The sequence below is a fragment of the Populus alba genome, chromosome 14 (genome assembly GCF_005239225.2).
Source record: "Populus alba chromosome 14, ASM523922v2, whole genome shotgun sequence".
Lineage (NCBI taxonomy): Eukaryota > Viridiplantae > Streptophyta > Magnoliopsida > Malpighiales > Salicaceae > Populus > Populus alba.
In genome coordinates this window covers 14,945,210-15,015,986 of record NC_133297.1, presented here as the reverse complement: position 1 = coordinate 15,015,986, position 70,777 = coordinate 14,945,210, and the positions used below count along the sequence as shown (strand labels likewise).

Sequence of the window (70,777 nt, the reverse complement as noted above, 5' to 3'; positions counted from 1 at the left end):
ACCTATTTGATTTTTCGAACTTAATTTTTACATGAAAATGATCTTTTTTTATTGTATAGGATGGATCAAAAGAGAAAATTTGAAAATTTCAAGGTTGAGGTCAAATTGGTTTAACTAACTTAATGCAACCGATCGAACGGTTATAAATACTTTTGTTATTTTCCAGCAAAGACAAAAAACCCCTAAATTAAAGAACCTTAACCTTAAACAAAAACCCCACTCTCAAATCACTTTAATTCTACCAAACCAAGTTCAATTGGAGTAAATTTTTTGAAGATTCAAGCTAAATGACACCTAAAAAATATATTAGAGATGTTGAATCACGGAGAAAATAGGTAAATGAGCCTAATTTTCCTTAAAGTGATAATGTAGAGAAGTTTATGAATTCCTTTGCAAATCAGTCTATTGCAATTGAAAAAGGTGTAGGAGGTAAAATAATTTTAGGATAGATACAATATTTGATTACACGGGTTGTTATAATTTGTTTCATTTGAAGAAACTCATATATCATAAGTTTGTTAGAACACTATTTGCAAACATGCATATCAATTAGAGCCTAGGATAGTTAGTCATTTGTAAACTAAACATATTGAATTTGATTGTGAGACTCTAGGTAATATTTAGGTATATTCAGTGAATGACCTAGAGTAATCAATGTTAAAATTATACCCATAGTATGTAATTTTGTGTATGATAAAGTCATGGCACAACATATTGGTTAGTTGGACTTTACACCAAGTGTTAAGATTAAAAGCTAGGATTTACTTTTAAAGTTTAGGCTTATTCATCGAATCATTGCACATAATATATTGCCCAAGAAGGGCATTATAATGAAGTAAACTTTATGTATATATACTTAATTGACTACATATTTAAAGATTATCAAATTAACTTGCCCTATATCATGATAAAAAAAACCTTGATTATGACACATGATAAAAAACAAACAAACAAAAGTATTTGCCCTATAGTTAATGTCCCACCAAAAATTTTAGTACTTTGAGGTTTTGCTCAATGATACAAACAAGAACCCGTACTCAAAACACAATGGAAATAAACTCTAAAACCCTTAACAAGATGAAATATGTACTAACTTAAAACAATGATTGAGTTCCTAAAGACCAAGTTGGTGTTCATTTTAAAGAAAAGCATGATTAGCGAGAAGAACAAAATGTCGGTGCTAATAATGAGTTTGTTGATATGTTTGAGACGCCACCTTCAGCTTTCTCATATAAAAATATTGGTCCTAGTTCATGGAGATTTGGGTTGGAAGATTTTCATAACCCATATTAAAATGGATGTGAGCTATCTTTAAGATATTCACATCGCATCATAGCTAATCAAGAGCATATAGCTGACAAATTATAGGTTATCAGGACCATGATGACAAATCTAATCTCTCGATATCCACCACTTTAGGTGATTGTACCAAAAATATTTTTATATTTTCATGATTTTATCTTTTTATGTTTTTGTATTTTCTTTCCCTACTTGTAATGGATATTACATTTTGAACATTATGGCATATTTTTTTATATTTTATTTATCTATTGCTTATGATTTATCCTTCCTTCCCAATTATTTTTCATTGATGACAAAAAGGGAGAGAATTGTGAAAATAGATATAAAACACGATTATATGATTAAAGGGAGAAACATGTATATATAGATTATTGTTAATTATTAAAGTCTCAAAGGGACTATATTGCAAAATATAAGAGGGATTCATCTTTATTAGACACACAGGCATAATAATTATCATCATTAAAATATATAAATATTAATATATGACTCAAAGATCAACAATTATGTCATTAAATTTTGTTATTAGCTTTACTTTTGACATAAAGAACCTTATTATATATATAGAACACAACCTATTTCCAATGCTCTTTTTGATACTCTCATCCTATTATCTATATCATTGGCACAAAAGAAACATGACAATGCTACTTTGAATGCACAAGTTGTTTTTATCAGAGATGATGAAGTTCAGTGAATCTTAGTATATGAGCTAGACCACCAGATTTAAACTGTACTTGGATTACCAGAATGACATCACAACTTAATCTTTATCTTTGAGAGCATTATGAGAGTTGTCTTGAATTATACTTGATGAGGTTGAATTTTTCCAACCTTGAGAGAGTTGATGGAGATATTATACCTAGGATATACTATGAAAGATGATAGCTTAACCCTTGTATTATTGAATTTTATTTGGGATTATTTGTTGATTTTAATTTAGTTATTGTTAAATATTTTATTTGGTGGGATTTATTATATTTTATTTGTGTTTATTTATTATATTTGATGTCGCACGTGTGCGGCGGCGCGGCGATCGTCCACCCTCAAGGAAAAAAAATCAGAATATTTATTCCTGGCAAAAAGGGAGAGACAAGGAATTCTTGTCTCTACATGTGAAAATATGGACTGGGAGTCGCCACCTAGTATTCTGGTTACTAGGAACCTTAACTGGTCTTTAGAGATCGGGCACGGAGACTGGTTGCGTAAAGGGAAGGTATTAGCACCCCAACTACGCCCTACCTAAGATAGGCTGCATTGTTTTGTCTAATAAAATCTAAGTCATGTTGTGGTTTCCTATTGTCCAAAATATGCATTACATGTAATGTCATACCCCGGGTTCTATTGTCCAAAAAAAAAAAAAGAATTAAATATCCGGAATACGCATTACGTGTAATGTCATACTCCAGGTTTTATTATCCAAAAAAAGAATTAAATATCCGGAATATGCATTACGTGTAAAGTCATACCCCGGATACTAAGAGACAAACAAAATAAAATTTTTGTTGTTTTTGAAATATTGGCCAATATTCTCTTGACTTTAATAAACTGGTTATTAAAGCCAAAATGCATGCTAAAATATTTTTTTGGTGTATGAAAAATACAATATGAATTTTTAGCTTTGAGACACTTGGCCGTATGCACAAAAACATTTTTTTCTCCTTTTTTTTAATTTTTTTGTATTTTTGTGGAAGTTTTTGACGAAAACCGGGTATTTAAAAATCAGATTTTTGTATTTTTAACAACATAAAAAAATACCACCAAATATTAATCAAAATGACATAAAAATTACGCGGAAAAAAGTGTAAAATGCTGAAACAAATATTTTTTGATTTTTTTAAATGGGCCGGATCAGGCCCAAAAATATGGGCTGGGCCGAACTTGGCCCAAAGAATGAGCTGGTTACTGTGCACATAGTAACCGGGTTACTGTGTGTACAGTAACAAAAGAATTAATCTGCGGGTTACTGTGCACATGCACAGTAACCGTGAATTAATTAGCGAGTTACTGTGCACAGCACAGTAACTCGCTAATTAATCTTCATCTGCTGCAGAACGTAAACGTTCTGCATGCAGATGAAGCTGAACAAAAAAAACGACGGGAAAGGCTACCTGGAGCGGTGGTGATGTTGGCAGCAACTGATGTGGCAGGGGTGGCGGCGGCGGAACTGGCTGTTCGCGGTGGCCGGCGGTTTTCCTTCTCTCTCTCCTCTGTTTTTTCTGTTTTCTTCTCTGCTTCTTCCTCTCTTCTCTGCCTTCTCTCCTCTCTTCTCTCGGTCTTCTCCCTCCTGTTCCCCCTTCTGTTTCCTCTCTTCTCCCTCCTTTTTTTCTGTCTCTCCCTTCTCCCCTCTATTTATAGAGCCCGTGAGCATGTTTTTTTCATTGTGGAGCCAAGGAACAGGTCATGCGGCGGCTGGTCGGGCGCGGCTGTCCAGGCGTGCCTCCCTTAGTTTCGGCGGTGCGGTCGGTGGTCGGCCAATGTCTTCGGTCGGTAGGCTAGAGGGACCGGCGGTCGGTGGGCTTGAGGGACCGGTGTCATTAAATATGCATTCTTTTTCCTTCTTTTGCTGCTGTGTGTTCGGGCGGGAAGAAAGGGGAACAGTGCCGTTGAAACGGCACTGTTTAACTTTTTTTTTTTTTTTTGTATTTGTTATTTTTTTATGGGGACCCAAAAATGGGTTACAACAGTTGCCCCCCTCTTTACAATACTTACGGAGCAAAGATTTGTGCATAGTAAGTGTTGTAAAGAAAAAAATAACATTGGTCTTTCGAAACTGGTCGTCTCAAAATTTGATTGACCTAAAACTTCAACCGGACCTAAAGTCCTGTGTATGGTTGGGCTAAACTGAGATTCCTTTCGCCAATCCCCTTTAACCCGAAAAAAAAGAAGGAAAGAATGTGAAGTGTGGTCTCATTGTAATGGGTGACCTACCCAGATATAAAACATGGAGAATTGGTCGCATTGTAATGGGTGACCTACCCAGAAAAATGTTGGTGAGGGCTCAAAGGCGCACTTAAAATGGAGGTAGGGCTCAAAGGCGCACTCAAAAGGAGGTAGGGTTAGAAAACGCACTACCAAAGGGATGAGGGCTCAAAAGCACACTTGGAATGAGTTGAAGGCTCAAAGGCACACTTAAAAGGAGGTAGGGTTAGAAAACGCACTACCTAAGGGATGAGAGCTCAAAGGCGCACTCAAAAGGAGGTAGGGTTAGAAAACGCACTACCAAAGGGATGAGGGCTCAAAGGCACACTCAAAATGGAGGTGAGGGCTCAAAGGCGCACTCAAAAGGAGGTAGGGTTAGAAAACGCACTACCGAAGGGATGAGGGCTCAAAGGCGCACTCAAAATGGATGTGAGGGCTCAAAGGCGCACTCAAAAGGAGGTAGGTTAGAAAACGCACTACGAAGGGATGAGGGCTCAAAGGCGCACTCAAAATGGAGGTGAGGCTCAAAGGCGCACTCAAAAGGAGGTAGGGTTAGAAAACGCACTACCAAAGGGATGAGGGCTCAAAGGCACACTCAAAATGGAGGTGAGGGCTCAAAGGCGCACTCAAAAGGAGGTAGGGTTAGAAAACGCACTACCGAAGGGATGAGGGCTCAAAGGCGCACTCAAAATGGATGTGAGGGCTCAAAGGCGCACTCAAAAGGAGGTAGGGTTAGAAAACGCACTACCGAAGGGATGAGGGCTCAAAGGCGCACTCAAAATGGAGGTGAGGGCTCAAAGGCGCACTCAAAATGGAGGTGAGGGCTCAAAGGCGCACTCAAAATAGAGGTGAGGGCTCAAAGGCGCACTCAAAATGGAGGTGAGGGCTCAAAGGCGCACTCACAAGGAGGTAGGGTTAGAAAACGCACTACCAAAGGGATGAGGGCTCAAAGGCACACTCAAAATGGAGGTGAGGGCTCAAAGGCGCACTCAAAAGGAGGTAGGGTTAGAAAAACGCACTACCGAAGGGATGAGGGCTCAAAGGCGCACTCAAAATGGATGTGAGGGCTCAAAGCGCACTCAAAAGGAGGTAGGGTTAGAAAACGCACTACCGAAGGGATGAGGGCTCAAAGGCGCACTTCAAATGGAGGTGAGGGCTCAAAGCGCACTCAAAAGGAGGTAGGGTTAGAAAACGCACTACCGAAGGGATGAGGGCTCAAAGGCGCACTCAAAATGGAGGTAAGGGCTCAAAGGCGCACTCACAAGGAGGTAGGGTTAGAAAACGCACTACCAAAGGGATGAGGGCTCAAAGGCACACTCAAAATGGAGGTGAGGGCTCAAAGGCGCACTCAAAAGGAGCGTAGGGTTAGAAAACGCACTACCGAAGGGATGAGGGCTCAAAGGCGCACTCAAAATGGAGGTGAGGGCTCAAAGGCGCACTCAAAATGGAGGTGAGGGCTCAAAGGCGCACTCAAAAGGAGGTAGGGTTAGAAAACGCACTACCGAAGGGATGAGGGCTCAAAGGCGCACTCAAAATGGAGGTGAGGGCTCAAAGGCGCACTCAAACGGAGGTAGGGTTAGAAAACGCACTACCTAAGGGATGAGGGCTCAAAGGCGCACTCAAAATGGAGGTGAGGGCTCAAAGGCGCACTCAAATGGAGGTAGGGTTAGAAAACGCACTACCTAAGGAATGATGTTGAAACATTGATCTGTGAATGTTGCAAGAAAATGCATTATGATTGATATGCATGTATACTTACCTGAGAAATATAGGCCCCCATTTTTTCATGGTGTCTTTGTTTTTCTCAAAAGCTGTAGTGTTGGCAGTAACTTCGATGGCTTTTCCACTTCTGCTTACTCATGTTACATGTTGTGATCTTGACCTCTGAGAAAGTTTTGATGTCATCATACATCTTTGTCCTTCACCCTTTATCTTAAAAGTTACCAATTTTGCCCGACATTTTGCTTAGAAAAGGAATCATGGAGCCAGCCCTACCATGTGTTTTTGATTGCCCCCCAGCTTGATCATGCCCCCCAAGTGGTCAACTTGGGTTTAGTTTGGGGTGAGGATATGTGAAAGTAAGTTTGGGTTTTTTGTACAATGAAATGTTTTCATGCAAAATTTTTGGAACTTCCAAGCCATGCCAATCACAAAAATGATTTTGATATTGGTTCAAAATAAACTTGTTCTAAAAAATTCAAGTGATTCCTATGGACAGGTTTCTTGGACGTGATGAAAGCTTTTGCTTTTGGTTTAAAGATGAAGTGACATCTGGTTGGTCACAAAAGGTTTAAATGTCAATTTGAGGGTTATTGAGAACCGAATTGATTCAAAGCATTTATTTTATTTGCATGAATAATGATTTGACCCGCACGAGAAAAGCACTGCCTACCTATCCAGATTGCTTGCCTTTGATCAGAAAGGGCTTGATTAGGCACGTAATGTAGGCTTGGGCTTTTGGCTATGAAGAAAATGATATATGTAGGCTCAAAAGGTGTTTTAAGGGACTTTAAGACTAAGGATCACAAGTGCTTATATCCCAAACCTTTTGTTTCAAACATTCTGGACCTTGGAATTGATTTGTAAAATGATCCACGGTGCCCCCCCAGTGTTGGGCTTTGGGCTCTTCTCTTTGTTTTTGTTTTCTTCATTTGATTTTGAGCATCATTGCATTGGCCTTGTAATTTTGCTCAAACTTTTTGGATCCTTTGGATTTTTCTTCATGCCCCTTAGCTTTGTATGGGCACCTTTTGATGATTGAGAATTTTCTTTTATGCCCCCAGTATTGTTTGGGCGCACTTTCATTGTTGAGACTTTTCATGCCCCCAAGAGTATTTTGGGCACTTTCAATCATTATGGATTTTTTTGCACTTGCCCCCAGTGTAGGGGTGTGATCCTAGCCAGGGTTATTTTTTTCAAGAAAATGTATTAGGCTCAAAAGGGGACTGTAAATGATATATTTCAACTTTGTGAAAGGATTATCAAAGATAGCCTTTCTTCATCTCAAATGCATGCATTTAGGATCGGTAAGCCTTGCTTTCAGCGAGTATGCAAAGTGATTTATTCAGTCAAATAAAACTCAGCTTTTGAGTCACCTCATAGTGTTGTTTGTCTTTATTGTCTTTTTTTCTTTTCAAGTTTTCTAGGTATATGTGTACCTATTTAAGGAATCACTTGAATTTTCAAAATGCATTTATTTTGGACAAATATCAACACGATTTTTGTTTTTGTACTCACTTTGGAGGTCCCAAAAAAAATATCCTTGAAAACATATGAGATTAATGTATGGGTTTGGAAGAAAGGAACACCAAAGGATTCTTCATGTTGTAGTGTTGTGAGCAAAGTTGCGCTCAAAATGTTATTTACATGTAATAACAACAAAGAAGAGTGTGATGTGAACACAAGAAAACACATGATCTTATTTCACAAGAGAAGCTCATTAACAGAGAAAGTCTCTCAATCAAAAGCATTAACAAAAGGAAATAAACAAGGCAGGCTTCATTCCTCTATTTTTGGCGAATCTGTTCATAGGCTAAACTCCTCTCAAAAAGCTCTGCGGAGAGGACTCAAAGACAATGCGGAACAACACCACGGTCAAAAATTCAAGCTATCATGCTGGACCATTGATGCTTTCCAATTCCCCAAACATTTCATCCTAATATGCTTCAAGCATGATTAGGCAGCGGGTTCGTATCACATTGGGTGTCTTCCAACTCTATCCAAACCAGCCTTGATTAATTGCAGAAGCTTTCTCTTAAAGGCGTTGCAGGTATAGATGCTATGCCCAGTAATACCGGCATGGTATTCACAATTGAGTTCTGGCTTGTACCAATTAGGATAAGGTGGCTGCAGAGGTGTTAGAGGTTTCTGGAGCTATTTGCCCGATGCTCAAAAAGCTTTGATACATCTCATTCAGGGGTAACGGTAGTGGAGGTAGTTTGTTCTTGAACCCTTTGGAAATTTCCAATTTGGCTTTTGGCTTGAAAGTTTTGGGGTTCAGGTTTTTTGATGTTGGCAATTCGGGATGGAGTATGGTAATTTTGGGATGTATTTGTTTTACCCTTGTAGCCATGTTCAACATGGTGAACCTCTTTTCTTTCGACGCCTCTTTTCTCGGTTGGTGCAGCAATTCTACCACTCTTGACACCTTGCTCTATGCGTTCACACACAATCACAGCATCAGTGAATTGTTGGGGCTAACTACCATCATATGTTCGTAATATGGTGCTTTAAGTGTGTTGGCAAATAAAGAGACCATCTCTTTGTCCAGAAGTGGGGATGTACTTGAGCAGCTAATTCTCGCCATCTTTGAGCATATTCCCTTATGCTTTCTTTATCCTTTTCTCTATATTGGACAAACTGGTTCTGTCGGGCGCAATGTCCATGTTGTACTTGTATTGCTTGACGAAAGCATCCACAAGATCTTTCCAGTTGCGAATTTTTGTGTTATCCAATCTCATGTACCAACTCAAAGTTGCCCCACTTAAACTGTCTTGGAAAAAAGTGCATTAGTAGTTTTTCATCATGTACTACCTCAGCCATTTTATTGCAGTAGGACCTGAGATGGGTTATGGGGCATTGTGTTCCACTGTATTTGATGAATTCAGGAACACGAAATTTCTTTGGGATAACCACATTTGGGACCAAACACATCTCTGCTGCCCGGACCGGGTCATATAAGTCTATCCCTTCAATAGCTTTGAGTCTGGCTTCCAATGCCTCTATCTTAGCTTGATCAATGCTATCAGATGACTTAGCCTTGTAGGACTCATTAGCAGATGCCTTCACGACTGTTGGGGATGGTGTAGGTGTCGTTGACTGCACAAATGTTGGATTTGCTGAGGTTCTTGACCATGTTCGCTCATTCTTTCCTCAGGTTGAACTGTAGTAGGAGCCGGATTAAAGGTGATCGGTTGATTAGAAGGACCTTCATCAGAGTATTTCTTAGTGTTTGCTTGAGTAAGCTAGTGAGGTGAGCCACACTAATTTTCAGAGACTCCAACTCTTCGTGCAAATAGGCATCACGTTGAGCACGCTCTTCATCTTCCATGTTTCTTGCTCGAAGTCGGGTGTTGTAGACTTTTTGGGGACCTATATTTCAAACTGACATGTATGCATGTTAAATGTATGAACATGTAATCTATATGACGAACTCGCCCTTCGAGGGGTGACATATAGTCGCAACTCTTGTATGATGAAACAAGAATCTTGATTCTTGCACAAACTCTACAATGAAAATTTTCTGAGCGACGGTCATTGTGTCACCCAAAAGTCTGGAGTTCAAGATGCTTCAAGAAGGGCTTTCTCGGATGCAAAACAATGTATACGGAGCATACATCCTAAAGGCTGGTTCTAATCTTTTTAAGTGAGACAAAAGGTAGGTTTACTATTTAGTCTCTAAAAAAGGGACTCTCGTTGTCCCAGTGATCGCCCTCGTGGAGGCAATATGGGGGCTTGTAGGCAATGAGATGGTACGTGTACCAACCATTACCAGTCTAAGCACTCAACGAAGAGTTGGGGTTTACACAAACTTAAACCTTGACTAAAAGTCGTAAGGTAAGCTGCTAGTCCCCCTCCCTAACCTGAAGCTTGTGTGTGTTTTTAAAAAAAATAACTATGTTGATGCATGAGATAAATATGTACAGAAATTAAAACGCGCAAACTAAATATGAACAAATATATAGAAAATGCATATTTAAAAATAAACAAGCAAACCACAACAATAAAACACAATCATCAGACAAAAAAACAAAGCTTAGTCCACAAAGGTCCCCAGTGGAGTCGCCATTCTGTCGCACGTGTGCGGCGGCGCGGCGATCGTCCACCCTCAAGGAAAAAACATCGGAATATTTATTCCTGGCAAAAAAGGGAGAGACAAGGAATTCTTGTCTACATTGTGAAAAATATGGACTGGGAGTCGCCACCTAGTATTCTGGTTACTAGGAACCTTAACTGGTCTTTAGAGATCGGGCACGGAGACTGGTTGCGTAAAGGGAAGGTATTAGCACCCCAACTACGCCCTACCTAAGATAGGCTGCATTGTTTTTGTCTAATAAAATCTAAGTCATGTTTGTGGTTTCCTATTGTCCAAAATATGCATTACATGTAATGTCATACCCCGGGTTCTATTGTCCAAAAAAAAAAAAAAGAATTAAATATCCGGAATACGCATTACGTGTAATGTCATACTCCAGGTTTTATTATCCAAAAAAAGAATTAAATATCCGGAATATGCATTACGTGTAAAGTCATACCCCGGATACTAAGAGACAAACAAAATAAAATTTTTGTTGTTTTTGAAATATTGGCCAATATTCTCTTGACTTTAATAAACTGGTTATTAAAGCCAAAATGCATGCTAAAATATTTTTTTGGTGTATGAAAAAATACAATATGAATTTTTAGCTTTGAGACACTTGGCCGTATGCACAAAAAACATTTTTTTCTCCTTTTTTTTAATTTTTTTGTATTTTTGTTGGAAGTTTTTTGACGAAAACCGGGTATTTAAAAATCAGATTTTGTATTTTTAACAACATAAAAATACCACCAAATATTAATCAAAATGACATAAAAATTACGCGGAAAAAAGTGTAAAATGCTGAAACAAATATTTTTTGATTTTTTTAAATGGGCCGGATCAGGCCCAAAAAATATGGGCTGGGCCGAACTTGGCCCAAAGAATGAGCTGGTTACTGTGCACATAGTAACCGGGTTACTGTGTGTACAGTAACAAAAGAATTAATCTGCGGGTTACTGTGCACATGCACAGTAACCGTGAATTAATTAGCGAGTTACTGTGCACAGCACAGTAACTCGCTAATTAATCTTCATCTGCTGCAGAACGTAAACGTTCTGCATGCAGATGAAGCTGAACAAAAAAAAACGACGGGAAAGGCTACCCTGGAGCGGTGGTGAATGTTGGCAGCAAACTGATGTGGCAGGGGTGGCGGCGGCGGAACTGCTGTTCGCGGTGGCCGGCGGTTTTCTTCTCTCTCTCCTCTGTTTTTTTCTGTTTTCTTCTCTGCTTCTTCCTCTCTTCTCTGCCTTCTCTCCTCTCTTCTCTCGGTCTTCTCCCTCCTGTTCCCCCTTCTGTTTCCTCTCTTCTCCCTCCCTTTTTTTCTGTCTCTCCCTTCTCCCCTCTATTTATAGAGCCCGTGAGCATGTTTTTTCATTGTGGAGCCAAGGAACAGGTCATGCGGCGGCTGGTCGGGCGCTGGCTGTCCAGGCGTGCCTCCCTTAGTTTCGGCGGTGCGGTCGGTGGTCGCCAATGTCTCGGTCGGTAGGCTAGAGGGACCGGCGGTCGGTGGGCTTCGAGGGACCGGTGTCATTAAATATGCATTCTTTTTCCTTCTTTGCTGCTGTGTGTTCGGCGGGAAAGAAAGGGGAACAGTGCCGTTGAAAACGCACTGTTTAACTTTTTTTTTTTTTTTTTTGTATTTGTTATTTTTTTATGGGGACCCAAAAATGGTTACAACATTTGATTTAATTATTATTGGATATTTTATTTAGCGGCCTACAAGCCCAATTGTTTATTATAATTATAATTTTAGTATTTATAGGATATTTTTTATAAATGTTAGAGAGTTGGTGATGATTTGAGTAAAATCTGCAAAGTTTATAACTTTTATAACCAATGATTTTCCTTTTTGCATCTTCTTTTTTCTAATTCTTTTTTTCTTCTTCTTTATTATTAATCTTAGATGTTTCTTTTGTTCCACATCGAAACGGACCCTAAATCTCAAATACATAATGCTTATTAAATAAGTTTTCAGTCCCAATCTCTCGTTTAAAGGAGCTTTATGAAATTCAATCCAACCAATCTTGAGTTTTTAAAGTTTAAAAAAATTGAGGGCTCAGATTGGAGTCTCCCTAGTTTTAAATCATGAAAAAAAAAGCCAATTGTATAAGGAAAACAACAAATTTTAAGAAACAAACAAAACGTTGCTCTGTCTCCCTTCTTAACGAGAAACGATAAAAAGCAGAGCACTTTAACCAGTAGGATGGCCTGTAAGAGAGCATGCTTGTAGCAGCTACATTAATTAATACAAGTTTCGACTAACACTCCAACATTTTGTTTTCATTAAGAGAAAAAGATTAAACATGCTTGTGCTTGCTTTCATGCATCTTCTTTGTTCTTGATTTCGTTATGAGGGAAAAGAAAAGAGATTTGGAAGATTGGAAAGAAACAATCTACTAAATATATATTCTGAACCTGTACCAGGCAAGAAACATGTTTTTCGTACGTTATCCAGAATCATGTATCGAACTTAAAGCTTAGAACACTTCCTTAAACAAATGCAGTAAATGATGGAGCTCAAACCTGGGTTTGAACCCGAAGACAAGACATTGAAAGAATCTTCTCTGCCTCTGCTGATTACTAGAAGATATCAAGGATGTCGAGAATGGAACGGTTGCAGACAGGACAGCACCCTCGATTAACCCACATTTCTCTTGAACAAACCCTACAAAAGGTGTGTCCACATGGAATAAAAGCTGCTCCTTTATTTCTCTCCATACAAACGCAGCATACCCAATCCTTCTCTTCTTCCTGCTTCTGTTCCTGTTCCTTGTCCCTCCTACTTTTGTTATTACTGTTATTCTTCTTCCTCCAATCAACACCGTCCGTTTCTTCGATCAAACTCATCAATGTCTTGACATTTGAATCCCCTAAATCGCGCTCAGCAGCTAATGCCATTGCCAGATTCATCCCAGCACCTGGCGCTGCTGCTGCTGGTGGTGCTCCTCCTCTTTGAGCTTGGTTTTGCATGGTGGGCTCTTCCTCCTCCTCTTCCTCTATATCGATAAAGGGCATGGTTTGGGTGGTACCTCTGGAAATCCAGCTTGTGCTCCCGCAGCAACTACCCAGGCCCTTGAATGACAGCCGTTGCTTCAGACTCTTCCACCCCGTCATTGCGATCTCATCCAAGCCTGGTTGCATCCGTACCTTGTGTAATTTAATTCCTGCCAGCCAAGAACTGAAATACCCCTGCAGATGCAAGCTCAAATTCTATCATTTCCCAGAAATAAGCAAAGATGGAGTGAAGATAGTGTACATTGTTTGACTAAGATTGCACGAGTGGTCGAAAGCATTATAAGATATTCAAGAAAAACAAGGGACAAACCAAGCAAAATCATGGAGATTCTATGGATGGTTAAGTGCAGCTTCACTTACTTGGAAACCACTGATAGATTGGGGGCTCTCTTGATTACAGTACTCTTCGAGGTTTTCTCGTCTGGTCTGTGTCCTAAATAGACACTCCCAACCTGAATTAATGGAGTGTCAACAGATACTATAACTGTAATAGACTATAACTATATATATATATTATTTAACTTATAGTTGTAAATGCTATTTTACTATAATGTTAAGCACACATTCCCCGATTTCAAGCTAAAATCTCATTCTAGAAGTTTTAACATCATGGCAAGCAGATAGTGATGGCACGAACTCTCTCTCTCTCTCTCATAATTAATTAGGGATTTCTACAATACTAACGCTTTATCAATGTCAATGATCATTAAGATTATTAAATTTGACATTTTATTTAAATTTAGTGACTTGAATGGCTATCGATATTGTTGGAACACTTTTAAACTGTTTTAATACTGTTATTCATTCAATAATTTAGTTTCTATAAAGCATAAAACATGTATTTTTTAAAAAATTCAATTTTTTATATGTTAAAAATTAATTTTTTTTTTATATTTTGAATCATTTTGATGTGATGATCTTAAAATAATTTTTTTTAAATAAAAAAAATTATTATTTTGATGCATTTTAATAAAAAAAAATATTTTAAAAAACAATTTTAACCACACTTCAAAACAATCCTAAACAATTAATTGCATGCTTTTTTAGTGCTAACAATGTCATTACAATATATTTAAAAAAAAAAACTTGCTCAATCTCTCTTTAGTGCTAGCAATGGTTTATTAATGCTAACTTGCATCTAAAGTCAAAAGACACAACTCTATTATAAACATATATAAATAAAAGATAGTTTTTCATGCACTCCAACATATATTATAATACTATACTCAAATTTTTTTTTAAAAAAAAAAGAGATATTCTAAACTTTACGAATTCACATTGCAAGTCCCTCACTTTAGTAGCATTGTTATCAAACCTTAGCCTTCTAGGGAAGACAAAGCTGCAATGGCCAACTAAAGACTGCTCTCCCTTTGTTTTTGTTTCCCAAAACGTAGCCAGGGCCAATGGTAAGTGTTAGAAAACAAACACTCGTATGCTCCCTCCAATTCGATTTGAAATATCCTGAGAACTACAGCCATGCCTGTTGGGTTAATTGGCAATTTGTCATCAAAATCTTTTGTTAACTTTACAGTTCTGCTACATCTATAAAAGGAAAGAGAGAACATTTTATGTGTTAAAGGACCAAAATCACGAGTTAATACCTTTCTCTCCATGATGAAGAGGCCCACCAGCGATCATGGAATTGTGTCCGGTGGGTGATATTAATTGAGTCAAAAGCCATGACTTCCGGCAATCTCGAGTTATTAGGTATGCACCTCTCACTTTTGTAAAATCTACATATCTCGAGCTTTCTTCCCTCAATGTCAAATTTGAATTTGATAACTCATCTTCCTGATTTTACATCTTAACAATTGACCACAGAGAAGAAAAAAAAAAAAAAGAAGAGGAACTCCTTATGATTCGGTTCCTTCTTTTTTGTTGGATTCCCCGCATGTCAAATAAACATACAAAACCAGAACTATGTGGTACCAGTGGTTGCGGTCACCTGCCTGAAATTCGAATCCTGTTCATAAAGCAGAAGAGCATCATTTTCTTTTCCCAATTCAAATCTAAAGAATCCCCCATGGAATGTTAAAGCTGAGCTCGATGTTACAGAGCTTAATCCATAAAGAAGAACACTTGACTACATTGCTAAAATAAAGAAGGCTGAATGCGATCATGGTTACTAAGATCCTCCCCTCCGACACGGTGGATCTACCACCATGCTCACACTAGACATGTCCTCCGATCGAAACCCGGTGGGTGGAGTTGGGGGGCGACTAGCCGCTAGGCTTCTAGATAAAAATAATTCCCGGTACGCACTGTACTAAACAGCCTTGAATAACTCAAATCCGCTGACAAATCGTCTTTGCATAAGATCATAATAAAACCAGGATCTTGCTCGGATCTTATGGGATTTTGTTGGGATTTTACATAAACTTAAATTATGAGCTAGTTCTTGTAATTGGGCTTTCTTTTTTCCTTTTTCAAATCTTGTATATCAATACTTACTTCATGAATCTACTTTGAGGAGATATAAATGATAAAAGAACAGAAAAGAAAAACACATCCAAACCCATGATAGAATATTTCTACTTAGACTCAAAAATATTTTTTTGTTTTTTCTCTTTGTATTTATCTCCTTCTTGTAGAAAAAGTATTGATGGTTACCACTACCACTCTTTAAAATTTATCAGCTGAGATGGGTCTGACCAAGTAACATGAAGCTTAGATCATGATCTTTTATTTGATTCGAGTAAAAATCATTGAACCCACTTAACTGATAATATTGCTCATACAAAATTTAGCTTTTGGTTAGAAGCAGTAGCCGGCAAACATGATTAGCCACTCCATGTAATGATGATCATTAACATGGGTACGTGGACTTTGGATCTCCACGAGCCCACGCCAGGTCTATTATAAAAATAGTGTTTGAAATTGTGATTTTAATTATTTTATAAAGTATTTTTATTTTAAAAGTTACAGGTTTAAACTTTAATTAAATCAAAATTTACCTTGAGTCAAAAGTCAAGAAAACAACTTATAGTCAATTAAAAAAATCATACTAAATATAATATCAGTTTCATGAGATTAAATTCCAAATCAAACTGAAGAAGATAGTTAGTATTCGTACATGTATGTGAAAAAGCTACAATAACTATGCTATAATAGCATGGAAAGGACACATGAGATCTTGGTCCAGTGGTTGAAGGAACTTATTTCCTTCCTCTGTATCCTGTGTTCAAACCTCACCGTGCACGTCTGTCACCCCCACGGTGTCTTACATGCTCACTGGGTTTGTAGGATGTTCAGTGAGCCGTGGAATTAGTCGTGGTGCGCACAAGCTGGGCCGAACACCCACATAAATAAATAAAAAAAAAAACATGCATGGAAAGTAATATGATTTGTTGAAAAATAATATAAATTATATTTTAAATTTTTATTTAATAGTTTAAATTTTTTTGGTTGAATTAGTTTTTTAATATGGTATTTAAGTTTTAATTATAAAATAATCACGAATTTGAATTTTATTATTTATATTTATTTAATAAAAATTAAGTACAAAGTAGTGTCTATATATATATAAGTTTGGAAACTCAAAAAAATTTTATTTGAGGGAATGTATATTAATTAAATCTATCTAATAACTTAAATTTTAAAATTGAATTAATTTTTTGACAAATTAGATGTAGATTTAAAGAGTTTGTTGATAAGTTGATTGCTAGTTCATATAAACATGAGAGCATCGAACACAAGTAATTTATTTATCTTCCTGCGATGAGTAAATCTTTAAGAAACCATTCGAGGTGACAGAACCGTGCCATCTATTCTACCATTTGTCCACTTTGCTATCGAATACACTTACATACGATCATATGTTGAGAGAAATTGAGAGGTGCTAAATTGTTCAACCAAATAAATAGGGTACTCCATGAAAGACGAGATGATCACACTCGCCTCTTCATATAAAAAAGACAGACAATTCTTCATTCGCCAAATGTATCTGGATAATGGATTCTTCAACACCAGTCAAAGCCAAAAGGGTTATTCCAGAGCAACCTAGCAGTAAGAACCTCACTGATAAAAAATAAAATCATTTTATGAGGGGCGTGATGCTCAAAATTGAGCTGTGTTTATCTAGTGAACTTGTAACACAATTATATATCGTGTTATCCAAGAAACATAAACTCCCAAATCAAGGCATGAAATGAGTAAATACATGACTAGAACTGATAAATTGTCCAATGGAGGAGGATCTTACAGTTTTATTTGTTTATGCTATGTCTCTCTTGGAATCCAGAAGGCCATGATTGCAACCAGCATCCCCCATAACTGAGGCAAGAATCAAGATAAAAACAACAAAAACAAATGAAAATCATATATTGTTTTGCTCACATCTGAGCTTGAGATAGGTAGGTAGTGTAATTAAGGTAACAGCTAGCCTCTAGAAAACTAAAATTTGCAGCAACTGTCGCAAACAAGTATTTCCTAACCACCAAAAATTCAAAATCAGTCATTTGGTTCAAGATCCCATACAGTATTTGAAACTGTGCCAATCTCCTTGAGCACTCAGGTTTTTGAATATCTGTTGTTGCACAAAATTTAAACAAACATAGGAGAAATGTTGATTTTAAGGACAACACATTCTGATGACCTTTTCTGGTATTTGTAGCGCACTTGAAAACATCAAATGACGGTAACTACGGCCACGTATAATTCGCTGCCACAGAAACTGGAGCAGGTTCTGTAAATTAACTCATTTTGATCGTGTGTTCCTGGACATGCCTGTGAACCGACATCAACATATGCAAACAAACAACATTTTCATGCTTATTTTGGGTGGTAAGATATAAAGGGAGAAGATTAGTTACCATCTCACAAGACATGTCTGAATACCTTCAGATATGGGACGAATGAATGCTGGGTCGCGTTGAGCATATATAGAGCAAACCAATCCAGGGAATTATGTTAAGTGAGCTTATCTAAGAAAAAACATTAGTCCACTATGGGTACTAAAAGTAAACTAAAGGCTAACCAATCCATGTATTTTAGCTGTTATCCATGAAGAAAATTAGCAAAACTTGAGTGACAAAATTAGGGAAATTACCAAAATTCATTATTTTTTCTGGGCCATTACGCATTCCATAAAAGTTTTCATCGGAGTGATAGATCAAGTTAAGGTTTATGAATCGTATTTGGAAATATAATAATGGTTGTTTTTTTAAAATATTTTGCTCGGTAATATATGAAAATAATATTTTTTTTATTTTTAATATCAACACATCAAAACGATAAAAAAATATAAAAAAATAATTTTAAATATTTCTTTTTTCAAAAAAATCACTAAAGATTCAATACAAAAACAATCCACTCCAAAACATTCCAAAGAAGATTTTAAAATGTGGTCAGCATCCAGCAATTAAAAAAAACAAAAGAGCTAGGAAACTCATGGATGCATAATTAATAATAATAATAATAATAATAATAATAATAATAATAATAATAACAAAATTATTATTAGAGGTGGTATTATTGCTCGTACAATAATACCACCTCTAATAATGCAATAGTGCATGGATCATCAAATATCTCAAAGCTACAATCACCTAGGTAATTTACCCGTATCAAGTGGGAGAAAAAATTTAAATTCAAAATTAAACAATTAATAATGGATGCATAATTAATAATAATAATAATAATAACAACAATACCACCTCTAATAATGCAACAGTGCATGGATCATCAACTATCTAAAAGCTACAATCACCTAGGTAATTTACTTGCATCAAGTAAGAGAAAAAAAATTAAAATAAACAGAGAATGTGCTACCCCAAATTCAGTATTTACTAGAGACTGAACAAAATCCAACAGTTGAAGCTTTGCCCTTTGCTGGCACAGAGTAGGGTCGTCTCTTTTTGAAGGATGCCTCCAAGGAGAACCAAAACATATTCTGTTTTTTTGGGATTTTTCCATTTCTTGCATCACTGGCAAGCTTTTGCAGGAATTCCAGTGCTTTATCCATGGCAGGATTCACCACAGTAACCTACAATGAGTAACAAAGGAGATGGTGAGGCAGATCATAGCACAAAATAAAACTAACCGGTATTACTAGTGGATAAACACATGCTGTCGGCTGCTCAAATAATGTATTTCATCATCATTGATAAAAGAAAAGGGAAATTACAGTTCAAAATGACAGAATAATTTGGTGCCCTAAGATTTACAGGGAATTCAAAGTCATCTGGGTAACCTCTCACATTTCTTCTTGACGACTAAAGAATGTGAAAATAAGTCATTGGTTACTCAAAATAACATAGTTTCTTGCATATAAAAAGCAAATTAGCCAACAGTAACAAAATGAGAAATGTAGAACATAGAGGAGGTACAGGAGAAAAACAGTCCAGTGTTCAGAGATTTCAAGGAATTAAGAACATCGGGTAATAGTCATGAATAGGCAAGCTAGACCTATAGATTAGCCAAGTTAACTAATTATTAGCTTCAGTCCTTTACTAACCAAGATAACATGAGAAAACAAGATAAGCACTTGCAGAGATGTCATCACAAATCTTACCTGCAAAAAAGCTAAATATGCATCTACAATATCCTCGAATCTGCTATCCTTTTCTTCGAGGACCCTGCAGATGAAAATGCAGAAACAACAAAGTTCTTAACAGGCACTAAGGTTGAGTAAATCATGGGTTTTTTCATCCAATCAACGACACTTCCATTTTCAATTACATCAGTATATGTGAGAGTTAGAATCTTGCACAACATAATAATGTAAAAAAACAGTTTCTATAATTGATTGAAGCATCAACCACTATTTATAGAGGAAAGAAATTGTCAGAAAATAAGAAATAAATGAGTGTTCTTACTTCTGGTAATAGCTGCTTTGTTCGAGCGCGTAAAGTTGAAACAGAAGTCGAGGGTTTGGCCCGAGCACCTCTGAAGTAACCATCTGCTTTTTTGCTTCTTGTGGAGCCCATCCAAAGTGTTGCCAACAAAGAATATTGAAAGGAGTGACATTCGCCATACTGTAGATGTTTTCTACATCCACAGGCACGACAAAGGAAAGATTCCATCTCGCGAAACAGAAGTATACTTCTTTAACAATAATGCATTAAAGCCACAAAAGTGAAACAGAGACCCATCTAGGACGGCACCAAACACAAGTAACATGTTTGTGAGCATCTCTGTCTGTTATGGCAGTTCTTAAATTATCTCAGGCTGCAGACTTGCTATTTGGCTCTCAAAGACTGAAATTACAAAGATAAAAACAGTACAGAAAAGAAATGTCTTTGATCGATTTATCAAATACCTCCATCCCAAGGGAATGGACCTCTGAGCATTCACCGTTTCAACATAGCTGTAAGCAACAACTATTTCTTGTCAGAGAAATCAAAAGAAAACAACATGCAGTCAAGAATGCGGGCTGTTTTTTTTTTTTTTTTAGCATAGTTAAAAAAAAAAAATGTTAAAGTAACACAATGATAAAATAATATGATATCCAGCACAATTTTACGAATATTTTTGTAACTTAATTCAAAATTAACACCACAAGTCTACAACCTCCCCCTCTCCGTCAAAAACACCCACAGTAACACTACATTACCTATCTTTCTCTTTCTAACCCTAGATTCATAGCTATTTCTCTTTCTTCACTGCGACAGCTCATCATTTTTTTTCCCCCCAAATAGCCACCATCGATCATCGTCACCTTCTTCATTTAGAGGTATGGTGAACACCTTCCCCTCTATTAGTTTGATGAAATATATGCTTTGTTGTTACTCACTTTTGGACCCCCACGTGCTAGAGACGGTGTATACCTCTTTTGAATAGAGTGTAGGAGTTTAGCTCATGTTCGCCAGAAGATTGACAAAAGCACATAAGAAATATTTTTTTTCCAAAAGAAACTGGTGTGAGCTATTTTCTGCTCTTTTTTAGCCTTCCCCTTTACTACCAAAATCATTAGGTTTACTTAGGTTGATCAGGAGTCTTCAAAATGCTAAATTCATTCCTTCATTATCTTGTTTTTAAGGTTGAATAAATCCTTCAGAATTTGCATTAAAAAAAGGTTCTGCTGTTGTCGCAATTTTTTGTTCCAACTTAGGCTCTGATTTTGACTCGGTTTCGTACGATATATGACCATCTTAGGTATATTCTGTCACTTATTACATGTTGAAAAATTGACGTACACCTTTATTAAGTCCTAGGGATCATTGTTCTTAGAGCAGATTCTTAGTCAGATTTGGATGCTCAGCATTGTCAGATCAAGAACCTTTTTGACCAACTAGATTACTACCAGATTTTGTTCTATAAAATGATTTTATTTCACTTCGACTCCTTCATCAAAGTTGTAGTCCTAGATGTATAGATGAATTTGGGCTTTTGGATCACTTGATTTCGATACCAGAAGCTTAAGGTATTCCCGTTTGAATATCTAACGTGAAGGCAGAGAATTCTGCCGCGAGAAGGATATTAACCTGAGTCTGCACTAAAAAAACTCTATTTTTAGCCTAGTTTTTGTGATTTTTGTTCTTAGTTCATACTTTCAGTCATATTAGGATGCTCGACATTCGTCAGTTTTTGAGTTAGACCTGGAGATCCCTTTTGACCAACTAGATTACTGCCAGTTTCTGTTATATAAAATGATTTTATCTCACTTTGACTCCTTCATCAAAGTTGTAGTCCTAGACGCGTAGATGAATTTGGATTTTTGAATCACTTGATTTCGATATCAGAAGCTCAAGATATTCCCATTTGAATATCTAACGTGAAGGTAGAAAATTCTACCGCATGAAGGATATAGCCCAAGTTCGCGAGGCTGATTCGAAGGATTTTTTGGACCAAGGACTGAATCGAAAATTGTGAAAATAAGGGAGTTGATTGAAGATAAAATTAGGAGAAATTTTATCGGGTGATGAAATTGAAGAACAGGAATTAGATCAGAAAAGGAAAACAATGCCTCCCCGTCCGCGATTCTTTCTTTCCTTTTTCTCTTCACAGCTACCCCGGTTATCTTCTTTCCTTTTATCTGCAAACCACGTTTTTATTGCTTCATTTTAAAGGGAGCAGCTGACTCTATGGAAGGAAAGAAAAGAGTCGCACCATCCTCTAACTAGGAAAGAAATCATTGCTGATCACATAATCAGAATCAAATATTCTGGTTTCCTATTTCTGCTCACCCGATATTACACCATAGATTTAATGTAATATTTGTTTCCTCAATAAAGCCATGTATAGGCTATATAGAAGCCTCGGCTGCTGACCTAAAAGGGGGAGAAAAGGAGAGAGGACAGAAAGGAGAGGAGACGGCAGCCAAAAAGAGAGAAGGATAGCAGCAAAAAAGAGCACAAAAAGAAGAGAAAACGGACAGAAAAGAGCAGGAAAAACAGCCAAAGACAGAAGAGAAAAACGCAAGAGAGGCAGGGAGTAAAAACATAGAGAACAGAAGGAGTTTCTGTTCGTTACTGTGAAAAGAAAAGGAGATAAAAGAGGAGAAAACCGGAGAGAAAGGAGCAGAAAAAAAACAGCAAAGAGAGATAAGAAGAACGCAAGAGAGGCAGAGTAAAAAGAAAACTCAGTAAATAGAAGAAAAAACCAATGAGACTTGCAGTTCTGAATGCTTTGACGCAGAGGAAAGAAAAACCAGAGAAGCAGATGTAAATACAGAGCAGGAGGAAAATATTTGAAACAGACGAACACTGGATCGACCATCACGCTTTCAACGTCACTGGACCAAGTCTGTTTATTTTTTCTCTTCACCTCGCAGCATACATGTTGTTATGTTTTGTGTTTGCACTGTTCAAGTGAATTAACTCACTTGAACAGTGCTCGCCAGCTTTCTAAACTTTACTTGCGCCCCCCCTTTTTTTTTGGTGTCCAGCCGGGTCACTTGCTTAGACGGACTTCCTTACTTTTTTCTCTTTTTTTTTTTGAAAAAAAATAAAAGAAAGAGAGAGAGATTTATTTTCTGGAATATTTATTTTAAAGTTTGAATTTTTTTTTCTCGTATTTAGAATACCTGGTTTTCGACGCAACTGTGGCAAATATACATATATATCAAAATTTATTTTCTTGTGTGTTGCATACGGCCAATACCCTAACATGTTTAAAACGTTTTTTTTTATATATACAAAAAATATTGGAAGTTTTAAAAAGGTGTTTTCGCATGGATTTCTTAAACACAACAAAAATTATTTTCTTGCATTTCTGGATTTTTACAACATGTTTGTAAAACTCCAAAGGGTATTGGCCAATATTCCAAAAAATATAAAAATCTTATTTTGGGGGGAATTCATCTATTATTCACCTCTAATGTTTGGATAAAGAAATCCTTAAAGGACGAACATCCTTCAAAGAAGCCTTGATTATAATCGAGGACATTTCAATTTTTTTTACTCCATGGTTTACGAGCCGTGAGAGTATAAAATACTAAAAAAAACATAGGTTTTTTTAGCGCCCTACATTGCTAATTTTTTTGTCCCTCCTCCTTGCGATTTACGAGTCGCAAACTCTTGAAATACTAAAGGGAAAAATGAGCTTTCAAAGCACATGGAATCTCCTTGGATTTCTATCCAAATAAATTTTATTTGAATCAAACCTAGGAAAATTGATGGGATTAGAAAACACCAACACCATAGCAATTATAGAGCAAACCAAACACCAAACAGCTTACCTTAGGTAGGGCGTACTAGGGGTGCTAATACCTTCCCTTTACGCAACCAGTCCCTTGCTTTAGAATCTCTGAAAGACCAGTTAGGGTTCCTAGTGATCAAAATACTTGGTGGCGACTCCTTCACAAAAAAACAAAAGACCCTGAAATCAATCGAAAGTCGTCGCGCTCCGTCGCGAGGGTGTGACATGCTTAATATATGCTAATTTGATTTTATTGAATGTTAGGGTTTTGAATTAGGAATTAGGTTAATTAGAAATAATGTAAATTGATAATTAGGTTATTTAGTTCAATAATCAATAATTTTGGGTTGTTGATAGTGAATTAACAAAATTATGTGATGGAATGATTAGTGTTAATTTAGATTAAATTATAGATTATACCGATTTATATTAAAATAATAATACTAGCTATGAAATAGATGAATTTGAATGATAATTTTGCTATGGTAGTGAAATTTGATGAATGTACGTGTTCACCAACTAATATAATGAATTTAGGTTTTAGTTGATTATATTATTGTTATGGTTTTATTGATAAATAATGCACTTTTATTAACCCCAAGATATTAGTAAATTATAACAAATGTCATATACAGAGGACTTGATACTTTCAACTTCGCTTAGCACAAGGTAGCACAGGTCTCGTTCCATCGACATTCTTGAGATACATTGTCCAGATCAAGTAATACGACAGTTTGGACTATCTCAACATATACCGAATTATGTTGATATCGGTGATGAAGTGCACAATATTAGTAGCTAGGGTAAGTGTGAGGGGAATTGGTTGATGATTTATGCATCTTATCTAGATCTCTAAGATGCTAAGAGAGATTGTGTTTTTAGGAGCAACATCTGATGATTGATGTAGATACCTACATTAGATGATATATATCCATTACATGTCATTTCATTCCACCTACGCAGTCATGTTTTCTAAGACATCTACGCAATCCAATGCATTATACACCTCGATGTCTGAGATAGAATCAATTAATATGTAATAGTACTTTAAATACAACATTTATTAAATATTAGATTAATTTTATTATGGATGATGACTACTAATTGATCTTTAATGTATGTATATAGATTAATTACTTCGTACAGGAGACTCGAAAAGCAGCAGCGACTATCTGTGAAGATGTCGATGAGATAGGATGTATTGAGGCCAACACTATGCTCAATTTATATCGTGGTTAGCTTCAAGAGGTTAGAGAGGCTGGGCATCTTGAAACGTCATTAATAGAAGATGAAAATGTTTATCATGACAATGTTAGGGATGTTAGTCTGTTCATATGCATCCCAAGGCCGTTATCAAACATCTCAGGCCCGTTTAGGAGCATCCTAGGTCTATTCACAAGCTGGGATGATATTGGTCCTCCTCACATCTACCTGGACATTATAGACTTGTCTTAGAGTTTGATGAGTTTGGGTGCTGCTCTAGACTTGTCCTCAAGTGTTTCAGACCTTTTTATGAGTTGTGGTGATTATTAGAATTAGTTACATGTTATTATATGTTATAAGAATTACAAATAAATGTATAGTTAGTTTAATTTTAATAAAATCTTATGTTATGTTATATTAATCGTCAGTCTAAATCTGTTACTTATGATTCAAGATATTATATGCTACTTATGTTTTGATATTGGAAAATTGGTTATTTGAATATGCTATTTTTTTTCCATAGAGTTAATGGCATAAGAAATTATCACAAGGTAAGTCTAATAAAAAAATCGCAAATCTTATATGTGACTCGAGTTTCACTATTAACATCTATTACACTTGAGTCGCAAACATGATCTACAATAATCGAGTCGCAGATGGTATCTGCAACTCGAGTGTTGTAGATGCCAATAGTAACTCAATCAAGTGTGCTAGATCTCTAAATATTTTTTCACATGAATTATTTTACTAAAATATTTTTTAATTGTGCTAAGTTCCCAAAAAACTCCTAGAAAGCACAACATACCCATATACAAACAACCAAGGATGGAGCTGCGTGTAAGAGAATGAGACAATTTCCCTTTTATTTCTTTCAAAAAAACTCATGATAGTCCTTGATAATTTAATGATTTTGAATTTGCCCCTTTTTATCTAGACATTTACTCCCTGTAATTTGAGATTTCTTGTTACTCCATGACATATCTACTAAAGAATAATTTGTTTAGAATAATGCAATATGAGATTATCATTTAAATGGTATTTTATGTTTTATAATTCAAATTTGATGTAATATTTTTACTTAAATCCAATATTACATAATAATAAAAAAATGTTATTTGTGTAATAATACCTATAAAAACAGTTTTTTTCCCCCTATAATTATAAATCCTAGCTCCTTTCATGCATGTTGTATCATCGGTAATAGTAGTAGTAGTAGTAAAAGTTTAAGTTTTAAGTACCTCACGGGAAATGAATATATCTAGAAATCTAAAGTCCCAGTAAGCTTGGTATAAGTAGTAGCTTTAACAACAAAATTTATTAGAATCCAAAAGGCAGTGGAGGGAGGAAAATCTTGCAAACTAATGTAACAAACACTAAGTGAAAGGTTAAAAATTTTTCAAAATGAAAAAAATTAGGAAATTGTTAGTTTTCATCTAATAATTAAAAGGCAATTATAATTCTTATTTCACAATGTTGTTGTAAATCTTTTGAACTTCAAGCAATTATACATTATGCCAAAGCCTAATCCAACATGTTTATTCTTGTTAAAAGGTTGTTTTTGTCTTTAAGGAGGAAGAGCTTCTTGGAAATGACAACTTTAACTTCAATAAAGTGAGTTTATAAATGAATAGAGTCTACAATCAATAGAAGCATAGGGTTTTTGGGCTCACACCTTTTTTTTGTTAAGTATGTAATTTTAATTGCTTTAAAATTAAACTTAAAAAAACAATACATTATCAATCTAAGAATTGCATAATTTACCAATATGGTGCAAGGAACAAGAAAATAAAAGGGATATTTGAAGTGAAATGGACTAGCCTATCATATGTCACAAGCATAACGAGCAAGCATCTCTAATTTACAGTCAAAACAATAATTCTCCATATCAAACTATCATGATACATTGGTCAAGACACAATCGAATCATCCATTAAAATTGCATTTTTTAAAACTTCAATATTGTTTATAACAAGCTTCGTGATGTATTCTGGCTTGAAATAACAAGTAATTCTAAGCAATTATGTATGAATTTACAACAACTAAGTGATGATCTTTCTAAGACAGATTATATAAATGATTTAGTAGATACATTTATAGAGTAGTGGAACATGTTTAGGTCCAAGAGGAAGTTTGGTTGCTTAAAACCAAAATAATAGCTTAAAGGGTTTATAACTTTTAATCCAACCGTTGATCATACTTGAATTCTTACAAGAGTTTTCAGATGTTATTTTTTCTATATAAGAACTTACTACACTACTCAAATCTTTAGATTTTGAGATATTGAAAATATCAACCTAGAGCCTGGTTTAGGTAATTTTGTTATTTTCTTTATTTTCCCTAGATTTCATGTTTTGTTTCGGATTTTATGGTTATTATCTTTATATTTTTGTATTTTTATTTAAGGTAGGGTTTGTGACCTATTTAAGGTTTTGTAAACCCCCTAAAGAGGAAAATTTGATCAATATTTTTTAAAATATAATAAATCTATGAATTTAAGGTTCACATCGGCAGTCCCTTTCACTCATCAAGTTTCTGTGTTATGTGTTTATTTGTTGTCTTTTTACTTCCATCTGCATCAATTGGTATCAGAACCCAATTATTCTTGGTGGTTATTTTACTTTGTTGTGTGTTACAGAACAATTATAGCTAGAAGATGTTGTAGAATAGAAGTGCTTGTATAGGAGGGAATGAGAAGGTTTCCTCTCAAGAAAACAAAATCCAGGAACTAGTGTATTGTTTCATTCTATCGGTTTTTTTCATTGGAAATCCTAGTGGTAGGATCAATGATGGGACAAATTATACAAAGATGTTATGTTAGGGATCCACAATGGAGTTGCTTGCAAAAAGATATTATGTCAGGAATCCAAGATAAGGTGTTCAACATAAAGGTGTTAGAAACTCATGATAGGGTGACCCAAACATAAAATAATATTCTTGATGGAGGATAATTTCTAACTGAATATTGAACTCGAGGAAGAGTTTCTTCCAACCTAAAAAAACTGATATAAGAATTTTTTTTTCTTTTTTTTTAAGAAAATAGATTTTTTTTAGTTACTTTTTTCAAATAAATAAAATTTTATTTTATTTTCCCAATCTAAACATTAACCAATGCCCTAAACTTTTTTACAGCACTGCAAGAACCCAAAATCAATCCAAGCGAACACAGATCATCAAGTGCAATCCCACATCAACAATACAGGAAAGGATCAATTTTTATATAAAAAAAAAATTAAGTGATAAAACAAAGGTTGAGAAAGTTGCTTTAGCCCTAAAACTTTAATTGTTTTAAATAAATAAAATAAAATTCTATTTTTTTTTTAATTTGAGCACTAACCAAGCTCTAGAGTGTTTTTTTCTTGACATCACCATAACTTATCCCCAAGCCAGCCAAAATAAACTATTCAGTTTAATTTCACATCAATTTAATATAAAAAAATCATATTAAAAAAATTAAGTGATAAAAAAAATACTATTACAATTCATAATATTTTATGTCTCCCATCCATTCAAGAAACATTAATTTTTAAAACTATTATTACAGTTATTTTCCTAGATTATTTTTGAAAACTATATTAAAAATTACAATATAGAAGCAATAACTTTACTAGATTATGCTACAATAAAATCACGAGATCTTTTTAGTATCTTTGAAGAGGTTGCGGTGGAGGGGAATGGACGGATACCTAAATGTTTCAGTTTGCTTGTGATGTATCTAACTGGGCTGGACTCTGCCCCATTTACTAACCATTAAAACGACGTCTGTTTCGGCAGCTCCCAATAACAGGACATCTTTGCAGTTGCCACCTCATAAGTACTCGAGATAAAATCCACTGTTTTTAAGTTAGGGAAGGCTCCACATTCGTCACCTAGTCTGCAATGCAGGCAGAAAAATAACCAACCCTAATGAATTTCTTTAATGTCTTGACTTTTATTTTTATTTTTCGCATAAATTGTGGAAGACTTTCTTCCATTTCTACATAAACTATTATAGTAATTATCCTCTACAATTTTCCTAACTAATGGCAGGGTGAGACTGTATAGATAGATGCATGTTATTCTTATTTTATTCGTCGGAAAAGTAAGCAGAAGAGAAAGCAAAGGCTAGTTTAATAATTAGAAGCAGAAAAGGATGATGTGGTGTGGAGGTCCCGAAGAGATGGCCTGAAAACTGACCGGTAGAGCTCGACTCCAGCCTAACAGTCAGACCACCACCACCTCTATTTCTCCTTTCCTTTCTCTCAAAGCAAACCCACTCTCTCTTTTGTCCTGTGTTCTCAACATTATTTGACACTGACCAACCCAGACCCAGGCCAAATGCATCCCCCCACCACCAACGAACCACCGCAAACACTCGTTGACCTAATAACAGACGTCCTCTCCCTCCTCCTCCTCTCCACCATCACCGTCCAATCCTTCATCGGACGGTGGCAAGTACTTCGAACAAAACTCACCTCTCTCCAGTCCTCTCTTTCTTCTCTCTCCGAATCCCCTCTTTGGTCCCAAAACCCGCTTCTTCACACTCTCCTCCCTTCTCTCCTCTCCACTCTCCAACGCCTCCTCTCCCTCTCCCGCCAATGCTCGTCTACCAGCCCCTTCCCTGGCGGCAAGCTCCTCTTCCAAAGCGACCTTGACATCGCCTCCTCTTGCCTCTCCAATCACCTCCACGACCTTGATTTACTTCTCAGATCCGGAGTGCTTCACCACTCTAATGCTATTATTCTGTCTCACCCAGGTCCCGGTTCCGACAAAGAGGACTTAGTTTTTTTCATCCACGATCTTTTCACAAGATTACAAGTCGGTGGTGTGGAGTTTAAAAGGAAAGCGTTAGAGTCACTTCTTCAGATTCTAAACACCGACAAAAAATCAGCCAGTTTAGTTGTCAAGGAAGGAAATGTTGGGTATTTGACCGGTTTGCTCGATTTTAACGATCAGCCGTTGATTCGAGAACAAGCTGTTTCGGCTGTGGCAATACTGGCTGCGTCCAACGATGAATCAAGAAAGATTATATTCGAAGAGGGTGGATTGGGACATTTGTTGAGGATTCTTGAAACAGGGTCAATGCCTTTAAAAGAAAAGGCTGCCATTGCGATTGAAGCAATCACCGGCGATCCTGACAATGGGTGGGCTATTTCAGCATATGGTGGTGTTTCAGTGCTGATTGAAGCTTGCCGTTGTGGATCACAAGTGACACAAACACACGCAGTGGGTGCCATTCGAAATGTTGCAGGAGTAGAGGACATCAAGATGGCTTTAGCAGAGGAAGGTGTTGTTCCGGTTATTATTCATTTGATTGTTTCAGGTTCAAGTGCTGCACAAGAAAAGGCAGCTAATACTATAGCAATACTAGCCTCTTCCGGGGGTTATTTTCGCGATTTGATAATACAAGAGAAGGGGCTGCAGAGATTAATGCATTTGATTCAAGATTTGTCAAGTTCAGATACAATAGAACATGTTCTGCGTGCAATTAGCTCTCTCTCGGTCTCAGATTCCACAGCTCAGGTTCTGTCATCATCAACTGTTCTAATCATCCATCTCGGCGAGTTTATAAAACATGGAAACATGACTTTACAGCAAATTTCAGCATCTTTACTTGCTAATTTGTCCATTAGTGATCGCAACAAGCGAGCTATAGCTAGCTGCATGGGTTCATTGGTAAAGCTGATGGAGTCGCCGAAGCCAGTGGGTCTACAAGAGGCAGGAGCGCTTGCGTTGGTGTCATTGTTGACAGCCCGATCGAACAAGAAAGAATTGGTGAGGGATGAAAAGAGTCTGATGAAGCTGGTGCAGATGTTGGATCCAAAGTATGAGCTCATTGACAAGAAGTTCCCGGTGATGCTCGTGAATGCATTATTGAGTGGACGGAGCGGTGGGTGTAGGAGGAGGCTGCTGGACGCCGGAGCTTGCCAGCATCTACAGAAACTGGCGGAGATGGAGGTTTCCGGTGCTAAGAAAGCGATGCAGAGACTTTCTGGGATTAGTCTCAAGAGCATGTTCTCTAGGACTTGGAGGGAATAAACACAAAAGTAACTAACCTTCCCCGCCAAACAAAAGGTACGATTTTTATTTTAAGCATTAAGATGGAAATTTGAGTTTTAATGACCATTTATGTCTTGCCAAGTGGCTTCCCTTTAGATAAATGGGTATCCTGTGAGGGCTGTTTTATTTTATTGCTATCTTAGTTTAGGTTATTTTTATTTTTTTAATCAAATCAGTGGGACCACTGAGTGTTGCGTCTATAACTTATGATGCCGTCGAGGTAGTTTCCTCGACGTGTCACAGTCTCACGAAAACGGAGACCAGGACTAGTCCACGCTATTCCATTATTGACGGCATTGATATCGATTGATTTTTCCACTTACGGTTATAATATTTTTGAACCAGAATTGCGATTTTAGCATTATTTTTTATTTAAAAATATATTAAAATAATATTTCTTTATTTTTAAAATTTTTTTTAAGAAAATATAAAAAAATTAATTCAAAATTTGCAGAAATTCGGTGTAAAAAGCTGTATTAAGGGTATGTTTTGAACTGTGAATACATATTTGCGATTGTTTTTTAAAATTTTTATAATACTAAAATGTATTAAAATAATATTTTTTTTATTTTTAAAAATTTATTTCTGAAATTAACACATCAAAATAATTTATAACATATAAAAAAATTATTTATCTTTAAAAAAAATTAAATTTATTAAAAACATGTGCTGCTCGTGACATACAATTATATTTTCATAGTAAAAGTGTTGCTATTGTAACTGCAGGAGTCTTTGTAACTGTTCAAGGAGAAAATCCCTTCGGTGGACGGACAAGCACTAGACCACCACGCACATGGTAAACCCCAGCCTTTATTTATTTATTTATTTTCACTTTATACACAATTCTTATGACCATCTATCCATAAAATATTTATAAGCGTTATTTACAGAAATATACAGTGGTATTGTTTGACAAAAAGCATAGGTGGATGCGGTTTTTACGGAGCATCCTCCACTAGGGTGTGTTTGTTTACCAGGAAAAAAACATGAATTACATGTTTTAAGGGAGCAAACACTGTCCTAATCTTATTAATTGATCTACTCGTGTAATATTTTTTATAATGCTTGTGTGTTTTTATCTCCGTTGCCTGGATTTTGCACAGAAAGTGTACAATGGGTTGTTTGTTGTGCTATTTACCAAAATATATAGAAATCTCTTTGATTTTCCCTTTGTTTGTTTGGCTTGTGCTCTGAGCTGTGGAGCATACGAATCCTTCCATGCATAATGACGATGGTAAATGTTAGTTCTACCATGAACTATATAACAGAGAGAGTATTCTTTAATTACATTTTAATCAAATAAATTAAAATTGTTGGTACTCATATCTATTTAACCAAAAACAAAAACCTAAAGGATATACAATAATCTATATATGCTTGTGAAGAGGTGGGTTGAAAATGTTTTTTTTAAAAAAAAAATATATATATTAATTTTTTATTTTTTAAAGTTTATATTTTTATAATGATTTAAATACATAAAAAATAAAAATGAAAATAAACTCATAACATCCACTGCTCTGGTCCCACAAGCTCCAAGGAGCTACAGGTCAATTATTTCACCTTTTTTTATAAAAAAAAAAATTCATTTTATTCCCTCTTGAAAAAGTAGCCAGGTGATGGAAATGAATGGTAATGATGAAATGTTCCCGATGGAGTACGTACTATGTAGTCTGAGTTGGCTCTTTCATCAGATTTGGTGGAGGGTGTGGGTCCGTTCGCTTCATAACTGCTTGATGACATTTTGAATACTTTGGAAATCATCAAGTAAACCTCAACCTTTAAACAGTTCAAGTCAGTTTGATGTGTTTGACTTGCATTATGCCAGGTGATTTTCACACTCAGCATGTCTTTGCGTGTTTGCTAATATTCAGTATTTTTTCTAAAGATTTTTTCAATTAAAATTATATATATATATATATATATATATATTAATTTTTAACATTACTGTATTAAAAAACATTTATAAAAGCTTTAATTTGAGGTTGGATTACAATATCAAATAAACAAGTGTTAGATGTTGTGATTGTGAGATTTTATAAAAATAGTTCTTAAACAATATATTTTTAATTAAGATTAATTTAAATAAGACTGATATAAGATATATTTTTACATGCATAATAAATGAAAAATTATTTCCATGAATGAATAACATGTTATTTTCTTTTATAATACCAAGGTTTCAAATGTAATTATGTGGAGTTTCATAACAAAAAATAAAAGCTATTTGACCATCTAAATAATTATTTTCTAGTAAAAGACTAAGACCTATCACAATACCAAATAAAATCTGAATTTGGGTTGTGAATATATACACTAATTATTGTCATTCATATGGCCTTTTCATTGCCAGCATTTGATAATATTTGTGCTGTTAAAATATTCTCATCAAAACAAATTCTAAAAAAAAGATGAAAATCCTTTTGTAGTTTATTTTATTTTTCTAAAACAAATTCTGGAATGTTATCAAACAATTTTATTTTAAAAAAGTTCCGAGAGCTTCAAAAAAGGAACCAACAAACGGGCTCATACTAACCGATTGATCAAATAAATGGTCTTGAATCTTGGTGTTCTTTAGGCAAGCATACAATTTTGAGCACTGGGAATCTGGAAATTACGAGTAAAGAAGACTTGGGAGGAGCAACCCATTCCAAGTTAAAAGGGAGAAGAAGAAGGTTCAGCCAAAATGCCGGGAAGCAAGGGGGGTGGGAAAAACAGGGGAGAGGCTACCGGAAAAGCAAAAACTGCAGGTCCCTCCGACCAAGAGCGACCCCGCACAAAAAAGATGGGCAGAGTTAAAGATAAAATACGATGCCACAGTTTAACTTTAACACGTTTTTGCTTTCCAATCTTGCTCGGCGCCCTACCATACGACTCTTCTCTTTAAAGCTACTATCCTATTGCCCTAAAGCCTAAACCATCCTGTAAAGTTCCACGCTTCTTCCACCGCCGGAGCTTTCCGCCTTTCTCGTTATTTCATGCCCTAATATTTGACAGCTAAGATATCATTTATATAATTTTTTAATAATTTATGTTATCTCACATCTGAATTGTGAAGAGCAATTTTTTTTTTTGTTCAATGCACTACTATATATCAAAATCCAAATGAAAAGAAATATAGTTCAAATACAAATTTGAATCATGAATCTCATGAAAGAAAAAAACTATCCCTTGGATTTTAACTATAGACTATCAATCAATCTATATAAATTGAAAGTAATTAAAATTACGTTAAAAGTGACTGGTGAACAAAGTTTGGTATTTGTGAAGCCATTTTATCACTATCTTCAATTTATTGAATTAAGGGTTAAATATGAGGTTGTCTTCCCCTTCCTGCCTTAGGTTTGCCTTCAATCAAACCCTTTTATAGTCTAATTAGAAAAAATTAGACTTAAAAATATGATAAAATACAAAATTAAAAGATAGGGAACTAAAATATCAATAACCAAGAAAATATTTGGCTAACCCCACATTAAAGACAATTTTCATTTTGGTTTAAATGTTTTTTTTTTTCAGTTCTTGAATTAAAGAGAATAATAACTCACTTTAAAATGATGATAAGAGAGAAAATATTTGGTTTGACAACTTTTGATTACTAAACTCATTGTTTTTAATGTCAAAAGATTTCCCTTGACGAGAAGAGTTTTATAATTATAGGTTTCTTCTATAAACATACCTAAAAAAGAGTGATTGGTTCCATTTTGAATATTTTGATTTAATTGATTTTGTTTTTTTTTAATGATATGAGGATGTTTTAGGATTGTTAGATGAATTAGGGTTGTTTATATAATTTTTATTAAGTGTTTTTAAATAAAATTAGGTTGAACAATTTTAACCCAGAAAACTCATCCCTAAATTTCCAACTACCACAATGATTGCCAAAAAACACAAGGCTCAAGTGCACTAAGCCTGCCCTAGGCCCTTGCGCTTAGGTTTATTTTTTAGGTCTTTTGATCTTTTGATATTTTTTTAATTTTATCCTTTAATATATAATTGATTTGGAATGTGTTTTCATAGTTCATTTATCACATAATAAAATAAAGAAATTTAATTGAACCTAGAGGAGTTTATAACACCGATCATAGATTTGAAAAGTTAACCCAGACTATTTCTTTTTTTTTTTCCCTCGATTCTAGTTTTCTTTAAAACTATCAAGTCAATAAGATTACATTAGGACAACTCTCATACAATTTCATTTAAGACTTGAGCAATGCAAAGAGTCAGATTAGGAGTATTCAAGTTTGACATGCTTTATCGAGTTTAATGACAATACTAGAAAGTTTTTTATAACTTAGATTTTATTTTTCTTACATTCAAAGATTTTTTGGTCAAACTTGCAAAGTAGTGCGAGAAGTAGCCTAGTATAACTTTAGGAATTAGGTCAACATATCCATATATTTTTAGGTATAGTCTTCAATCTATCATTATAAGTCTAATTATTTTTAATTTGCCCTTACATTTTATATTATTTCTCAATTTATCCTTCTAATGTATTTTTTTTATTATAATAACAAAAATATTCTCACATAAGAAACTTAAACCTTACAACATTGTCATATGATGTTAAAATTCTTTTTTCATGTTTAATTTTTTAAAAGTAAATCAAATTGGATTAAGTTTCTCATTTGAGGGTATTTATGTTAGTTTTGATGAAATTTTCTAACTAAATAATAGATAAAAAAAAAAAGACCATGTATATAGAAATAAATTGAAAGCAATTAGACCTATAAAACCATATTACAAATTGAGTTTTAAATATAAGAATAAATTTATCTTACTTGACATCATGACGATCTATTCTAATAGTTTTTTTTTTTTTTATGTTGTGAGGGGAGAAAGAAGGTTTGAAACTTATGAAAAGTGTAAAGAAATCACCATCTAATATTATGGTCATTAAAAAACCCTAACTAGTTTGTAAAGTTCTAAGATAAGTGACTGATTATACTAAAAAAAAATATTATCACCCTAAAACATTCTACCTAGGATAAACTACATTACTTCTTTTCTTTTATTACAAATGTTCTATTGCGTCTAATTTACTAGTGGTCTATTTACATGGATGAAAATAAGTCTACCGTAATGAGTTAAATCCTGGGTGGTTGGTTTAAACCTAACCATTTTAAGGTCTTGTTTATTTTTTGTCACTCCTAGTTATTATATTTTGATAATACTTAGTGAATTTACATGTTTACACATGGTATAGCTAGCTGTGACTAATACCTATTAAGTCATGCCAATGAATAAACAATGATAATATTGAGTTCACTAACTCATCTCAAATCCGATAAAGGATTCATAAATAATATCTTATTAAGATTTATGTATTTTATAATATCCCAAGTTCACTCACAATATTTGTTGAATGGAGATTGTGTGCTCCACTTCTATCCAAGCAATGACCTCCATGGGTTTATATACATGAAAATGAGATATAAATGAGATATAGTGACATAAAAGTCATTTTTTAACTTAATATTTACAATTACTTTTTTATTTTTTAACTTGTGTTATCTTGTTTCTTTTCATTAGCGTTGATATATCAATGCTATGAGTTATGAGTCATATATATAATATATGAATAACTCATCAAATTTTATTATTTTTATTATTAACAATTATTAACATGCATATGTAAGAACCTATTAAAATGGTCAATACTCCTGATTATTTAGTGAATATTGGAATTGCACATTTCTAAGACTTTTTTTTTATTATTGTTTGAAATCAAAAGGATAAGTAACTAATATTTTTTTATCAAAGGTAATAATTCTTATTGAGTCCATTTACTCTAAATACCAAGAATAAATAGCAAAACATTTTTTTTTTTACATGGGTTTTAAGAAAAAAAAAAGATATGAGTTTTAAAAAGCTTGAAATGTAAACCCAATTGGTCTTTTGATGAAGGTTGAGATCCTCAATAAATTTTATAACCAAAGACAAGATCCATTGGATATGAATATGCATGCATGAATGAGGAAATATTTTCATATATTATTTGAACTGAATGACAATGCAAATATACTTGTCATAAATAAAACAAAATGATATTATATAATTTTCGTTGTTAATTTTTATTTCTATTTTAATTTTAATTTTTTTCATTTTTTTAATTTTGGTTATTTTAAATAACACCAACATCAACTTGATAAGAAAAAAATAATCAAGAAATACAAAATAGACATGAATACATCAAAAACATATTACTTTGAATTTGATTTTTAAAAAAAAATCAATAAAAGAAAAATAGTTGAAAAATATAAAACGGGCTTGTGAATGGTCGAATGCATCGAAAACATGAAGTTTTTATTTATTTTTTTTGGGATTTTAGAAAATATTTTAAAAACTAAAAAGGTTAAAAATTAGATTACACCAACGTGATTGACTATTTCTTCTCCTTCTTTGTCATTAACTAGAATAACATTTACTTTCTCCTTCTTTGTCATTATTCCCTAGCATAACATGGTCTAATGCAAATAAAACATCTTATGTTGTTCAAATTCCTTCCCCTACACTTCTGGTTGTTTGTCTTTCCCTTTGTTAATAATTAACAGGTTTGAATCTTTCCTTATTGAACTTCCTTTTCTTTTCCTCCCGCTTATCCTTTATCTTGGATTTTGAGAGGGCTATAACATAATCTTTTTTTTGGATTCGAGGAAACCCACTTCCCGGAAAGTGTATTTTGTGGACTCAGGTGAGCGAATAAAATCCTGGCTGTTCCAGGCTCTTACAAGAGGTGCACGCCCTGACTCGAACTCGAAACCTACTATACATATCTCAAACCCTTTGCTATCACGCTACGCCCCATTGGAAACGCTGTAACATAATCCGTTACAGTGATTGTCTTAAAATCCACCAACTCGTCGACATCAACAGTGGCAGAAGACAAATCTTTCACCTTTTATTGCCTCAACTCCACTTATGCCTCAAATCCACCAACTCGTTGACGTCAACAGTGGAAATTGATGATATAGTTTTTTAAATAATATAAATATAGGTTTTTTACGTGCACTCCAATAAAAATAATTATATTTGTACTGTTCAAAAAATCATATCTACAATTTAAAACTTATATTTGTACTTCCTAAATTTTATGATTAAAAAAAAAAAAAACTTGCCAAATTTGTATTTATGAATATATACAAAAGTCCCCAACCTTACAGTCATACACTACACCTGATTGTAGTATATGCTAAAATAATTTAAATTAACATAAAACAAATACAAACATAAGAAAGAAAAAGGTTAGAGTTTTTATTAATCACCATATTATGAAATACATCTTTAATCTATATATAAATAAATATAGGCTAAATTAAAAATACTATTTTATTTTTAATAAATAAAATAAGATAAATATATATATATATATATATATATATATATATATATATATATATTCTTAACAATATAAATACAGAAGAAAAGGCATAGAAAAAGGAATTGGAGAAGGCAAGGAAAAGAGGAACATGCTAATCTGGTCATGTCAACGCAGGAATTTTAGGAAAATATCAAAATGGAGAGCTAGCGCATGTCAAGAATTGTAACATCACGACTGATTGAAAAGGAAAAGGAAAAGGAAAAGGAAAAAAAGGGTTATATAGAATTAACATCGGGCTAAAGGTACATTGTTTTGGTATTTCCTATTTATACTGAACTCAAACGCGAAAGCTAAAGAAGGTAAGAAACAAAGGATGAATATGATATTTTCCAGTTTTTAAATTATTTATATGATCATGCTATAAATTCTCTTAATTATTTTGCATTTGCGCTTGGTTTTAGCCATAAAAAACTCTTGTTAACTTCACGTACTCACATAGTCGAAGTTTACGGCAATTAATATTCCATGCTTTCGTATCAAATATATGACATATTCTTCGCTATAATCCTGTCCTGCTGCTGCAGCCACAATTGCTGTTGTTGCAGCATAATTTGTTGATCCATGGAACCATTGGGTTTATGTCCAGCAGCCATTTTAGCAAGGCATGATGCGAACGGATCGTCTTCGTTTTGCAACCCTGCTGCTGTATCAGATTTCTGCACGCTGAAGGTTGGGGTAGCCTGAAATGTAGGGCCCATTGAGAGCGTATCATTCACAGGACATGCTGCTTGGCTGTCTATGGGAGCAACAATTGCAGGTATTTCAGCTGTATCTTGAAGAAATGGATTGTATCGGTGATCTGGCGGTGAAGCTTGATCGAAGATATTGTTGGCAATCGGAGGCTCTAACTCACTAGCGACATGACCTGAATCTTGATCAAAGAAATTGCTCGCGGTGTTAGGCACAAATCCAATGGTCAAATCCGGAGATGCTTGCACTGACTGGCTTGCTGCCTCTGCTAGGACAGCCTCCCAACCATCACTTTGATCGGTGCTCGGGTCCAATGCAGTGGCCGAGGTTCGCTGTCCTTGTTCTTGCTCTTGCTGTTGGTCTTCCGGTGGCCAGCCATCCAAAGATACAAGATCTAAAATACTATTTACCCCACTTAACGTTCCTTGATCAATGGTGAACGAATGAATCGAGTTAGAATCAGCAGTACAAAGGATGTCTTCAAGAGATCGTTTCTCAAACAGCTCCAAGTAATGATCCATTGACGTCATAGGTGGGCTTGATCCCATGTCCGTTACGCTCATGAGATCCTCCAGTGAGGTACATTGCGAGCCAAATTCAGATCCTCTCTCTGAAAATCTCTCATTTTGTTCTGAAGATTCGTCACACCTGCCATAACTATCAATGCTTGGAGAAGCATCGTCATTTGATGGTGCTGGAAGGAGCAAATGCACAGGTGACCTACCATTTGTAGGGATAGAAGATTGATCTCTTAAGAATTCTTGTAATGTTTCTATAAGATCTTCTGATATCTTCTGCACGCATGGGTACTCAGAAGTTCGTCCGACCCCGAGGCTCTTACACAAATCATAAAAGGAGCGTAGCTCTTCAAATTGTTTTGAGGCCTTGACACAAGTTTGGAAGGCAGTAACAAAATAATGAGGTCGTAACTGAAAGAAACTATCTAGAAGAAGCGCGAGTCCATCAGAAACATCACGATAGAGATCAAAACTCTCTTGTACAATGGCATACAAAGAAACTTGCACCAATCTGTTTGTCTTGGCTGCACCCGCTGGTCTTGTTGCGACTGTTCTATCAAGCAATTTTTGCCAGTAAGAGAGTTTATCCAGCAACATTGCCGGTTTCATTTCAGAAACTGATTCGTTGGCACGTCTGCTTCTCGGATGGCTATTTTCCCGTTCCCGGTTAGTAAATCTTCTTTGAAGTTTTCCGGTGAGAAAGCAACCCAGCCGCTCGTCAAGATATAGAGCAAATGTCCTCACGAAGGCAGTGCAATCCCATGGTTTTGATTTGGAGTCATCTCGAAAGTTGGAAATGTTGAGAACTTTTGCCCCACGCTTCATTGCAATAAGAACCTCTTTAGGGAAGTAAGGATCACCGTCTTGGAAAATCCGGAGAACAAGCATCAGAGACTTAAGAGCAACGATCCAATTTCGTGTCTTTCCGATTCTTTTGGCAATAGCTTGAGCAGAGGAGGCCGCGTAAATTTTGTCGGAGGAGATCAGGCTGAGCACTTCGTTAACATAGCGTTCATCAACTGGGACGTCATCATGTCTAGTGGCCTTGAGAATTACAACTTCAAGGTTTGATGCAGTGGCGTTAGAAACCTTGGCAAGGCTGATGCTGGTTTTGTCTTTCACAGCACCGATAGCCTTCCTTAATTTGCTAGGCATGATGTTCAACCACAAATCTTTTTCCAGTACAAACCTTGATCTGTTTCACTTTTCACCTTCTTTTTTCTTCGAGAAATTAAAATTCTCTCTTCTTTATGACTTTCTTGAAAGGGGTTGTTCTTCAACATGGAAGGAGATCTTGATTTCAAGTATACTGGGCGTAAAACACGGAGGCAAGAGTCAAATGTGAATGCCTCTCGTTGCCGAGTTGTGGCCTTCGCTAATCTCGTAATTATTGGTGGCCGAGCGCTAAACCTGTTTGCTATTCTAGACATTGCTGACCTTAATCTTGCATTCCATGCATTGTACTATAACAGATTACGGTATATTTTTTGTGACAACATGTCTTGGATATTCTACATTGCAGGTCTTGTTAGCTCATAGGACTATCCTTCTTTCTTCTTCTTCTTTTTCCCCTATTTTACATTATGTCAGTATTATAAATAAAATAATAATAATAATAACCTCTCAGGTCTGTACGTCTTGGATATGGTTTCTAGTGAAAATAGCAAAACACCAACAGAATAATATGTTTCCATCAAAAGTATAATTATCGATAGAATAATAATTAAAAAAAAATATATCATTAGTGGTTTTTATGTCATCAATTATTATACGGTGATATAATTATTGATAAATTTACTAATATAATTATCACACCAAACCAAAAAAATTAAAAGCAACGGTTCTATCAGTAAATTCATCGGTAATTATGGTATATTACTGACAAATTTAACCCATCAGATTATTATATTTTTATGTATTTTACCAAAGGAATAAACCAATGGTAAATCCATCTATGATTATATACATATTACTGAAAAAATTAATCTATAGGAGAATTACATTTATATGTATGTTACAGGTAGAATAAATCGATGATAATTTTGTTAATATTATATGTTATTATTTTTTAAAAAAAAAAACAAACAACAAAATTAAAAAATAAGACAAAATTATATTAAAATAAAAAAATCAAATTTGTATTATTAATTTTAAAAAATATTATTAAATACAATTTATCTATTTAGGTAACAAAAGTTGGAGAAGAAGATGGAAATGGATCTTCATCAGAACAAGGACCACAAGTACCAGTGAAAGTTATTTATGCAACTCGCGACTCGCATGCCATATTTGTAACTCCAAACAAATTAAAACCTCAGCCTCCTTTCCCTTCCTTTTATTTTCTTATTTCTCTTCTCCTCCTTCACTATGCCCTTCTCCCTTGCTATATATAGGTATTATGAGCATCACGTCTCATATTATAAAGCATGAGTAGCTAAGCAGAAAATACTGGAGTGGTTGTTTGGTATGCATAAGAAGTCTTTTCAAACATTGCCTAGAATGTTATTAGATCTCGAAGAATCAAATTCGAGTATAGTTATTGATTAGGATTATAAAATAGTTTATAGCAATAAATCAATCTTCAAAAGAGTATTTTATCATTTATTGCCTCAAATGATGGGTTTCTTTACTATCATCCTTTAATTGGTATTGACAACATTTGCTTGTATGGTAAGTACAAGGTTAAGTTGTTAATTTTAATTGCTTAAGATATGAATAATAGGGTTTATTTGTTGTGTGTTTGTTATTGTTAAAGAATTTATGAATGATAATTAGAGATGATTTTTAAATTTGCTTCATCAATATGTAACTAAAATGCATTGGGTTGTGTATTATATCATAGACATGTGGTGATTAATAATTCCATGGCACGAATATTTTTTGAGCTAGTTAGGTATCCTCATTATTATTTGTGATACTTTGTTAGTAATTTTAACACTAGGTAAAAAATGTTGCCTTGAAAATTATATTGTATAGGATAAGTCTAGAGCATTCAAAATAAGAGTTTGATAATTTATTTGATTATTTGATTGAGATGGATGATACAATCAGATACTAGCTAAAAATTGAATCTAAATTAAAATGGACATTCTTATATGATTTTGATGGTTGTAATTATAACAATATGACCACCAACTTGTTAGAGATTTTCAATAATGTATTGAAAAAGTGTTCATGGCTTACTGTTAACGACTATAGTGTAGTTGACTTTTTTAGGTGTAATAAATATTTTATTAAATGAAGAGGCAAAGTGGAAGAATTTTTAAGGTATGAAGTATTGTGGCATGTTCTTATTGAATTGCTTATTAATGCAACAATATCTAGAACACATGTTATAAGTGTAGTTGATCTTGTAAAAGTCTTATTTCAAGTTGAGACACCTTCAATAACTGATGTTTAAGGAGAAGTATAGGAAACAATTGACATTGATTATCGAAGTTGTGGTTATGATAAATAGCAATATTATCATTGACCATACTCACATCATATTGTATATTGTGCTTTGTAAAATATTGACCATGTATAATTTGTTGATCATTTTTTCTCTAACAAGTAGTATAAAAATGCATATACTTTTTTATTTTTGACCCTTACCTAGCACACCAATGTGATCTAACTGCACTGGACCAATGATATATGGATGTCAAACTAAATATAGAATGGAAAAGGGTTGGAGAAGATCTACTCGTCTGCATAATAAAATGGATGATAAAGAGGGGCAAACATAAAATAAATATGGTATATGTAGTCAAAGGGATCATAATAGAAAAACATGTCAAATTGAACAATGTATGTGAATTTCTATATTTATTTCAAATTATGAACATAAATTTATTATTTTACATTCACATAAATTAATGTTTAACTTTATTACAATATTAACAATTTGTTTTGATAGGAGCTTGAGGCAAACATAGTTTTAAGTAGAGGAGATTCCTCAACTTCTAATAGTGTCAACTGAAAAGACAACTTGTCAGTACAATCAAGTCTTAATGACATGTTAGTTTTGTAGTTGTAGAATCAACATCGCTCAAAAGATATTTGAAATAGGTAGGTTAGTTGATTTGTATAACAAAAACTCAAATTTAAACTTATTATCGTTTTAATAATCGTGTATAAATTGCTTGATTTTCAAGGCAGTGATCATATGACACCTCATCAACATGCCATTATGGATATGCACGAGAGTGTCAGCTCGTATGCGGTTAACAATGGTTCTTATAAGATCAACTAACTCTATGGCATCTATCTTAATTATAGATCGATTATAGCATTAGTTGAGCGATAGAGGCATGAAACCCATTCGCACCTATAATACAAAATATCTCCATATTAACTAGCCTCTCGAAAGATGGAGCCCAAATGATGGAAAGTAGGGGATAGTCAAGTGTCTATTACTTTTATAGGTATAATTATTTTAAATATTTTTCATTAAATAATTTACTTTGTTTGTTAGTATTAATTCATTTTTAAATACTAACTTGGAACTATAAATGCAAATACATCTAGCTTTGATCGTGAAAGCATCTTTATATTGGTCATCTAGAGAATTAGAGGAGCAATATGTTTGACATTGACAAGTGGAGACAACTCTCTATAGAAGCTCGATAATAATAAAATTTAATAAATTCTGAATAACATGTTACATATATAAAATATATTAATCTTGTGGCTTGTCATATAGTAATTTCACTTTAAATCCTACTCATATCCACAAGTTTTACAGGTACAAGGTGAGCGCAAAGTAGCCTCACCAGGAATGAGTTACAAATTTAATTATTTTTTGTTATTTAAGAGTCCATTTTTTTAGTTTCATATTGTTTTCTAATATCTTTACTTCATGTATTGATAGCTTATATGGATGTCATACTCCAAGGGTTTGAAATTTACAACTTCATTGATATGTCAGTAGGGAGAAGATTTATGGTTAGCACAAGTCTCATTGCATCGCTTTGATATCATTAAGATGTATTGCCTTGATCAGATAGTGTGGATTGTCTTAGCACATCCTGGATTATGTTGATACTGGTGACGAGTTGCATGATATCAGTCATTAGGGTAAGCAAAAAAAAATTGATTGATGATTCATGCAGCTTACTGGGATTTTTAACATGCCATAAGAGATTGGATATTTGTGAAGCAATATCCGATAATTGATCTAGACAACTACAAGAGATGGTATTTGCCTATAATGCGTCAGTTTACTACACCTACATAGTTGTGCTTTTCCAAGACATACATGTAATATGATGTATTACAAGCATTGTCATTCGAGACAAAATCTATTGGTATGCAATATATTTTTTTTACATAACATTTATTAAAATCTTGTTTCATGTTATTTGATGTAAATGAATGCTATTTTTTTTTTATATTTTATTAGATGCATTATTTAATATAGGATGCTAGGAGAGCAACAATCGCACTTCATGAAAGAGTTCTTGAGATGGGATGTATCATGACTAACATTACACTCAATTTACATCATGGTGAATTTAAGGAGGTTGAGCATTTCAAAGTGGCCTTAGCAAGTGTTAAGGTTGCTTTCCATGAACGAGAACATGTATATAAGGAGGCAAGTTCATCCATGAACGACCCAGACTCATAAGTTGTGGTGATTTTGATGCCGACCTCTTCACGAGTGTTATAGGCATGTTCTTGATTTGGATGGGTTGGGGTGGTGCAGGCTTGTCAACGAGCATTACAAGCCCTCCCGTGAGCTGGGGAATTTTTTTAATATAGTTATGTTATATGCTTTAATGTTATAAGAATTATAAATTTAGTTTAAATTTAATAAATTTTATGTAAATCTTTATTAATTTAATTATGAATTATTAGTTGTTAATTTTAATTCATCGTAAATTGAGAAAATGTGTTGATTTTTTATTTGTGTTGAGTGTTGAATTGCAAATTTTGTTTTGTACTTAAAATTGTGAGTTTTATTTTTATTTATTTTTTATTTTATTTTTTTTTGTAAGAGAAAGTTGAGAGGCCGGAAAAACTCAAGGGGAAATATTTTTTTTGGTTGAGTTGCACGTGATGCATACAACTCGAAAGCATATTATTTTCCTGAATATTTTTTTGTAATTTTCTTTAACTGTGCTAAATAAAAGAGAGAGAGAAAGGCACTCCTGTAAACAAGCCTGCAAGTAGTACAAGATAGGACCAGAAGCTAGGCTAGATAGCTACGTGGCACTCCAATGGCAGATGATAATAAACATATCGTTTGTCCGATTGATGTCGGCATTTGACTGAATCCACGAAGAAATCCTGATCTGAGCAGAGAGCCTACCACACCTGCCAAATTGCAAAATAATCACTGTAAGACATGTCTTTATACAAACAGGTCACTGCATGCATTACCAAATATATATATATATATATATATATATTATATATATAGAAAGTCAGTTTTTACAGGAGTTCGAGCAATTTTAAAAGGACTTATTTTTTTAAGTAAGTTCGTCTATTATATTTAATATAAGAGAATAAATTTATATAAATGTTGATCTTAGATTTTAAATTTAGAAAAACTAATAAAAATCAAACTTACTAATTTAACATAGAAAGCGGTATAGATACTTTTAAAAAAATATATATGTTTTAAAATGTTTTTTTAATATTAATAAAAAATCATATAAAATTTTTAAAAAAATTAAATTAATATTTTTATACTCTTAATGTATTTTAGAAAAATACTTTTGAATACGACAAAGAACTATAATATCAAATAGTGACTAAATGGAGCACTTTACTAGCTCTATATTCTTGTTTGGAAATCTTCGTTTGTAGTTTTTTTTATATTTTTAAATTATTTTAATATGTTAAGATTTTAAAATAAATTTTAAAAATATAAAAAATTTATATATTTATAAAAACAAAAATTATTTTAAAAAACTTCATATAATACAATCCCAATCACTCCGATAATGCCTCGGCATTTCATCTACACAAATGACAATACTCAGAAATAATTTATCCATTGGGTAGTGGAAAGCCATAATACAGCATGTGACCGAGCAGTAAGAGGGGCGAGGCAAGTAGAATCTCTGCTACTAGCTGTATCATACTTGCTGACGTGGGAAACAAAGCCCGACATATCAGGTGGTCCACCACATGCTGACACGGTTACACTTATTTTGTTGGCCTCCACTTTTTCGATCATAAAAACTTTTTACTTCTTTCAATATTCCAAAATCGTTTTAAACATTTTGCTATCATTGTTTTCTACTCCCTTCCAAAATGTTTTAAACAATTTAGATTTAAATTTACTGTTGCTAGCAACAGTTTTAAAACTCTGTTTGAACTGGCAATAATAATTTAAAAAATATAGAGGACATGGCTATGTGAACTTTATAATTTTAAAAAGTAGAGGACATGGAAATGTGAATTTAATGTAAAACTACACTCACTCGACTTGGCTTGAATTTGAGTTAAGTATAAAATTAATTTTTTGTATAAAAAAAAATTTTATTTGATCGGTATATAATTATTGACCCGTCTAGATTTATTAAATATTTTGTTGATACTATAAACATATTTATTTAGAATTTGATATTATTATATGATAAAATATAATTTATTGTTATCGTTATTAAATTAATTATATGCTTTGGACCAGACTTTTAAGGGTTATACATTAATTTATGAATATTTTTATTTAAAATTTAATGTCTAGTCATAAGAAGAAATATGAATTATTATTATTGTGGTTAGAGTAATCGTAATATCCTTTCACTTTAAATATGAGTGTGCAATACATATTTTGTGTTAAAAATGTTTTTGGAATTTTAAATCTTTGAAGTATTAATAATTTGGTATAATAAATAAATTTATTATAAAATTTATGTATTAGTAAGTTTTGACATACTTAATCCAGTTAAGAAAATAGATTGTTATTTATCAAATGAGTGACACTCACCCCCAATTTATTTATTTATTTATTTTTTAGATGGTTTGAAAAAATATTTTAGAATATAAAATGATTTCTTTGAAAAGCTTTATAGTTTATTCACAGATTTTAATATTTCAATAATATATTAATTTTATGATATTAGACTTGTAATATATTTTATTTTATTTCACATTCAACTTAAGTTATTTGATATGAGATGATTTATATAAAAATTTATAAAAGCTAAAAATACTTCATAAAAATGAGACTCCAAGGTTTTTCAGCAAGATGGATAGGACTGCGTGCTGCTGAACCAGCCTTCCGTGTACCTTGTGTTTTCTATTTTGATAACGATTATTTAGAATAAAATAATATTTTATTTATTTTTTTAAAATTATTATTTATATTAAATACATCAAATTATTTAAAAATACTTGTAAAAATTAATTTAAAATAAAATACTTTTAAAATACAAATACAAACATAATTAAAGCAAAATAGTAGTCCAATGACGAACATCTCCCATTCCCATTGCTGGATGAACTATCAAGAATTGGTATAATTCACTGAACAAACGAAAAGCGAGGGTGTGTTTATACTGAGAATCAAGGATCCAATGCAAACCACTATGTTTTTAATCTTATCCAATTATCCAAACAGGGCCGTACCACTTACTTTTCACTGTTTATCCATTTATGGAATAGGAATTGGAAAATTTAGTGTGTTTGGCAGTGTGGTAGTAGTGGTTGTTTTTCAAATAATTTTTTCTAAAAATATATGTTAATGATATTTTTTTTATTTTTTAAAAATTTATTTTTGATATCAAACACATCAAAACGATCCAAAAAGTAAAAATCACACTTAATTTTAGCAAAAAAAACATTTAAAATCAAAATTTACCAAAAACAAAATTTAAAACACAGCCCCAAGACGTCCGCGTCAGAAGTTGTGCCTGGAAAGTTAATTTTGAGCTATTGACGATAACTCGTGCAGGTCAAATTTTAAGTAGAGGTATTTCAGTTTTTTTATCTCTTTAAATTAAAATTAATATTCAGGAAAATTTATGAGTGTTTTTAAATATATAAAATCAATGTGAAGAATGTGACTATATAATTGTTTTTAAGATATGGTTCAAAGATATCTTTATATTTAACAAGAATAAAAGGCTTTTATGTGCAAGTTACCTGGCTAATGATTATAAATGATTTCTTTGTAAATGTGATTATAGTTGTTTTTTAAAATATTTTTTTATTTATTTTTTATATTAACATATCAAAATTATTTAAACAAAAAAATTTTAATTTAAAACAAAAATAATAAAATTTAAAACATAAAAACAAAGATCACATAACTCCATATGTTTTGCTGTTTGTGCCCCCAAACAAAACTGAAACTAACCCACATGCTAACATCGATTTTACTGCGTCTTTTTATTAGACTAATCAAGAACGTCTTCAGACTGTTAGCCCAAATAATTAGATTTCAATTGAAAACTTCTTAATTGCGTAAAAAAAAGATGTTTGTGATGAAAAATAATGGTTATTTTTTAAAATTTTATTTTTAAATAATTCAAAAACAACAAAATAAATAAAAAATAATTTTTTTTCCACTCACGTCTTACAAAGCAATGATTCTCATAATGATGGGAGACGCAGGACTCAAAAGACAGCAACGTCCTCAACATGCAAGGTGGAGTGATATTTTATTTAGAGACATCTTTTGTTTCTCTTCCAGAACAAGGGATTTCCACGCTCGGTTATTTTCAATTATTCAGTTCACTCGTGAATTATCAATGATCAAGGCTCGGCCTCATCGAAAACCACACATTGTGACAAATGCAAGAGGCCCATATGCATGTCTTCTTGCATCATCACCGACATCTGTTTTTTTTTATATTCTTGATTTTATTTTTTATAATTTTAAATCTTTAATGCATTTACTTAATTGAAAATATTGAAAACAAATATTTTTCATTGCCGTGCTGGTGGTGGGGTTCAACTTGGCCCGTTGGTTGAGGAGTGGGGAAGAAGAGAGTTAAAAAGCAAACCATGGATGAGAGTCGTCAAATGAACAGTGAGCATATGATGAAAAAGTGAGTAGGAACATGATGGACCATAATTACAGACAACCCACCTTGTCAAAATAATTGTCTAACAACTCCCACCTACTCCAAAATTACAATAAACAGCTACAAGTTACTATATAATAAAAAAAAAAAAATGTTCTCTCTGAGTCCCCTTCATTTCACCTAGTCTTTTGAGTGGGCCAACCCCCCTTCCTTGTGGGCGTTTTTATATTCAATATCCCGTGGGAAACTCGCACTCCCCAAACTCTGCAAAGACAAAATACATTCTACATATTAGTATACAGTATAAATAGTGTATGAAACTATAAGCAAAAGAGCATAGGTCACTTTTCCTCTAGACAGATTCTACCGTCAATAGCCTCTTCAATTACCCTGGTTGATGTCAAAAAAGACCACTTAATGCCGCCTCGGTAACAAACACCGACCCTCCACGGTTAAAAAACAAAGCTTCAATAATTGAGTAAAGATTTACTGAGGTCAGAAATGGGGTCCATGGTCTATCTCAGTCACGTGGTTTCTTTTTTTTTTATCCTTTCTCTGACCTGGCTGGCACCAATAGTCCATCCTTTGGGGACCAGCACTAACTTACACACGTTGGTCGCAACCCCAGGCACACGCTATCAAGTTTGGGCACTCGTTTTCTAAATTAAGCCTATCATGCGCAGGTTAGCAAGCAATAAAGAAAATAAGCAAAAATCCAGAAGAGATGAGGCTAAAAATACGCACTGGGTTCTTGGGTGACAACAAAAGCTGCGCCTCCGAAATAACAGTCCCCCATCCCACGTCCTTTCTTCTGATAATAACTGTTGAAAGCAAACGAAGAGTGGGCCACCAGAGTGTTAGGATTATAGCACGTTGCTTCAGGCTGGATCGGACGGCAATCAGCACCTCCCTCGCCACAAGCAAAGTCCAGAGCCGCCTGTAGCTTTTCTTTTCCCGCATCAGGATTCGCGACGCACCACGTGTTCCCTGTAGTGCTCTTGGAAACACCTCCACGAACAGGAGCAGAAACCTGTTGACCGCCGGAGACCGGAGAACGGCTAGGAGCCTTGTAATTCTTGAGCCCCTCCACAGTAAATGGGATATCATACACCTTCTGCTGGCTGGGGTAAAAAAGCCCATAATTTCTCTCCGATGTAGGCCCATCCTTCTCGTTTTCGTTGAAGAGAGCGAAGAGATATACGGTTAGATCTGCCTGTGGTTTTAAAGGTGTCCCCCCACCAGTGAGAATCCTGCGGACGAGGTTGCCGTTGTAAGCAGCTGCATTTTCCACGCTAGCACCAACCTCATTCTCGTCGCCTTTGGAGGGCCACCCTGTCTCGGTGACAACCATTTTGACGTCGTCATACTTCAAAGCAGACAAGGCTGCAAAAACGGCGTCGATTTGGGCATCAAAGAGATTAAAGTATTTTAACCCGTTACCCGAATCCACAACACCCGGGTTTTCTCTAAACAAAGCGTAATCTAATGAAATGACATCAGAGTTGGACTCGTAGGCAAAAAACGGGTAGGCATTGACCATGAGGTAGGACCCGGTTTGACGGAGGAAATCCAACATGGGCCTGAAAACTGGTTCGATCAATTCGGGTCGGAATGATCCGGCAGAAGATGGGTAAGAGTTTTGAAGAGCGCTTAAAGCTATAGGAGAAGAGACTTTAATGGAAGAGTGCAGGTTAAACTTGACCAAAGCTTGATGAATATTTTTCATGGCTGAAATGAGGAACTTGGTGGTGTTATGTGGGTCAACGAAAACTTCATTACCAACGGCAATAGCTTCGATTTGAGTTGAAGGGTGGTAAGCAACGATGTTTTTCTGTACCCAAGAGCGGGCAAAGTTAGGGTACTTAGCAGCAGAGTAGAGAAGTTGATTTGGTAAATCGACGGTAACTTTTATACCGGAACCAGACAAGGCTTTGAGCACAGCAGGGTCAGTGTCGTAAACCTTGACACGCTCTAAACCTTGAGATTTAACGAGGTTCACCACTTTCACAGCTGATGGCAAGTTGTTTGCTATTCTTCCATAGTTCACCCCGACTGATCCCGCATCTGCAAAACGAACAGCACATTGTCAAAAAAATAGTACCAAACCAACAAAATAGTCACAGCATTAGTTACTCGTACCTGCAAAAGCGACAATGCAAAGAAGTAAGAGAAAGCAGGGGAGGAAGTTAGGATCCATGCTCTTGTTCTTAGGGAAGCCGAGCAAGCCAGGGAGAGAGAGAGAGAGAGGGAGGGAGAGAGAGAGAGAGAGAGAGAGAGAGTGTGTTATAGTAGAAATGGTACGTTGAAGAACTTGAGGTCTTGAAGGTAGTGTATAAAAAGAGAAGGAGAAGAGGAAGGGTGCGTTGAGGAGACCTAGATGGTGGGGTGGGTCCCAATTTCCTGCAAATTGACAAGAAGAAGAGGCAGAGAATCTAGAGAGAGGAGGGAGAGAGATGCAGCCGCTGCACGCACCACGATCCAGGCTACACTACTGACTTCACTACCCACGTGGCCCCACAACTCACATGGGCCCCACACAAAAACTCGACCGTTCTATTATCACCAGAAAAGCTAAAGAAAATAAAAAGATCGTGTCCGTTTAAGACGGCTAAGGTTCATCATTCACGATGTGGTCTTGACCTGTGTTTTCTTCACGTGTCGTTCAGAGAGCTGGATGTTGAAATTGAGAAGACAAGTGGGTGAGGCTCATTGATGATGGTGCTGGTGTGCTGCACTGGATGAGGGAACTCAAAAGATACTGCTATGGTTTTTTTTTTTAATAAAAAGATACTGCTATGTTTCTTTGCTTTTATGAACGTTGGGTTTGGGGAAAAACAAAGTTGTGATTAACGGGAAAATCAAAAGAAATTTAGTCAATAATAATGATGTAAACAGGAAATCGAGTAGGTCCGTTAATCAAACATTAAGTCAAATCCCAACAACGTTCAGTTTCTTCCCGCGGCCAGGTTAATTTTTTTTTGTATAGTGTAATACAACGATATTAAAACGCTGTTATTATATTTTAAAGAATAAAAAATTAATGACAAAAAGAGAGCTTAAAAAAATTATAATAGTAAAACTTCAAGAATCAAAATTTAAAAAATTAAAAACAGAGCATTAGTAAAATTAGGGGAGGATGTCAAAAACAACTACTAATATTATTCGAAATTTGATAATTCAATAAATATATATATATATATATATATATATAAAGTTTAATTTTAAAAAGAAGCGAAAAGACAAAATACAAAAGGCGATTTCTAAAAAAACTCGAGCTACTAAAATAAAACCGATTAAAATTTTAAAAAAATCGACTGGTTTGGAAACCGAGAAAAAAACCGAGCCAAGTCGAAAAAACCGAGTCAAACCGTAAACAATTGAGCCAAAACAGAGCCGAACCCAAAAAAACCCAAGTCAAATCGGTTTGAATAGGTTTTTTTCCTAAAACACTGAACCAAAACTGATCGGTTTGCATTAGTTTCAGTTCGGTTTTGGATTTTTTTAAAAAAAAATCAGTTTGGTTATTTTTTTTTATAAAAACTGAATTAAACCGAAAATGATCACCCATAATGACAAATCACCATATCCATATATGATTAGGCTTAACACTTGGATGTGCCTTTGTGAACTAGGTGTGACAGATCATCAGACTTATTCATGCATGGGTTCAACAAGAGCATATGTCTTTCTCTAGCTTGATTAAAGGGAGAATATCCTTATATACTTGGGCTCAGCGTTTGGTTGAGCCTTAGAGAGATAGGTATCACAGATCACCAGATTCATATATGATTGGGCTCAGCACTTAGTTGTGCCCATGTGAGCTAGGTATAGCAAATCATCAAACCCATTCATGCCTAGGTTTAGTGAGAACATATGTCTTTTCTTTTACTTTTTGTAATTTTTAAAAAACCATTATGTTGAAGATCCTGAACTATTTTATTTCTAATACAAGCAGACAAACTTATTAATAAAGTATTCTTCATTGTCAACTTCTTTTCTTCCCCGCTTTATACCAAAATACAGAAGAAAAAGAAGTCAAAATTGTTTATAAAAAAATGTGTTATTGCCCTTGAAAAGGATTTTAGGTTTTAACCTGAGGCTAAAAGAAGTGACAGGGGGAAAGGGTCCATCAAACTAGGCCACATAACTAGAAGAAATGACACCTCGGTATCCATATCTAACTAAGGGAAAATAGCTCTCCTCGCTAAAGTTCTTTTCTTGTTAGTGTCTTTAAAATTTGTTATCATTTGGTTGTTGGCACCAATTGTAGCAATGATATGTGTTGGTTTTTTTTTTACCTTTGCCAACATGCCCACATGAGCCATTAAGGGGACTCTATGTGGGAAGCTTACATATGTCAAAAAACAGAGGTGAAGATGGCTAATAGTGAGGTGCAGTAGGTCAATTAACCCTATAAGTGGAATGCAAATTTGAAGTTATTCTTGTTATTGAAAAGTTCCCCCTAATGTATAAGCCTTATCTGAGATTGGACGAGAAGAAAACATATGATTTGTTAGCCTCGACTTTGACATAGTATGTAATCAATATGATGGCTAAAAGATATTATTTAATTGTTTTGCAAAGTATACCGCTCACTTATTATTTTTCCACTTTGTTGCCAAGTTGATTAATGACTTCTTTTTCTTATTTGTAGGGTTAATGACAAAAAGAGATAGAGAAAATTCAGTAAGGTTTGCAAAAAAGAGTTCACCAAAGAATTCTTCATCTCTTGTTGTGGTTGAAGGAAGAGCTCGCGAAGTGATGGAGAATTACCCCATCATTGTTGATAAACTCTCTACTCTTAAGAAAACAATAATAGAAGTTAGAACTCCCATAAAAAAAAGAAGTTGAGGGTAATTGTACTCCCCCAATCAAGGATTAAATAGATTTCATTCCCTCTAAAGTGATCACAAGTGTTGTCGCCCACTGTAAGAGGATGCGGGTCTCCATCCCAGTAGAGCTTTGTGTTTCAACTTCGATTATAGAGGTTTCTATGGTGGCATTTCTTATGCCTTAATTTCTAGATTTTTTGACAGAGGCTACAACAGCTAGGCCTTTTATTTGGGTTGTTCCTGAAGGAGTTGAGTTTGAGGATGCTTTAGTTGAGCTTGGTAGGTCGAGCTCCTTTTAACTTCCTCATCTTGACTAATGAGGATAGGCAGCTTATGGAAGCAATTATTGGTAGAAGGTTATATAATCATCATTTGACCATAACTAGTCAAATTGCGTTTAATGTAAGGAACCTTCACGTTCACCTTTTGTTTAGTTGTATGACTATTATTCCTAACATTTGTTTTTTGACAAATCTTTATGATATATGCCCATTCCAGAAGGCGATGGGTGGCTACGAGGAATTATATAAGGGAGGTTATTTCCAGAAACAGGGCAAACCAAACTGTCTTCGAGCAATCAAAAGAGGAAAAAATTGTTGTTGAGGCTAAATTGAAAAGCCCTGGAGTGGCTTATTCAACCCTGATGGAACAAATACAAGACATTGTTCTTCAATTGGGCTTCAATGACAAATTGTTTTGCGTCGTCTATAACCAAATGGATTCCCTAAAATGGAAGATCCTTGAGTCAAAGACCATCTAAAATGGTCTAAAAGCTGAGCTTTTTACAGCCCAGAGTTTTTAGACTCGATTGAAGGCTTTGAGAAACTCTCATGAAGAGTTTTAAGAATTTTTTTTAGGGGTCTGTGACTTTGATAAAAACTATTGGAGACAATATATTTTTTACAATAACCAATTTGAATTTATTCAATCAATCAAGGGGAGTGTAGGTCGATTTTAGTGTCACGTTCAATCTAGTCTTAGTGCCTGACATCGCGAATGTATTCCAAATTGGGGTTATTGCTACCTAACATATAGAGAATATCTAGCTGAGGAGCTTGAGCTAGATATTTAAGCCTTATTTCCCTTTTTCCCCTTATCAATGTACATACCCCAGATTTTAAGGGGTTTATTCATATGATATTTTCATTTTATAACATTTTGATTCTTATTTATTTCTCTATTTACTAGTGTGTATAAATCTAACACCTATAGTAAACATTCCACAAAGGGTTGAAGACCTTTACAAAAGCTTTGAGATTTTATATGGGTCCAACGTCCGCACATTTAAAAATAATTATCAAATTTGAACTTGTATAGGTCTAACACCCATATGAAAAATTCTATACAAGTCCATAAACCTTTATGAAATTTTTAAAATTTGTGTGGGTCCAATGCTCGTATAAGGAAAAATATTTATCAAATTTGAACTTAAATTGTCTAACTTTAATCAAGATTTAAAAGGGATCTACCCCTTACCTGGAATTAAGCGAAAATCTTGGTTTTATGTATATTCATGTCAACCTGGATGAATCTGTAGTGGATTTATTAAAAAACTGCTAGACAGGAGGTGGGGATTGATGTTGTTATCCTTGTGGAAGTAGTTTAGCCCATCCTTTGAAGGTGATAAGGTTGTTATCCTGGAGGGGTGTCGTGTCAATTTCTTCCTTAGAGAGTTATTCAATTGCACTAGGGAGGCTTCAAATCCATCCCTTCCAAGGTAATTTGTACAATCGTTTTAGGAAAACTAACATGATCCATTCCAAGGTAAATTGTACAATTGTACTAGGTAGACTGAGTTTATCTTATCCTTTGAAAGTTATGAGTTCAATGCTTTGGAGTGGTGTTGTGTCAATCTTATTTTTGAAAAGTTATGATATTGGATTAGAGAGACTTTAGATACATCCCTTCCAATGTGATTTATACATTCGTATTAGGAAGACCGAGTTGATCTCTTCTAAGGTAAATTGTGTAATCATACCAAGAAGACTGAGTTTATCTCATCCTTGAAAGGTTATGAGGCTGGTACCCTAGAGAAGAATCGTGTCAATCTCATCCTTGAAGAGTTATGCAATTAGGGAGCTTTAAATTCATCCATTCCAAGGTAAATTATGCAATCATACTAGAAAGACTGAGTCGATCCCATCTAAAGTAAATTGTGCAATCACATGAGGAAAATTAATTCCATCTCATCCATGAAAGGTTGTGAGGTTGTTACCCTAGATATCACTTAAAGAAAAGAAGACATCATTACTGTGAATAATTTAATTCATATATAAAAAACTTACATTCCTAATCATTGACCATAGTATATTTTTATTGCTTTTTGGGGCATAATCTTCTTGATAAAAATTTTGTTGAGGCCATAATCTTATATCCAAAAAAGAAGAGAATAGAGTTTTTTTAGTATATGTCTTTTGAATAGTTTACAAACAAATTTCACATGTTTAATGGTTTGAACCAATATTTCACTTGTACTTGAAAGCTTTCTAAAATCTCGAGGCTTCAACTATATTCATAAATATGGCAAATGCCTAGCCCAAATTTGGTCGCCTCATTAAGCCTATAGGTAAGTATAAAAACCATACTGACCTAGGGTATTCAAATTGTTGTGTAGCCTTTCCTTCTTATTAAAGAGTTAATAGAACATAAGTGTCAACATCTGTAAAAAGGTCTGTGATACGTACCATTCCAAAAGTGTTTTGATTTCTTACTGTTTATGGTGATTGGGGACATTGATAAACTAGTTTTGGAAGAACTATCAATGGCTTTTTTATTAGTTTCCTACAAATGATGTCATTGGTAAAGTCCAAGAAAATCCAAATAGCTTGAGAACAAGGTTTAGATGTAAGATAATCGGTTAATCTCTTGGTTTGAGCAACCTCATTCATCATCCATTGCCAAAGTGGCTACTGGTTAGTGCTTGATACCTGTAAAAGATCCTTTTTTGCGAGCTTATAAACTTTTTGATGCTTAAGTAAGTAATTTTTTTTAGAAAAAATGTCATGATATTTTGGAGAGATACTCTATACATAAATATGTATGGAGAAGGGAGATTCAAAACCTCTTTTATAAGAATTCCAAAGTGTCTTTATAACCCAACCTCTCCTCTCGCTTGTAAAAAAGATAAAAAAAACTATTTGACTTGTGTAGAGGGAAAATATCTTTATACGCTTGTGCTCAACGCTTGACTGAGCTCATGTAAGCTGGGTCTGACATATTGCTAGACCGATACATGTCTAGGCTCTGTGCTTGACCAAGCCTAGGTGAGTTGGGTCTCACAGATCATCAGACCTATTTATTATTAGGCTCAGCACTTGGCAGAACCTAGGAGGGCTAGGTTTGGCAAATCACTAGACCCATACATGATTGGGCTCAGCGCTTGATTGAGCCTTGTAGAGCTAGGTCTAGTAGATCACTAAACCCATATATATATGCGGGGCTAGTGCTTTGCTGAGTATAAGGATGTTAGGTTATTACCCAATTTTTTGTTCCTCTAAATGAGAATCCAAAATAAAAATAAAAATAAAATATGTTAATCCAAAATTTTAGAGATGTCATTTATACTAGTACTCCATGAATTAATTTTTAAAGTAATATTTTAAAAGGATAATTTATTAATTTTGAAGGAGAGGGATTATAGACAGTAAGTATATCTCTTTTTGAAGGAGAGCAACCTTTTTTTATATGTGCAAGGCTTGAACTACGAATACAGAGGGAGAACATAGGTGGGAGCTAAGAATTCCACACGTAGTTTTCAGTTTTTAAAGAGCCAAGGATAATGTTTTATATCAAGTGATTTGAGGATAGACCAATGGAAGGACTAAGATCATCCAAACTCATACAAAACTAGTATAAGAAATGTGAAAACACTTTTCATCTCAAAAGAAGTAGCTAAAAGCAAGAAAGTTTGATATAAATACACCTAAAGATTCTCCAACAATGAGTCGAATGTAATAAAATATAAAGATTAGGTAGAGAAAAATTATATTTTTATCATTAAAAAAATAAAAAATATTTTTTTTCCTTTTCAAAATACATTTATAAAAATGTATATTTTCTTCTCAAAAAATATTTTTTTAATTATTATCTTTCATGTTTTTTTATCCTGTTTGTACCTATCTCTCCTAGTTGTAATTATTAACACAACTTAAGCATCATAGAATATTTCCTTACAAGGCATGTCATGAGCGCATCTAAAGATCTTAAGTTTGCAAAAAACAAAATACATTTCATCCCTTACACAAAAATATATGTGTGATTGCATCCTTGAAATTGAATATTGAGTGTTTATAACGGGAGGGTTAATCCTCCATCATGTAATAAAACCCATTTAATCTCTCTTAATTAAGACAATAAAAGGTTTTTAGTAAAGACTTATAATCATCAAATATATGATTATAGTTGATTGCAATCAATATTCAAGTTATGAGTGAATTACGACTTTGTTTTTGTATTTTTTAAAAAATAAAATTTTAGTCTTTTTAGTTAAAAAAAATTCACTTTCAATCCTTATATTTTTCATATTTGCTTATAACTAAGTCAATTTTTCAATTTTCAATATTACGGTAGAAATTTATACTTTTCCACATCAAATTGAAATGGTAACAATTTGTTAGCGAGTTAAAAGTCAAAAGTTGTCAAAAAACTAACTTATAATTCTCCAAACTAGAGAGACTAAAGTATCAGTTTCTTAAGAAAACATGAACTAACTTAACATTTACTATTTAGTCATTAAAGTAGTGTTTTTGGTTATTGTTATGAGACAAAAAAGACAGAGGAAATAAGACAAGAAAAAAAAATAGAGATAAAATTGTGTTTAATAGTGGTGTATAAGACAAAGTGATTATCTCTCTACCCTATTTGGTTTTCATGGACAAGACATTCTAAAATATAAAAAGCTCATTGAAATATGAAAAGCTCTATTTTACTTTTAATATGTATTATTATCGAATTTGCATATTAAAAAAAATAGATATTATTTTTCTTATACTAGTTTATATTGAGTTAAAATTAACAATACTATAATAATCGTGATTATAAAACTAGGACTGACTTGATTGGTTGACTTGAAAATGGGTCGGCTTGGGGCCTGAACTGGTTAAAGTTTAAGAAAAAAAATAAAGAAATGATTGACTCAACCTAACCTAGTCAAAAACCTGAGTTGATCTAGTATAAAACACGAGCCAAAAACTCATTGATTTTTTTTTGAAAATTTCTTTTGGTCAAAACAAGATTGCTTAAATTATTTTTATATTTTTTTTTTGGTCAACCAAGTTGACCCTCTTGACCTATAAAGTGAACATTGCCTCCAATTTACCCATAAAGTGAATATTGCCTCCAATTTACTCTCAAATCTAGTTTTAAAACTACAATAATAACTATTTTTATATGTATATTGACTTAGGTCAACCTGAATTGATCATCCCGTCCCATGACTCGAGCCTTACCCCAGTCAACCCCTGATTCGGGTTTAAAAGCTATGATAATAATAACTTTTATCCTTATTTGGCCTGAGTCAACTCAAGTTTCTTTAATTCGTGATCTTGACCCTTCCTCGGGTTGACCCTTGAATTAAGTTTTAAAATAATGATAATAATTATTTTTATTCTTATAAGTTAACACAAGTCAACTTGAGTTGACCCTCCCGACACATAGCCCGTGTCTTTTCCCTGATCAATCATTGAATCAAGTTTTTAAAAACATGATAATAATCATTTTTATTTCTATATTGACTCGGATCAATCCGAATTAGCCTGACTCGTGACCCAAGTTTTGTCTTGGCTCAACTCTCAAGTTAGTTTTTAAAATTTTGATAATAAATATTTTTATTTTAAAATGTTTTAGTTGAATATTTTTTAAATTGAGAGTTTTTACAAAGAAATTTTAGATATTAAAAATAATAAATATTATCTCTAGAAATATATTTTTTTTGTGCCTTATATTTTGAAAGTATAAAAATATATTTTAAAATTATTTAGAGATAAATTTATTTTTATTTTTATTTTTATTATTTTTTTAACTAAATATATTGTTATCTTTATAAATATATTTTTATATTAATCTAACGCTAAGTAACCCATCTAATTTATAGTACGTACGGATACAGTAACCGGGTATGCTTACCAGTCACCAGTAGTCCCCAACAATGGGCCTTACAGCTCTGTCCATTACCTAATGGGCTTAGTAAATTACCATGGTTATCAGGTGTACTCTAGTCTACCCAGTCCTTCCACAATTCCATTCCTTACTGGACAGAATTCGAACTGTCAAAAAGAAATAATAAAATCAGAACACCAAACCAATCAGCCATCGACACATACTCTTAAAGAATTGACCACTGAGTTAGAGAGAAAGTCGTCGGGAGCAGGATATAATAAAGAGAACATAAATAAATAAATATTACAAACACTTACAGTCGCAGCGAAGGTGAGGAAAAGAAACCCTGATTTCTTGTCTTTTCATACTCGAAGAAAAAGAAGAGAGCGAGAGAGAGAAGAGAAAATGTCTGGGGTCACAGGTCAGCCGCAAGAGGAAGATAAGAAGCCCAACGATCAGTCTGCTCACATCAACCTAAAAGTGAAAGGCCAGGTATCTTTTTGTGTTTGGTTGATGTTGTGATTTTTCTTTGTTATGGGGGTTTGTTTCCGTTTAATCTTTACATATTTGTGGTTTTAGTTTTTCTCTCGCAATGTTTTTATCGATCTGTTAGGTTTTAGCTTTGCGCTTAGGTTGATTGACAGTGTTTTGTTTGGGGTTTCTGTTATTTATTTATTGTTTTGGAATTTTTTTTTGCGGCTTTTTGCTACTGCAAAATTCTTATGGGTTTATTGGTTTGTGAATGTGTCTATTGTGTCCATGAAAATAAAGGGGTTGTGGGTTTTCAGTACTTGTGTAGTGTTTGGAGAATGATAGTGATCTTCACAATCTCTATGAGGTATAAATTGTTTAAGTTTTTATTAAGTGGCCTGCTTCTTTGTAATATTTTGAGTTCTTGATTAAAAATGGGTTATGTTTAGGGAAAACTCCGATGAAACTGCACGTTGTCGTGCCACTGTTATTTTGGCTTCTCTAGGAAATTTTGGCAGGGATTAAAACGGTTTGGATAAGAATAAGAATGCAATTAGTCTTGTGTGAACAGAAATTGTGTTGGAGAAAATCCATGCGAGTGTCAAAGACGAGTGGAAGAATTTGAGAAAGTTATGCTTTTAGTAGTTGCTCATCTTGTGTATCTTGGTCATTGCCCCTGTGAATCGTGGTTGTTTTCGTAGATTGGGGAACTTTGTTGCTGAACTCTTCAAAATGCTGAATTACAAGTTTCAAGTTGCATCTTTAATTGAATTTTCATCCTGGGGTCGGTCGCACTTGTCTTTTCTTGATGATATGAGTTGTTAGAAGTTTGTTATCTGTATGGATGTTATAAGAGTCCTATTTTCAAGAACATGCTGGTTAAAGTCTTTTTTTACTATGTCTGTAGGATGGAAATGAAGTATTTTTCAGGATCAAAAGAAGCACACAATTGAAGAAGCTGATGAATGCCTATTGTGATCGCCAGTCTGTTGAGTTCAACTCAATTGCCTTCTTGTTTGATGGTCGTCGTCTCCGTGGAGAGCAAACTCCTGATGAGGTATCTCTCTCCATGCTTGTGCATGCACATAGTCGCTCATGCATCGATAAATAAAATAATGGATTATAGATAGCAAGTTAAAGTTAATGCATATATTGATTTTCATCTTTTTCCTTGTGCAGCTGGACATGGAAGATGGGGATGAGATCGATGCTATGCTGCACCAAACTGGGGGTGCTATGATAACAAGTAATTAGAAGCTGATGGAAAGATAATCTATCTAGTGGATGTAGGTGGCAATAGGTTCTTAGGATTGTTTGTAATGAACATCGATACACTGGTCTTGTTTTGTTATAAAAGCTCTCACCAAGAGCATTGACAGTAACTGTGCTATCTGCTAGGATTTGGATTTGCAATGTTTCAGTTTTGCTGGGATATGGCTCCTCTCTCATTCCTTGCTCTCCCCTCCATTTACTTCTCCATGTGTTATTTATTGTGTTGGTTGAGGGTGCTATCAGAGGGAATGTTTTATCTGACCTCCTTGATTGTATAGTTAAGTAGATCGAAACTAATCACATTGTGGCTTGGGGGATTTCTTTCGGTGGGGATTGAGCTACATAAAAAATAAAAAAGAAGTCTCCAACCCCATCAATTGCCCCGTCCGTTTTAGAACGAGTCCGTTTTCGGAACTCTGAATTTGTATTTTTCAAGTCCTGTAAGTTGTTGTACACCCGGAAGACGGGCATGAGAAAAGCAACAGTCAACCCGTTTAAATACTATGCTTGGATGTTGAAAGTCTTTGACCCAAGGCAGAAGACTCTGTGCTCTTAGAACATCTAAATTCGGGATTTGTTCAGAAGGAAACGTTACAACAGAAATCTACTCTTGCAGTAGCTATTATTAGCATATCTCAGCTGCACCTGTAAATGGTCTGAAGCCTGAGCATAACGTGGAGCAAGGAGTGAACGGACAGTTTCCTTTTCTGGTCTCTTGTTTTAACAAAAATCATAGTACGTTCACTTTCCCAGCCTCTAGGATCCATGGTATTGGTATGTTTGCTGTGCTGCTGAGATGGAGACGCAGTGCATTCCCATTACAAGAATTTGTTTCAACATTATCAGCAGAGACACCAAGACACGAACAGTTGCCAGTTACATCGTGTCATCTCAATTAACCTTACTGGACTGAATCTGGATCATGTCTGAGATGAGAGAGAGTCTCATTTGCAGTACTCCGTCAAATCTTACAGCTTAAATAAGCTTTTTGATATTTGATAACTGTACAAGCTGTCTATACATGCTATTTACATCTAATTGGAGAGCATGAAAAAGAAATTCATACTTGATAACTGTACAAGCTGTCTATACATGCTATTTACATCTAATTGGAGAGCATGAAAAAGAAATTCATACAACACGAAACAAACAAAAGAATAAAGCTCTTTCTATGATACTTCTGTAACTAGTTGCAGAATCTGCTGCCCTTTTAACCCATTTTGGTTTTAGCAGTTTGTGTTTTTTTATGTCGTCAAATATATTTTGCAGCGGAAGACTGGCTCTGCATCCATTTGTATAGTTTCCTTTGGACCCCCAAAAAATTGCTCAGCTTCATCTGATGTGAATTTTCCTACTCCCTTCAGACTGCAAAATCAGAAGCAACTATCAGGCTAAAAAATATGCAATTAGGTAGCTGAATCTAAATCAGAGAACTGAAGACCATTATAAGAAGCGCCGACTTTTTTCCCCACCAGTGATGTGGAGAGATTAACAAGACAATTAATAACACTAGTTGCATCTAGCCATTGATGTCTCGGGTATAAACCACAGTATCTCCTGGAACTCTCAAATAATCCCTACTGATTTCCTCTTCTATAACATTTTTTTCTTTCCTCTTTCTAAAATCACATCTTTTATGTAACAAATCTATCATCGGATGTTAGATCCAAAACATCAAAAAGCATTTTGACAACTTACCACCAGACTTCGAGTCTCGGGTGTCACCCTACTGTTCCTATAATCTGATGGTTGTGACCTTGGCGCCTGGCCAAGTAATCTCTGGATGAAATCCTGTATGTGATTATAAATGCTGTACACCAGCACATCAAAAAAGATAAATATGCTAAGAAGCAGGGTTTATCAATTAATCTGTAGGCTAGAAAGCAATGAAAAATTCAATGATAATTCCAACACAGCAATCAGAAGGGAATCTTAGCTAAATCCTTGAAATATTTCTTGTTTTATAAATTGTTCTGCAAGGATATATAATATCTTCATAAAAGTTCAAAAGAATGAAATCTCAATGCAACTGTCTTGGATCTAAAGAGAATGATCTTGAAAATCTTTTTCCATCCATTATACTGGCTTAAATTCAGATATTTTATACACAAACCAATGATAATCAACCACCATATTATCCAGAAATAAAGCATATAGAAGCTGGGTTTTTTTCTCACTGATGTGAAATTACCTTAGGCGATGCCTGTTGCAGGCTGTGAAGAAGGCAACAAAACCATTTAATATACTCCTAACAGCACGAAAAACCTGAACAAGTTACAAACATAAATACCATTGACTTCATAATTGCATACTTGTGATCAAAATGCAATTAGCAATTACAGAGTCTTCCAACCTGAGAAAAAAGGTCATTCCAAAGCGAACGCCACACTGAAACTTCATATGTACTCACTGATGTCTTGGAAACTGAAGCAAGCTGGAATATTCCACTTACAGATTGCCAAAGATCCCCAATCATTTCTGATATCCACCCACAAGTGAAAGCCACAAAACCAGCTAGTGCAAGGACCAAGCGAATCGGAGCATAAAGTATTTCCCAAACAGTCCAGAATATGGGATATATGATGGAAGTTGCTGCAGCACAAAAAGCAACAAACATATAATGGAATTTGTACAACCTTATAAAATAAGAGAGTATTGCTTACAAAGTAGCATATGACCAAAACAGCTGAGAACCTACCAATGCTCCAGAGAAACCATATAGGCCACGCAAAAATCTCTATTAGGTCTCCTAATACACTGCAAGATGATTCAATCACAATCCAAACAAAGGAATACGAGCTCTCTGCTACTTCAATGAACATATTCCACGCTGGAAGAAGAAAGCCTAAGATCTCAGCAAGTGGTTCAACCAGTGGCTGCGTGAAAACTGAAAAGAAGGATCTAGTGGTGCGTGTGACCATCAGAAACCAAGTAACAGCTTTCTCAAAGTTATGTAGAAATAGCATTGTTCCCAGGTACTTGATCCTTGAAACCATCTCCCAAGTCTCTATCCAGTCAAAAAGTGGTCCACACAAACTAGATGCAGTTGCCTTCAGAACAGGGACATTTTTGTACAAGTCATAAAATCCAATGAGAACAGTGATAATTGAGATTAACACGTACAAGGCTCTTGCTAGAGGGCACATCCAAGGACGATAAAGATGGCAAAACCCTGGATATGACTGAAGAAAGATAACCCAAGATGGAAGCCCGGCTTCCAATAAAGTTAGTAACCGCAGGTCAGACATTACCACTTGCCTTAGTTTAAATGGCAGGTCATGATCATTGAACCTAAACAAAATCAAAGCATCCCTGTATTGCTTAGCTTCAATAGCATTTTCACAAACACTGGCATCAGTCTCTGAGCTGTCTATGAAGCCTTCATGTCCACATGGTGTTTCCTCAGTATAACAATCAACTTCAACCCCGGTTCCAATGGACTTCATCACTCTTCTTCTCTTATAAGGCCCAGTGGGTGGTGGAGTGTGTGGCTCACTTGCTATATCATCCAGGGTTCCAGGACATGCATCAAAACTGCCACCAAGGCAGTATGAAGAATTATCTTCCATCAACAGATCATCATCTTCAATAGGGGATGTCATTGAGAAATTTTCTTCAGCGTCATAAAAGGTATCTCCTGAAAATTTCAGGCAACATTAAACATGGTAATTTTAAGCTCATTTCACTCACTGAAAAGAAATGTGTAGCCCCATCAATATATCAACATAATAATTACAACAGCAAGATGTTAACATGTCAGTTAGGTTGCACCTCAGCTGAACCAGCAAAAGATGCAATAATCAAGTATCAAATGTCAGTTGTTAATGCCCGGAAAGGTCCTACTTATTGGCCTAAATTGAGCTTTTATTCATGAATACCATCTAAACAGTAAGACGATGGTGATGTTGGTGAACCAAACCACTCGAAATTTGGATTTCATTTATTTTCCAATGTGAAAAGAAGCACCTCTACAAAAAGTCTAAATTCTAAAGGCAAGGCTTCAGACCTCGTGCATACTAACCCCACTGTTCACTTTACAGACACAAAACTATGCATTTTACAACCATCACATCAATTTGGATGCCACAAATTCTACAATTTGTGACCATACCTATTGGAACACAGACTGCGTTTCTCTATGAAAAGTGAGAACAATCGATCTTGGTATGACTATACTTTAAGCATTTCATATAAAAAAATCCCTCGATCCCCACATGAATATAAAAGACAGTCCTATCAGATAACATGTTAATTTATCCACATGGGGCATGATCCTTGCATTGGTGAACCAGAAAAAGGAACTTATCAAAATTAGTCACCACCTACATCAAGCAGGTAGTTTCTTTCAACACAAATGGAGGCATGCCCCAATATCTATCTGTATTCATCATCATATCCTTCTTACCAATCCAGAATTCAACAAAGATAGTTGCTTTCTTCTACTATAGTAAAATAAGGAATCATGCTGCAACAGAATACCTGTAACAGAATCCAGAAAATCTTTCAATTTTAGCAGCTCAGAGAGAGTTCCTGAGAACCATGAAGATAAACAACTTGCAGCTTGGGCTACACTATCAAATTCCCATCTTCGCATAATCTTAGCTTCGATAGCCAGAGATGTGTCAGTCTGCAATTGAAATGATAATCGTTGACCAAAACAATGCTCAGCATCAAACAATGTATGAAGCATTTAGAAAGGCAGTACCTGAAGCTCGTTTAAGTAGTTAATACCCCGCACATCTTTCCATGCAACTTCAAAGACAATAAAACCATAAAGCGTCCTGTGCAATTCACTGCTTAAGAGCAAAGAGTTCCTTAATTTATTCACAGGTGGCAAACCCTTCTTCCGGGACAAAGTTGCCACTTCAATCAATGAGAACCATCTCTCAAATTTCTTTGATTTACTAGGATTACACTGAGAGGAAGCCCCCTTTCCTTCTTTTCTCCCGCTCTTTGCCTTAGTGTTTGCAAAAGGAGATAACCTGGACTGTAGATGAATAAGAAAATGACATTAAAACCACAGATGGTTAAGGGCAAACTTGAAAAGGAGAGTTTTTGACAAAGGTAATTCAAGAGTTAACAACCTTGGTAACCATCAATTGCCACAAGTGAGCTGGGTGTGAACCTAGGTTTCTCAGCCATGGCCGATTGTCCACCAAAATATATAATTTGCGACTTTCAAACGCAATGAAAAGGCTAAGATCTGAGAGATAAGACTGCAAGTCTCTAAAATCACAGGAGGCAAAAAAAAGTTCAAAAAGAGCTAGCATTCAGTAACCATACTCAACACACTAAAACACTAACAGTCCTCCCATGATCTTAAAACTACAAGGTTCCCAACCATATGATATATTCTAAAAAAGAAAGAATTAAAAAAACAATCTGCAGCATTTTCAAAGCAGGCAGGTCCATCATGTACTTAGATGCGATCAAACACATCAACGATAACGGGTACCCAAAACATTGATTTTGATAGTCATGCTACAAGTTGCATGAAGTCATTTAGGGACAAGTGAAATTTATTCCTACATCAAATAAAATACAAAAAACTATCAAAACAAATTAATTTTAAATCATAGACTACCATGTTGGCCAATAAAGACCATGTCTTCCATAAACACAAGTGTTTTCGACAAGAGAACAAGATTCCAAAATAGCAATGAAAAGTCACCAGGGTAGATTCTCATTCATATGCTTCTTAATCTGAAATTGTAATATTAATTCTGTCACACTTTTTCCTCCACTTTTCCCCTTTTTATTCCATTTTACCTAGAAAGAGAGTACTCTATTAGTATTGCAAAAGCATAATACTATGCACGAAACTCACACTTCAAGTTTGGAATAACGAATCAATGATTGATTGGCATTCCAAGTATATCAGACAAACAATCAAATTTAATAACCTTTTTTCCTAAAAATAACAAGATATTCCTTTTTACTAAAAAAAAACAGAAATTGAAAATTCCGAGTTCTTTCCCAGATGAAATTCAAACAAGTTTGAGGTACATGAAAGTTACAGGAACTGATGATAAAAGGAAAGAAATACCCAATCTGGAGACTTGTCAAAGGAAAAACGCATTTAGAAGAATCAGCTTTGCCCATTAGAATTTGGTCCAAAATCACAATTCACTGCACAGCAACACATACATTTCTCATTATTAGCCTTGGATTAATTCCATTCATTAAATTAAACACACAATATAATTAAATAATGTAAAAAAGGACCTTGAGAATGAGGATGAGAATTCCATGAAAATAGTGAAAGAGAGGAGGAGAGAAAAGAATCACCGGCGAACTTCATAACAGGCGAGAGCAAGAAGAAGAGGAAATCAATGGTTGTGATAATTGAAGGACGGCAATGAGATCATCATCATCCTCAAAACATCAACACAACAACCAACGACAAGCACATCGAAAAAAAAAAAAAAAAAAAAAACAGAGACAAAGACAACTTCTGTAACCGAACCGCCAGATTATATTGATTCGATTTTAACCAGATAGCGGAGGAGGAGGAGGTTCTCGTGTCTTTGGAATAGAGGAGCTTGCTTGGCCTGGAATGGGAGTCCTAAGAAGGTTCGCTGGTAGGTTCGACACGTTTATATATAGTTAGTTAGAGGAGGAGGAGGAGGATGGTAAAATGGGGAATTAGGGAGAGATAAGGCATTCGGATCTGATTCTTTGCCGCTAAGCGATCGTCGCTGTCTCTGTCATTTTCATTGCCAGGGAAAGAGTTCCGCGGAAACAGAGTGGTTAAAGAAGAGAGAGAGGGATGGCGTGGGAAGTTTGGGGAAATAACGAAACAAGCGCGTGGGGTGCAGAGCAGAACAAAGCTGTATTGTAGTGTTATTTTATTTATGGTTTGGTTACTTGCTTCCGTTAATTCGTTCTGTTTGCGCTATATTTTTTTATTTTCCACGTCATTATGGAGAATTGTTTTTAATAAATTATGTTAAATCTTAAGTGGTTGGTTTGGTAAAACATAGTTTTGTTTTCTTCTCTTACTTTTTAGATTTAAATTCTGAGATCGGAATAATTATTAAATTATTATAGCTGCATCACACTAATATAAAAATACTGAGAATAAGTTTTGAGGGTCTAGAAAGTCAGAGACAGAAATTTCTAGCCAAATCAACCGGCCACAGATAAATCAAAGATTATTTAAAATCATCGCTCGGGTCAAGATGCGACCATCCAGGATACTAGGCCAGCTCACTTTTTTTTTTTTTTTTTACAATTTTAAAAACTAAATTTTTTATTTTAATTTCATCCATTAATTTTAAATTTTTATTATTATTTATTTTGGATGGCTCTATTATATTAGTCAAGTATCTTAATATTTAGTTGAAGTTTAATTTTATAATATTTATTTTTGTTTTTATATAATTAAATAAAAAATTCATAAAAAAATTATTAAATTAAGTGGAGTTATCTAGAATCTCCGATTATTTAATAAGAAAAAAATGATATAATTGAAGGGTTGCTAGTTTTGGATTAATAATAAATAACCAAAGATTTTCGACATTAATTTGAAAATCTAATTGCGTGGGTAGAAAGGAAGGTTAAACTTTTGCAATGCATCTGTCTTTTCATTGGTGGAAGATTCGGAGTTCAAATACATCCGCGCAACTTCACGTCTAATGAGTGACAGCACTGTTTATTTTTTTTTATTTTATATTTTTAAAATTATTTTTAAAAAAAAACAAAATTAAAAAAATTAATAATTTTTGATATTTTTAGATTATTTTGAATGATTAATTTCAAAATAATTTTTAAAAAATAAAAAAATATATTTTAATTAAATGAAAAATATTTTAAAAAACTGTAACTAACCGACTCTCTATAATTAAAGTATATTTTTAAGGATTGTAAAAAAAAAGAATTTAATTAAAGTATAGGCTAATTGAGAGTAAATAATCACTAATGAAATATTATATTGAGTGAAATAAGATAACATTTGAAATAAATCGATCAAAAACATTTATGTTTTATTACTGCCCAGCCTCGAAGAATCTGACCATGCGTGCAGGTAAATTAAGTTCTTGAACGTGCTAGTAGATTGTTTTAAATTATTACTGTTAATGGAGACATGGTAGCTTTCCTACTCCACCTACTTAAGGCGTCATTTTCTAGACGACTAGGTAAACTTAACCTGCCTTAATTGCTAAGTATGGTTTTTTAATTTGCAAAATATTTTCGCATTAAAATTAAATTAAGAAAAAAAAGCTAAACATGCTCAAAAGAATCATTGTGAATTGTAGGGATGATATTTTTTTGTTCAATTGGATTTTTATTATTAAAAAACAGTAATTAAATTGAATTTTTTTAAAAAAAAAAATTGAAACCGGTTCAAATTGAACTAGTTTCGGTTCAATTCGGTTTTTTAAATAGAAAGGTTTAAACCAGTTTGGCTTTGTTTTTCGATTTGACTAGGTTTTTTCTTGTTTAGCTCGGTTTTTTTTTATTTAGATTCGGTTTAGTTTTTTTTATTTCAGGTTTATAAAACCAAACCGATCGATTTTTCTAAAATTTTAATCAGTTTTTTTTTTACAGATTAGTTTTTTCAGTTATTTATTTTCCAGTTTTTTTTTAATTAATTTTTTATTTTTTTATCACTCCCAGTGTATTGCGAGGAGAAACATTGGTTTTTTTTTTTTTTTTGGTACTTCTAATATAGTTTTTTTTTTTTTTCAAAATCGTTCTTCATTGTG

General features: G+C 34.4%; 7 protein-coding genes across 17 annotated transcripts; 2 read left to right on the top strand and 5 right to left on the bottom strand.

The window, feature by feature from the left end:
• Positions 1–12,397: 12,397 nt before the first annotated feature.
• On the bottom strand, positions 12,398–13,575 carry LOC118036619 (uncharacterized). The gene is made up of 2 exons (XM_035042412.2): positions 13,397–13,575; positions 12,398–13,210 (listed from the first exon to the last, which is right to left on the bottom strand). Exon 2 carries the CDS (start codon positions 13,160–13,162, stop codon positions 12,602–12,604), a length of 561 nt encoding a protein of 186 aa, XP_034898303.1. The 5' UTR covers positions 13,163–13,210; positions 13,397–13,575; the 3' UTR covers positions 12,398–12,601.
• A 3,149-nt stretch (positions 13,576–16,724) lies between these two features.
• LOC118036692 (uncharacterized) lies at positions 16,725–20,413 on the bottom strand. Of its 5 annotated transcripts, none has more exons than XM_073404393.1 (5): positions 19,852–20,413; positions 19,548–19,611; positions 18,806–19,019; positions 17,238–17,308; positions 16,725–17,053 (listed from the first exon to the last, which is right to left on the bottom strand). In XM_073404393.1, exons 1-3 carry the CDS (start codon positions 20,007–20,009, stop codon positions 18,813–18,815), a joined length of 429 nt encoding a protein of 142 aa, XP_073260494.1. In that variant the 5' UTR covers positions 20,010–20,413; the 3' UTR covers positions 16,725–17,053; positions 17,238–17,308; positions 18,806–18,812. The 5 variants fall into 5 exon arrangements, with proteins under 5 accessions (XP_073260494.1, XP_073260497.1, XP_073260495.1 ...); XM_073404396.1 differs by having other exon boundaries at positions 16,725–17,035; XM_073404394.1 differs by having other exon boundaries at positions 17,631–19,019; positions 19,852–20,412.
• An 8,279-nt stretch (positions 20,414–28,692) lies between these two features.
• Positions 28,693–32,020, top strand: LOC118036817 (uncharacterized). 2 transcript variants are annotated; one of them, XR_012167927.1, is made up of 3 exons: positions 28,693–30,868; positions 31,580–31,649; positions 31,744–32,020. XR_012167927.1 is itself a non-coding variant. In XM_035042682.2 (2 exons), exon 1 carries the CDS (start codon positions 29,132–29,134, stop codon positions 30,830–30,832), a length of 1,701 nt encoding a protein of 566 aa, XP_034898573.1. In that variant the 5' UTR covers positions 28,694–29,131; the 3' UTR covers positions 30,833–30,868; positions 31,580–32,020. The 2 variants fall into 2 exon arrangements, 1 of the variants encoding a protein (XP_034898573.1); XM_035042682.2 differs by having other exon boundaries at positions 28,694–30,868; positions 31,580–32,020.
• A 6,684-nt stretch (positions 32,021–38,704) lies between these two features.
• LOC118036903 (clathrin coat assembly protein AP180) lies at positions 38,705–40,591 on the bottom strand. The gene is made up of 2 exons (XM_035042793.1): positions 39,205–40,591; positions 38,705–39,027 (listed from the first exon to the last, which is right to left on the bottom strand). The coding sequence occupies exons 1-2, from the start codon at positions 40,589–40,591 to the stop codon at positions 38,705–38,707; spliced, it is 1,710 nt and encodes a 569-aa protein (XP_034898684.1).
• Positions 40,592–49,383: 8,792 nt separating this feature from the next.
• Positions 49,384–51,787, bottom strand: LOC118036989 (glucan endo-1,3-beta-glucosidase 12). 3 transcript variants are annotated; one of them, XM_073404658.1, is made up of 4 exons: positions 51,662–51,728; positions 51,538–51,627; positions 50,143–51,462; positions 49,384–49,662 (listed from the first exon to the last, which is right to left on the bottom strand). In XM_073404658.1, the coding sequence occupies exons 2-4, from the start codon at positions 51,593–51,595 to the stop codon at positions 49,628–49,630; spliced, it is 1,413 nt and encodes a 470-aa protein (XP_073260759.1). In that variant the 5' UTR covers positions 51,596–51,627; positions 51,662–51,728; the 3' UTR covers positions 49,384–49,627. The 3 variants fall into 3 exon arrangements, with proteins under 3 accessions (XP_073260759.1, XP_073260758.1, XP_034898784.1); XM_073404657.1 differs by having other exon boundaries at positions 51,538–51,645; positions 51,676–51,694; XM_035042893.2 differs by having other exon boundaries at positions 51,538–51,787.
• An 8,833-nt stretch (positions 51,788–60,620) lies between these two features.
• On the top strand, positions 60,621–62,229 carry LOC118037313 (small ubiquitin-related modifier 1). Its single transcript, XM_035043293.2, has 3 exons — positions 60,621–60,818; positions 61,705–61,854; positions 61,977–62,229. The coding sequence occupies exons 1-3, from the start codon at positions 60,732–60,734 to the stop codon at positions 62,049–62,051; spliced, it is 312 nt and encodes a 103-aa protein (XP_034899184.1). The 5' UTR covers positions 60,621–60,731; the 3' UTR covers positions 62,052–62,229.
• Positions 62,230–63,037: 808 nt separating this feature from the next.
• On the bottom strand, positions 63,038–68,882 carry LOC118037066 (uncharacterized). 4 transcript variants are annotated; one of them, XM_035042978.2, is made up of 10 exons: positions 68,295–68,882; positions 68,116–68,198; positions 67,154–67,295; positions 66,775–67,056; positions 66,549–66,696; positions 64,768–65,706; positions 64,423–64,661; positions 64,261–64,334; positions 63,768–63,879; positions 63,038–63,434 (listed from the first exon to the last, which is right to left on the bottom strand). In XM_035042978.2, the coding sequence occupies exons 2-10, from the start codon at positions 68,169–68,171 to the stop codon at positions 63,402–63,404; spliced, it is 2,025 nt and encodes a 674-aa protein (XP_034898869.1). In that variant the 5' UTR covers positions 68,172–68,198; positions 68,295–68,882; the 3' UTR covers positions 63,038–63,401. The 4 variants fall into 4 exon arrangements, with proteins under 4 accessions (XP_034898869.1, XP_034899015.1, XP_034898948.1 ...); XM_035043124.2 differs by having other exon boundaries at positions 67,154–67,285; XM_035043057.2 differs by having other exon boundaries at positions 68,358–68,882.
• Positions 68,883–70,777: the final 1,895 nt, after the last annotated feature.

Bases quoted from the DNA above. Each gene is read 5' to 3' on its own strand.
- LOC118036619 (XM_035042412.2), bottom strand. From the start codon at position 13,162: ATGCAACCAGGCTTGGATGAGATCGCAATGACGGGGTGGAAGAGTCTG.
- LOC118036692 (XM_073404393.1), bottom strand. From the start codon at position 20,009: ATGGCGAATGTCACTCCTTTCAATATTCTTTGTTGGCAACACTTTGGA. The intron at 19,612-19,851 runs GTAAGAACACTC...TTTCATCTGCAG, and splicing joins CAAAGCAGCTATTACCAGAA to GGTCCTCGAAGAAAAGGATA. The intron at 19,020-19,547 runs GTAAGATTTGTG...TACTCATTGTAG, and splicing joins CATATTTAGCTTTTTTGCAG to GTTACTGTGGTGAATCCTGC.
- LOC118036817 (XM_035042682.2), top strand. From the start codon at position 29,132: ATGCATCCCCCCACCACCAACGAACCACCGCAAACACTCGTTGACCTA.
- LOC118036903 (XM_035042793.1), bottom strand. From the start codon at position 40,591: ATGCCTAGCAAATTAAGGAAGGCTATCGGTGCTGTGAAAGACAAAACC. The intron at 39,028-39,204 runs GTTGGGAGGCTG...CTTCACCGCCAG, and splicing joins GAGCACCGATCAAAGTGATG to ATCACCGATACAATCCATTT.
- LOC118036989 (XM_035042893.2), bottom strand. From the start codon at position 51,595: ATGGATCCTAACTTCCTCCCCTGCTTTCTCTTACTTCTTTGCATTGTC. The intron at 51,463-51,537 runs GTACGAGTAACT...TTCGTTTTGCAG, and splicing joins TTGCATTGTCGCTTTTGCAG to ATGCGGGATCAGTCGGGGTG. The intron at 49,663-50,142 runs GTGCGTATTTTT...TTGTCTTTGCAG, and splicing joins TGTTGTCACCCAAGAACCCA to AGTTTGGGGAGTGCGAGTTT.
- LOC118037313 (XM_035043293.2), top strand. From the start codon at position 60,732: ATGTCTGGGGTCACAGGTCAGCCGCAAGAGGAAGATAAGAAGCCCAAC. The intron at 60,819-61,704 runs GTATCTTTTTGT...CTATGTCTGTAG, and splicing joins ACCTAAAAGTGAAAGGCCAG to GATGGAAATGAAGTATTTTT. The intron at 61,855-61,976 runs GTATCTCTCTCC...TTCCTTGTGCAG, and splicing joins GAGAGCAAACTCCTGATGAG to CTGGACATGGAAGATGGGGA.
- LOC118037066 (XM_035042978.2), bottom strand. From the start codon at position 68,171: ATGGGCAAAGCTGATTCTTCTAAATGCGTTTTTCCTTTGACAAGTCTC. The intron at 65,707-66,548 runs GTATTCTGTTGC...TGAAATTTTCAG, and splicing joins TTTTCTGGATTCTGTTACAG to GAGATACCTTTTATGACGCT. The intron at 63,880-64,260 runs GTAATTTCACAT...GCTGGTGTACAG, and splicing joins TGCAACAGGCATCGCCTAAG to CATTTATAATCACATACAGG.